The following is a 72089-nucleotide window of genomic DNA, read 5'->3' on the forward strand; positions in this document are numbered from 1 at the left end:
TAGTTGTTGCTGGTACTACTGGTACCACTAATAGCTGATGTTGTCACAGCTACGAAGCGTGTGTGTTTAAGGAAAGGACCCAATACGCACAAATGGTTGAAAAACAAAGTAAGGCTAACAAAAGGCGAGCCATTATTACGGCTGGTAAGAAGAATACAAAAACAAAGCAAACAGGGGCGAAAACTAAAACTAGAACCTAAACTGGGGAAACGAAACTGTGATAACCATGACAACAGACATGGACATGATTCTGAACAGGAACGTGTGACAAACTATGATGAGGAAGAAACATAAACGTAAATCACGAAATACATGGAACATGACGTGGCGTGGTGGGAGGAAACACAGACGGCCAGACAAAGACTGAAAGAACACACAGACTAAATACACACAGGAGAAGAGGAAACACATGGGGAAACAGCTTAGTGAGGAACATAATGATGCCACAGGAGAAAAGTGAGACTAAACACAATCAACATAGAACACGTGACAATATGGAACACACAGACAAGAAATGCATGACAACTAACACAGAGGACGTGGGTCAAACATAACCTAGACTACAACTTGAGGCAATCTAACAATAATCAAAGAACTTAACATTATCTCAAAATATAACACAAGAAATCAAAAACGTAAACTGAAAACGCTGCACCTGTTGTTTCAATTCATTTAAGTTTAATTCGGTCTTAGAATTAGAATAGAATTATTCTATTCTCCATAGGGCACTATGGGCACTACACTATAAAATGAGTATAGAAACAGAGATACTGATAGATAAATATTAAGATAAATAGATAACAGGTATAAATACAAATATCAATATAAATATACAAGTAGCTGTGAAAATATATGTCGTGGAGTACGAAAGTGACAGGGTGCATTGAGATGTGATTAGTTCTGTTCCGCATGTGTGGATCTGACCCAAGTGGATGAATTAAAGAGTCTGATAGCAGCAGAAGGAACAACTTCCTCTAACATTTTCTCAGACAGCGACAGTGAAGGAACCTGTTGCCAAAACTGCTCTTCAGATTGTCCAGTGTGCTATGGAGCGGGTGGCAATCATTGTCAATGATTGCCAGAAGTCTTGCCAGCATTCTGTCCCTGATCACCTCCTCCAGGGTGGCAATGAGTGTGTTCAGTCTGTTTGCTTCCTTGCCTGCCATGCCTGCACCTCAGCATGACACAGCAAAGAAGGTGGTGCTTGCAACAACACACTGATAAAATGTTGTAAATTCTGACCGTTAGTTCTTGCCATAGATCAGCGGTCCCCAACCCCCGGGCCTCGGACCGGTACCGGGCCGCGACAGTAGAGGCTCAGGTGTGAAATGTATAGTTTTCAGGGTTTTTACCGGTTTTCAGCGTTATTTTGTTATCGTTTTTATCGTTAACTCGGTTTTCCTGGGACTTTTCACTTTTTTTTTCGGTACCGGTACTAGTTTTATTTTGTTGTATTTATCTGCGACACCTTAAAGGCCGGTCCGTGAAAATATTGTCGGGCATAAACCGGTCCGTGGCACAAAAAAGGTTGAGACCGCTGCCATAGATCATCAGCTGGATTCAGGTCAGGTGTTTGGCTGAGCCATTCTAACAGCTTTATTTTCTTTCTTTGAAACCACCTGAGAGTTTCCTCAGCTGTGTGTTTGAAATCACTGTCTTGCTAAAACATCTACCCTTGTTGTATCTTTATCAACCTGGTAGAGGACGGCGAATTTCTATCAGAATGTCTTGGTATCTTTTTCCATTCATGTTTCCTTCAGTTATATAACGCATGTCAGTGCCCTGTGCTGAAAAACAGCCCCACATCATGATGTTCTCTAAACTTCACTGTTGGCATGGTGAGGTAATATGCAGTGCCCTTTGACCACCAAATATCATGTTTATGGCATCCAAAAACAGACTATACTCTCCCAGTATTTCACAGGCTGGTCTAAATGTTGCTCAACATTCTTCTTTCATGGAGTCTCGCTGGTGGTGAGAGTGCATGCAGTCCATTGTGGTTGAATGCATGACTCATTGCTTACTTTGACACAATTGTACCTGCTGATTTCAGGTCTCTCTGGCTCTCCACAATTAGCCAGTCTGTATCAAGCATGTACATGTCTCTATCAGTCTGATTTCGTACTACATTTAACCAGCTGTTTTGCCAACGCTTCACCTTCATTTTCCATTCATATTTCAAACCCCCTGTAGGTTATTATCCATGTCACATACAGCTCAATGCTTTTAATTCAGCTGTTTTTTTAAATTAATGTGTTTTAATATATTTATGATAGTTCTGCTTCTCAGCTCGTGAACAATTGTCTTTTTGGTTTGTTTGTTTTATCATAGCTACGTGGTCCTCACAAGACAGCCACCGCAAACATATGCTTGGATGCTGGACATTAAACAGAATATAAGTATTTAAAATGAGCTCAAGCAGTATTAATTCATTTTTATTTTTGGTATTTTAAGCAGAATTTTCGTTAATACAGTTTTATGTGTTAACTTTTGTGTGTACTGTTGTACTGTACTAAAGGAATGCTTTGAAAAAGTCTTTCACCACTTGTCATTGTCAGCTAATCTTTGGTAATCCAGTAGATATTTATTTAACAAATGAAGTAATAATATGTTACAGTTCTTCAGTCAGGAAGAAACGCAGGAAGGTAAATTTACCATGTAGAGTGCAGATGGGCAGTATAAATAGTATGTTTTAATCTGGTCCTATTTATTTTGAACTGATAAATCATGGAGGAAGCTGTTTTGTTGACGCTGTGTGTGTATGAGTTTATGGGGTGATGGCATCTCTGCTTGTCTTTCTGTAAAAGTCATTTGGACCTGTATTATTTTGGATTTTACAGTCTACTGGTGCTTTTTGATAGTCTCTTTTTAGAACTCTTTTTACAGTGCAACAAGGGGAAGTCTGTGGTGCAGGTAGGCTGTACATTACACCTTAGCACCGAGGGTATTTGATAGAGGTGTGCAGGCAGGTAGGAAAGACACTCCCCCAAGGGGTTTGTCGTCTGTCTTCAAACAAGTGTTGCTCGACATTTAACATGTTTGGATTTGCTTTTCCCCATACATGATTGAAATTACCTTTGGTCAGGCTTGGAGAATCAAACACGAAGCCACACCCTGCTGCCATTGGGAAAGGTCTGTATTAATTCTGTATCTTTCACAAGGCGGAAGTTCACGCTTTAACTATAAAGGCTATTTGACTGAGGTGCGCATGCAGGTGGCAACAGGACTCCCCTCAGGCTCTGTCTTAAAATAAGTATTAGTGGATATTTGACATATCTGGATTTTGTTTTTTGAAAGACAAACGCTGCTGCTTTTCAGGAAAGCTGTGTATTATAAGCCAACTTTTACTTTACTGGGAAGAAATTGGTGCTAAAGTTTATCTCCGCAATCACATTACCTCATCGTAGTGGCTGAACATGAGGTACTCTCGTAAGTCTTGTTGTGACAAGCACAAACACATTGTTTTCAATGTTTCTCAGGTTTCTGTTCCTCCATAACAGGCATTTTGTGAGTGAGAGAAGAGGCAGCTGCTAGTATGCATATTCTGATTTCGTGAAAAACATTCCTAATCTGTATATGATGAAACAAGAATAGTTTTATGTGTATTGACCTTGTAGTCAGAAATGGAAATAGTATTTGTTGACTGCTATTTTTTAGACAGTACCTCAACATGAGGCTTTGAGATTACGTTACATTGTCCGTCCCCAGTGGAGAGGAATATGTTTGTTTGTCAATGTCTCATCATTGTTTTTAAATGAATTGTGTTGAATTCAATATTATATGATTTTTATATATCAGATTTTACATCCACACAATTAGCAGAATTTGAAAATTCTTATGTTCACGTGTTCTTCACCCTTATTTTGGGTTTCTCTGAGGAGCCAGGCAGAGGAGCTTTCTCTGTCTTTCTCACTGATTGTCCTTCCTGTTTATAAAAGGAGGGGATGCCTTACACTATAGACAAAAGCAGTCACATCTTAAACCAGTTTTTCTGGCTTTAACTGGAACCCATTACAATCGCTTCTGTTCCTGATATTGTTGCAAGTTGACAGAATTTTTAGTGTAGTTTATTTACACTCATGGCTAAGTAATGTAATAAGTACTTATTCTAAGTCAGATGTACCCTTTACTTAGAAAAGACTCATTTGAATTAGAGGTAGAGGATTCTGCCAAGGAGCAATCAAATACTGCACTAAAAGAAAGCTACTGCACTGAAAGCATGTGCTTTGAGTCCAATATAATAATAATAATAATAATAATAATAATAATAATAATAATAATAATAATAATAATAATACATTTTATTTATTTTTTATAGGCACTTTTCAAAACATTCAAGGAAAACTTACAACTAAATAGTAAAATAGTAAAATATTACTAAAATAACAAGTATGCATAACTTGACAGTTGAAGGCATCATATTATTAAAATCAAGCAGAATAGGCAAGCTTCAGTTCACTTCAGTTTTATTCATACAGCGCCAAATCACAACAAAAATCGCCTCAAGGTGCTTTACCTTGTAAGGTAGACCCTACAATAATACATACAGAGAAAAACCCAACAATCATATGACCCCCTATGAGCAAGCACTTTGGCGACAGTGGGAAGGAAAAACTCCCTTTTAACAGGAAGAAATCTGCAACAGAACCAGGCTCAGGGCTCTGTTAACTTTCTATAACATTAGTGCTTTTGCGTATGTCTGTCTCCACAGATGTTTTTCAACAGATTTCAGCTGCTTTTTGCTGTTTGCCTGATGATCCTGATGGCGTTCTATTTCATAGATTTTAGTAAATATCGTGGAGAGCCACCCAACATCACTCCCACTACACCAGAACGAAGGTATAACAAACTCTCTGTCTTGATGCATGCTCAATCATCCAGGTAACTAAACTGCAGGTTTCCCCAACCTGCAGTCAGCTGAGACTGAAGAAGTCACTTGGATGAGTGACAAAATGTTTCTCCCACAAAACGCTACGTCCAGATGAACAGAATCAACTTTTGGAAACCAACTCTCTGTGTGTGGATATGAATTCTGCCTGCTTCTAATTTATTCTATGTAACATTTGATATTTTTTAGCAGTATTTCTAAAATAAATTGTTTAGAATGATCAAAGAAATACCATCCTTTTTCATATTCATATTAGTAGTTTCAACAATAATGAAAGCAATGACAGGCAGGCACAGGTAGTCAATATCAATACCATGAAACACACTTTTTATAACCTGCTTTGTCTTGCATGTCCATTCAAATATACCTGCAAACTATATCAAGTGCCTCAAAAAGTATTTGGATGGTTGATGATGGAGAATTATATAGGAGGTCAATCTGTCAAAAAGTTGCACTGTGTCTTTTATGATGTGAAAGAAAACATGATAGGATGCTGAGAGAGAAAGTTTTGTATTTAATGAGGACAGAGAAGCATGTGTATGAAGACAGTGGGACACCTGTGAGGTGTGCGGTTGGAGTGACTGAAGCGTTCAATGTGGGGATAGGAATATATCAGGGATGAGCTCTGAGCTCCTTCCACTGTTTGCAATGGTGATGGATAGTCTGATGGATGAGGCCTGCCAGGAGTTTACATGGATTTGGATGATTGCAGATGACATTATGATTTGGAGTTAGAGAAGAGATCAAGTTGAACTTCCCTAGGTTGGGTCTTTAGAAACTGAACAGCAAACTAATCAAACACTGAATGTATTAAAGAATGGAGTGCTAACCATACAGGACTTCTATATAACAGCCATTCTTCAGCATCTTTATCCTACAGCCATGTTTCCAGGTCATCTGTGACCAGACCTCTACCTGGTTCCTGCACCTGTCCTCAAGACTCATATATCCTAAAAGATCACCTCCCTAAGGAGCAAAGTGAGGAGCTAAAGCAGCGACGAGCTAGGGAGTTTCAGCTGAACAAAAACAGGTACCAGCTCCATGGATAGAATGCTGGAAAATTTTATTTTCCAAAGCATCAGCATGTCATGAATTGAACAGCAGTATAAAACTTGTGGGTTTTGACCATTTAATCGTCTACTGTGTGTGTGTGTGTGTGTGTGTGTGTGTGTGTGTGTGTGTGTGTGTGTGTGTGTGTGTGTGTGTGTGTGTGTGTGTGTCAAATATAAATGACAGAAATTGAACAATTGTATTTCATGTTATAAGTCAAGAAGGTAATCTGTCTTTTCCTCTGCTCACACCTCGTCTCTTCAACAGGACAACTTCAGTACTGTCCAGACTGTTGTTTGCCTTGCCTAACTCTCCTCTGCAGTATCCTATCCAGGGTTACACAGTGCAGCCTTTGACCTCCACTGTCATACCAGGTATACTGGGCTTAATATACAGAGCACTTTGTTACTGTTTACTGTTATTAAATTGAATGAAATGATCGTGGACAAAATAATCCCTGTGTGCACGATCAAACATGGGAAGCTCATGTTTATTGTGCTCCCCCACATATTTATTGCATTTGTGTGGCTGTACTCTGCACACCTCTTCTTCGCCCTGGCAGCTACTGAAATAGCTAGGGAAGGTGTGGTTAGCATGGCTACAACGTCACACCGCCAAATTAATCTCACTTTGATCTGTGGCTTAAGTGATTTCTATATAGAGGATCGTGGGGTTTTCCATGTTCTCCTAGAATGTTCACTGTACCCTGGGCCTGTGTAGGTTTTCTCATGATTTTTTTGGCTCCTTCCCACTGCCCAAAAAAATGCTTATTAGATTACCAGGTGGTTCTTAAGTGAACATGCATGCGAGGTAAAGTGTTTAAACTATAGAGTCTAAAGCACTGTATGAATGTGTGAAACACTTTTTAGAAAACATAAATCTGGATACCCCAAACCATTTGCCTTACCTAATCTACTTGCTTTGCAAAGTTTAGTCTTGTTGTAAACTCTAAATTTGAGTTAATTATGTGTCTTCTCATGAAAGAACTGATTTCATTTCCAGCTTTAGGGCTGCATGCAGAAAAAAGAAAGAGCTACAAGGTTGGTGTGACATCACAGATGAGTTGGGGATTTCTGACACTGATGCCACTATGGAAGCTTATTTCCACCACAAAAAAACAAAAAACGATCATCTATGAGTAAGAATGATGGTCTTAAAGTCAAATTGGTCATCTTAAAATTTTGTGTTATTATCTCAAAATTTCAAGTTAGGCATTTTCATCGTATTAACTTCTGAGAAAAAGTCACAATTCTGAGATAACTCAAAATTGTATCATTTTTGCCAATCAGTTGCCAAAAAGTATCAATTCATTAATACTTTTTTCAGTGGTGGAAACAAGCTTTCATATCTAACTGATGGTAAAGCATAGTAGATGTTGCCTGGTCTAATCAAGATGGCTGCTGAAAGTGTAAAGTTCACACTTCAAGGGGGATTCTGATGTATTTAACTTTCAAATCCCTAAATGTCATTAAATGCAACGATTGTGATCCTACAGCTAATGCTAGCTTGGATCCTTCTCTTTGTGAAACAAGGACAGAAAAAAATTACATTGATAATTTTGCAAAACTGATTATGGACAAGACACGTGTTTTTTTTTTATATCATTATTATTTTACAGCAGCCATCTTGGTGTTAATCTTGCTAATCTAATATATTAATCTCAGTTTGCCAAGATTGATTTTATGGCATGGACTACATAAAATATTGCATACTATTATTCAAATAACTTGGTAACTTTGTAGCAAATAGATTGGTATACATAATCAGCAAAATCAGAAACAGCTTTCTAAAAAGGCCTGCCCACACCAGGTCTTAAACATGTCATGTGATTTTAGTTCAATCTCAGTGATCATAAAGGATATTTAGCAGTAGTGTCATTTAAAAAAACTAGCATCAGTTTCCATGCTATTTTCCTCATTTTCCTCATATATCAAATTAGTAGATATTCCCATAGGCATTTGTAGTGTTTCTTATATAGCGCCTTCTACTCTTCTAGAGCACTCAAAGTTCTTTATAAAACATGCCTAATCTGCCCATTCACACAAGAACGCTATGCTTTAACGTTCACACTCTGAGAGAGTTGGAGAGCACCTTGGGGTCAGTCTTTTGCCCAAGGATATTTGGCATGCAAACAGGAACAGCCATGGATCAACCGACCAACCTTCCAATTAGCAGATGACCTTCTGTACCTCCATAGCCAAAGGCATTCCATTGTCATCAAATATTTCATAACAAACATGATTTTCATTGAAATGCTTTCTGATTGTGAAACCTGATTGTGAAACCTGTGTTCTGCACTATCTGCACACTGTACCAGTAAGGGTATATAGTTAAGACATAGTTCAATCTGCAATACCTAAGAAAATCAGAGTAACTTAAGCCTGTTTCATATACAGCTTAGTGTAGCTATTATTGTTTAGATGATTGTATAGGTATCAATATTCTGCTTCACATTATTGAGGTCTTTTTGTTGTAGGTGGTCTTAAGTGTGTCTAAAGGCATCCTCACAACTGAAATACAACATCAAGACGTGACAGTTAAAGGTGAGAATTGACTGTCAGGACTAAAGTTTATTTATAAACTGGTGAAAAAATTAAATAGTTTAAATTCTAAGGTGTATGGGGCATTTGATGATGTGTTCTTTTTAGCCCAACTCTCCTGTTTCATGGAAGGGTCAGTAAAAATGTTTCCTTTTCCTAGTGGTCGTCAAGCAAATATGGGTAAAGCTGATCTGGCTAAGCAAACTTTCACACTGCTTTAGACACGTAAAAATTGAGTATCATGTATGATAGTCATACTATGTTATACGATCATTACAACACAAAACGAAGTTGCTTGGCTCTTACACATTAACATATTAACCAAGTTATTGTAAGACTGTTGTGAAATTCTTGATTTTTTTATTAATTCACAGGTTCTGGTGAGAACAAACTGATAATTGAATCCAATAACCTGGTAATCCTCAACAACCTGCTGGCCAAAGTGTCGTATACCAGCACTATCTACCATATAAACACTGGAGACCTTGGTAAGAAATGATAAATGACCTACAATTTCAAATTTTGATATCTGTATGTTCTTTTGTTTATGAGCGTTAATGGCTTTCTCTTTGCTCTGAATGTAAACTTCTAACATCTTTAACATTAAATGCAGGCGGATTCAGGTAACAGTGAAAAGTGTTTTCTTAATTTACTTTTGTTTTCTCCATTTTTTCTATAGCCACATTCCAGTTTGAAAACCATGAAGCGGTGTTCCCCATTGCCATCAAACAGCCTCATATACCAGTCCTGTACGACATAGGGACAGGTAGGAGTGCGCTTTTTACCAAGATTCAGTCATGAAATGCTTATTATTTGTAAGTGCTGTTACGGATTCAAATATTGGGGATGGATACAAGAGGAAAAACCACAATAACAACACTGGTCCGGCCGGGTTGAGTCAAACGATGATTTTAATGATCACACGCGTGGGAGATGGACACCGTACGCAGACAGCATCAGATCTCAAAATAGTGGAGCATTGATCAAACTCTTATAGCCTCTAGTGGCCCCCATCTAATCATAAAAGCCTAAACATTCACATTCTTTTCTCTCACACGGCGCCTAAGCTACGACCTTGGCTCGCCGTTTATCTGCTCCTGCTGAGATGGGGCAGAAAACTCCAGCATGTTCTGTTCTCTTCTAATCAGACAAATAAGGCGATGACTTTCTGCGAACAGTATTTCTTATAACTCAGCAGTATAATGCATCATATAACAATATCATTCATTCACAATAAATCAGCAGTCTAATGTAATGCAAATCAGTTTAACAAATGCAATAGTTACCACCTTCTTCTAATTCAGGAGAATAATGCAAACTAAAACTACATAATAATTCACAATCTTTAATTAGGGGTCTAACATGGCATAAAATAATATTATAATCTCACACTCCCCCTGATGAGCTCTTTAGAATAAAGAGCTCACCTACACCCTGTAATCCAGTGTTGCCGGGTCATTTCTTCTTACCCCTTAGGTCCTTTGTCCCCCTGTTGGGCGAACCATATGTGAGATGACCTCTGTGTTTGCGCAGTTCAGATGAAAGAAAAACTATTATTCCAACAATAGCAGGTACAGATGACACTCCCCAGTTCTCCCACAGCTTTATTTGGTGCTACCTTATACCCTTCAGACGTACTCAGACTAGAACCTCTGTCCAAGGAGCTTTTAGCCTTTATTTTATTGCTGCAGCTACCAGTGTCGTCCAGTTGGGTGATCCTCTGCTCTTCTTTCTTCAACCTCAGGGGTTAGACAACCCTTCAGTCGTTGCACAGATCAGGGGATTATTCTGCCCCGATTTCAAACAACGATCTGTGTATCCTCGGGTCCTGTGTGTCCTGTGTATCCCCCAGAAAAAGGAACAGGAACGTGTCCCCCTTTTTACCAAGAGCCTCTCGAACCTCGTTGGTCTGGTGTTCCTGGATTTCCGCCAACCCCTTCATGGTTATTGCTGTGTTTATGGGATCCATCCTTTTGAGGTGACTAGCTGGAGCCCAAAACGCCATGACACTTGAACCCATTTGGTGTCTCGGCAGTCACTGTGTCTGTCTCTGCTGCGAAGGATCCTCGTATATCTGTGACCTCGTCTGGTGTCTGTTCCTTTCTCTGTAAGAGACAGAAAACCAAAACACCTCTCTGCCTAGCTCTAATAATCTAATGTTGTTATCTACTGATCTTCTGGCGATTCAGAATTGGTTTAGAATATTCAGAATGTCCCAGGGACTTATTCTAATCATATCCTATGTGTGTGTAAGCGTGTTTGCATTATGCCCTCTGCACTCAAGGCATTTCCTACACTTTATCAGTCCGGACAAAGCTTATGACCTTCAAAAGACCGAGTGCCAACTCATTATAAGCACATTTGCAAGGTGTGTCTGAAAATTATTAAAACCACTCATTTTAACAAAAGACATCAAAAACAAATTAGCCATTTTTAATTCTAACATTTGACCCCCGTTTTCACAAAAATCATGTGTTTGCTTCCGCCTCCTGTCCCACGGTTTCCTCTCCAGTGTGGTACTCAGCTTCTCGTGAACACAGGCATTTTATCTTCTAAACGCTATTCAGTTCATTTTAATGATTAATGCTTAAACATGGAAATAATGATTTATGCTTCTCCCTGATTCTCTAAAAAAGTCCGGAAACCTCTTGGGTCACTATTAGCTTAAGCTTTACCACACCTAAATTATTAAAACACAAATGAAGTCATAAAAATGTTCATATAACCCTTGTTTGATGTTAAAACTCGACTTCCCCCCCTTTTTTGACACATTCCCATGTGTCAAACCAACGGAGCTAGAAAATTAAAAGAAAAGGTTAGTGACTTTATATCTTAGAAAGTATCAGACTTTCTCCTACCCAGTGTCGTTGCTCCAGTCCCGTCATCCTGTGTTAGGGAATGAAATCAATTTAATTGTCATGTTAGATCTGTTCAACTCCTGGCTCCGCCCAGAGCCTGCGTCCGCAGAATTGCCAAGAAACATAACCTGTAATAATATGAACTTCACTTCAATATGAACCTGTTGACTACTTTAGACACAGCAAAGAAACATTCTCTCCTCCTCGAGGACAGGCACTGACTCCCACCTATCTCCTGGAGCCAACTGTCCCTTATTGAGACCCAATATTGCGGCTACAAGGTTTTGCAGATTGTTAAATTGATCTGTGTGTAATGCTCTGAATCAGGTATGTAATATTAAATAAATGTCGTTTAATTAACTGCCACTACTTAAAACTTAGCAAAAGATATAACTGAATAAAAGATCACAAAGAAAAGCATGATATCAGTGTTATGTAAGCGCGTGCGGCCTTCCACGCCCAAAGTCACTCCAGTCCATAGATCAGCCAAACATCGCGCTGACTGTAGTTTTTAACCCTTATTAACTTGAACACAACTCTATAATGAGCAACAAACTGCAATATGTATAAAAATGATCATGGTTACACCTGCAATGAAAGATCATATGATTATCCCGACACCTGTAAATAGAAGATTAACCTGAGGTTATAACAATCACTGGGACACAAATGTTAATGTAATGTCAATAGCTTCAAGAAATGTTTAATGCAATGCTTGTTATATGATTCTGATGTAACAATAATGCTGATGCTGAAATAACAGTAAAACACCCCCTTTTATCCCGTTTATAAACTTCACACATAAACGTTTATAATTGCCTCTTTTAAATTTTATTTCCCCCTGTTTTCTCCTCACTGACCACAGCAGGGGAGTCTTAGTTTTGAATCAGCCATGAATCCAGCTCACCTGATTCATCACTGAGCCCCACCGTCACTGGCGTCTGACGGGGTGACGCTGCATACTCTTCCTTTAATGTCACTATTTTCAATCTGTTAATTAGAGTGCTTAAACATGAAGTAGACTGCGTCCACAACAAGTCAATACAGCTGTAAATGTGGCCAATTATCAATCTATTACCAATCAATAATGAAAAATAGCTTTTATTTTATGCATGCTTTTAGTCAACCACTCACCCAGAGGATCTTCAATCCCAGAAAATTCCTTCTCCTCATTTAATGAGTCCACCCTCCTTCCATGCCCTGGTAACTGGTCCATCCAGAGCCACATGATCTCAAAATATACATACAACAAGCCAAACCACACCTCGGTCACACCAACCCTTTTCCGCCCTGAAGATGTCCAACGCCATCTCAGTCTGGACCAGGGTTTTAATAGTTTTGCAATTTTCATTAGTTTTTATTTTTATTTAGTTTCGACTTCAGACTTTCAATTTTATGTCCGTTGTAATTAGTTTTTACCAATTGTTTGCTAGTTTAGTTTAGTTTCTATTTTTTTTTTTTTTTTGAAAATCCTTAGTTTCAGTTTAGTTTTGGTTGTGTTTGCAGTAATTAAGTGTAACAAAATCCCAGTTTCATCATATCAGTCATGCTCTTGTGCTTATCCTTGGGTATTGAGACTATTAACTCTTGCAGCACCGGGTGTTCGTAATTTTGGTTCAAGTGAATTGATAAACTTTTTGAAGGCAACTGACTCACACAGTTATGTAGATATCCCCGTCCTGTTGTCTCGGGATGCATCACACTGCCTTGCATGGGGTTAGCTTCTGTTTTCTGGGGATGAGGGTTGAGTGTGCTCCCTTACCTTCTCAAGGTAAGCTAGGTTAGCCTTCTTGTGTGAGCTTTTCAAGTGCACTTTAAGGTTTGTGGGATTTTTCCCTTTAGAAATGTCCCTCATTTGCCCCTCAATTTGTCTCTTTCCACTACAAGACACTTGCTTTAACCAAAGCACAGTCATACTCAAAGTAATCCCAAATTGGACTCTGGCGCTTTCTCCCGACTTTTCCTGACATGATTCTGCGCGTGGACGGAGCAGCGACACAGACGACTCGACTAACGTGCTGCCACCTGCTGGCATAATGAGACAGCAAGAAAAAAATCTGGAAACTAAACTTTATCTTCACCCTTGACTATTGTATGACACGCACACATCAATGAAAACTAAACACATTTTTGCTATAAATTCAGTTAATTTTAGTTAGTTTTGTGAGCACTCATTACAGTTTTAGTTAGTTTTCCTTTTTTGTTTTTCTTTTTATTTCCGTTAATGTTTTTTCACTTCTAGTTTTCGTTATTTCGTTAGTTTTTGTTAACGATAATAACCTTGGTCTGGACTGTCAAAGGTGACTTTAACGCTGACTGTTCCGACAATCCATTTTATAACATTTCCTGGTCAGATTAGCCAATCTCTGCACACTGGAATAAACATAATCAACATGGTCAATATTTTTCCTGCGTGTTATTTCACCATCTTATCGATTCAAATGCTCCATCCTTATGTGGTTTGCGACATTATGTTTATCCACTCTGTCTCTAAATGTTTGAAGAATTTTTCAAGTTTGGGGTCAAATTTTGAGAATTTGACCATAAGTGAAATTTATGGTGTCATCACCCCCTTCGGGGCTTACCTTTCCCAGTTTTGATGATATTCCTCCCTATTCTTTGCAAGTACCCCCTGTTGGTGGCGAGAAACTGTTGGTGTGGTCAAGCGGGTGCTGTAAAAACAAAAGCTCAGGACAGAACAGCTATCAGTCATGTGCTCACACACAAAATTAGCATATATTGAATTTCATATTGATCCTCTGAGTGTAATGGTACATTTTAATTTGAATTTATCAAAGCTAAACACAATAATTTTTCTTCATTTTGCTCTTGTTCTTGTGCAGCACCACCTCCTATCACATGCCCCTGTCGATTATATCTCTACTTTTCTAAATTATTAACTATTTCAATGAAAGGACCTAAAAGACGGGGACCAGTGTTTATCATTACATATCTCCATTTTGAATGTGACAAGCCTAACATTTCCTTGTTATCAGTAGATATTAATAGAGTTTTTTGGCTTTTTTTTTTCCTCTATAAAAGTTAATTGACTCTTAACAGTGGCCCGCTATGGTTAATAATAACATGTTCAGTCATGAGTGAAATCAAACCTTTTCTTCACTTTAGCATTTAACCTTCCCAACAATATAATGTGATATATTAATCGAAACACAGCTACTAAAACACACTTTTCTTAATGCAAACATCAGAAACTCAAAATTAGCAACCAAAGGGTTAAGTCTGCAGTTCACACTCCTGTGAAGCTACAGCCTCCCCCTTTAGTCTCTGTCATCCTTCTGTTCTTGCAAAAACTAAACAAAGCAAGACAAAACCTCCACCCTTCTTTTACAGGCTGGGTGACTTGTTTGTGGACATTTACTAATCCTAAAGTCGGCACCGTTTTTGTCTCAGTATCAAGTCAGTTAAAACTTTTAGTCGTCAGTCCGTCACAGTCCAGTCACATGCATACACACACATTCATACCAGATATTGCTGATAGTGGAGTCTCATGCGCAACCTATTTGAGCCTCCCTCACCAGCAAGATGACGTCATCATTTTAAAAGGAAAACAGTTACTTGTTTTTTGGACTGGATCGACTCGCTGCAATCCTTTTAGGCTCAGGACTTCTCATGTGATCAATGTCACATATCAGTGAATTTCTCCCAAGCCCATTATAATCATGGAAAAAAATACTTTGCGACTGTTTTCAGTAAGAATATTTTATAGCGCTTTAAAGTTCAGTCTCTCAGGCCTGGATTAAAGAGCTGATTTGTTAAATCAGGAGCTCACAAAATACCAAAATATCACCACCGGTGGATCACACCTCTCAGATGTTCTTATTTCAGTGCACTGTAACAAAGGCAAAAACAGACGTAACCAATAAAATACTCATATAATAACAAATACTGGGGCCTATTGCAAACATGTCCAAGCATAAAACCATCTTTCAATTTCTTAGAGAAAGAAAACAATCCAAACCTCACTGATAGAATCAACCTAGTGTCAAGCAAAACCCAAAAATCAACCAAAACTTCACCAGAAAGTTTTTCTCCCTCCCGGGACAATGTTGTGTAGGAATACAGGTACCGTAACTCCTTTTTGCACTGACAAACACATGTTGAATTGACTTAATTCAATAGTGGACACTGGTTGCACACAAATGCTTTGCTTTGGCAGAAACTTAAACAACTGAGTTAAATCAACACAACCTTTTCATATTCAGTAAACCTGTGCATTTTGTGTTCATAAAACACGATTGAAACATGTTCAGATGGAGTAAGTTGAGCTCTTGTAATATTCTAATTCTTCACAATTCTGTCATTTTATTTCAACACTATTCAGTAACTTTTATGCAAATACTACTTGGTCACTTAAATACTACATGTTGTCTTCATATTGCCTACGGTTCAACAAAGTCTAGATCCTGGTTGCCATAAAAATTGAATGGGTCTTCAACAACTACACTCAAAAAAATGAAACGTTGACTTTAATTAAAATTATTTTGTCAACAGGTTCCACGAAATTGAATTATGTTAGTTTAAAGCAAAAATCTTTAGTTCATCTAATTTAAAAAAACTACTTAAGATTAACAAGACACATTTAAGACTAACTAAATCAAGTTATGTTGTATGAACATAGATGATATATTTTCAGGTTAGATAGTTTAGATTAGTTACTTCAACACATTTCTTATTTGTGGCAGTAAAATGTTAAATTTAAGTTAGATTAATTCAAATATTATATTTTCAGCCACCTTGTGCTTTATTAATTAGTTTTACATAAATCTATTTTGTCAACAGGTTCCACACAAATGAATTAAGTACATCCAACTTATTTTTTTAAATTTATTTTATTGCCAACACATTCAGTGAGCATTTGTGTAAACCCAGTCCAAAATAAAACACAACAGCTCATTAGGGTTAGTAATTAACAGTATGTAGACAGATGCAACATCAAGACTTTAAATTAAATGTCTGTATCTACCAGAAATAGAAGAAAAAAAACCGCATTGAAGATCACATAACACATTGATAAGATGACACTTGAGTTATGCACATGTGATGCTAGTAAGGTCTGTGAGTGTTTTTTTCTTTTAGTGTCTAAAATGGATAGCAAAGTTGCTATTTGCAATGATTGCTTAGGGTCAGTCCAGTAACACAATGCCAATGAAGTGCTTTCCTTTAACAATGCAAAGTGAAGTGTCCACCTCAACAGCCACAATTTAAAAAAAAAATAAATGTAACAACAACAACAATAATAATAATAATAATAATAATAATAATAAATAGTCCACTGATATTAGCAATCAAAGAAAATTACATCACCATCCCAAATAAAACTTTAACAAAACATGCCAACATTATGGTCTAACAATAAAACAGCTTGTCAGCGTTCAGTTTTTTTGCAACAGCACAGCAGTAACCATTTAACACTCGCCACTGTCAACATTTATTTTACCAGTGTTTGGGCAAAAAACTTCAGATGGAAACATTTTAACATGGAAACAATTGTTCGTCTTTAAAAGTCCACAAAATATACATTCATCCTGCATTCCCAACTTGGATGATCTGATATCCTCGTGTTGGTGTTGTTCCCAGACCATCATGAAAATGTTGTTCCAGGTTCAACATTGCAAGTGACCAATCACATTGTTGTGACGTTATTCTATTCCAAGCCATTCGTGCATTTATGAAATTCCAATGTTGCAAGGACAATATCAATTCTGCTTACTGTTTATTAAAGGGTTACGGTTAGGGTTAGGGTCAGTTGATCGGCGGACAGAGGCGGTTTCACGCAGCTTAAGTACAGTTTTTTGTTTTACGCCGGTTTTTCCCGAAGTCGCAAAAGTATGACGTCACAACATTCTGATTGGTCACTTGCAATGTTGATCCTGGAACAACATTTAGTATGATGATCTGGGAACAACACCAACACGAGGATATCAGATCAACCTCCTAACTTACCCTTAATTTTAGTATGTATTGCAATTACCTTTACAATGCACACAATGTAACACAAACTGAATATGAACATATTTCCACCTCATAACAATATGCCTTGAATGCTAATATACACACCACCCTTCAACATTTCTGGTGCAGTATCATCTCTCAATTAAATCCTTTAAATCTCAATACTTTTGATTGTCTCTTAGCTTTCAGTCTTGAGGTTAACTGAGATTCAGTGCATATATCCCACCCATTAAGAGTGCACATGCAGAGGCCAGGTCTTCCAGGTCATGCAGGACACACTAGATGGTTATACCCACTGTAGGGTAATTTCCAATAAACCAAGTTCAAAAAAGAAGAGTCTATGGCTGACGCGTGTTCCTGGTTTCCAAAAGAAATGCTTCCAGTTGCATTATGATTTGAAGACTGTTTATTTATTACAAACGGAAGATGTAACAATGAACTCCTTCCTAAAAAGCATGAAAGTTCCAAAAAATAGCAGTTATCCAGAACTAGCTGTGCACACGGTCAGAAAACCGTGAGACTCCTAACCTCTCTGTCCATGCTCCTCCCCTTCCCTCTCACACAGGGTTTCATGCTACTATTGCACTTACATAATTAAAGTGAGAGGTACCCCCTTTTAGGTTCCAATCCCAAAACAGTGACTTAAAATTACTTTATGTAAACACATATATTTTCACATTTATTAATCCTGAAAAGATGACTTATGTAATGAATCTATGAATTATAAAACAAACATGAACTCAATCGTAAATAAAAATATAAAGCAGACGTCTGGCGCTTACACCCACATCGGCTGGAGGAGTGCTGGCATCAGCTCTTTCGATGGTAAAGATAGCAAGGGTAATTTGTTCCAGCTCCCTCTGAACAGCTGTAGCTTAGACACAAAAACATAGAAAAATGGCATCCAGTTTTAAAAAAAGAAAGAAAAAGGGCCAAAGCTACCCTTTAATGACGTAAACACAATATTAGGAACATGCACCCCAGTGCGCCACTATTTTAGACTACAGATTCAACGATAAATATAAATAGTTTGGGTATACAAGAAGATTTCCCAAAACATTTAAACAGGTTCCATGCAAATTACAACAACAACAACATTACAACATGCAACAACATTAGTTATTCAAAATTTGGTTTAATACAGATAAAAAACTAAACTAAAATTACCAACCAATTATTCTTTGAAGAGGATGCTTGGGTCTTCATTCAGGTAAAAAGGTAGTGCCCTGAGGACACACTCCCTCCCCTTTTCAATGGTTTCCTTCTGTAGAGAGTGGCAGAGATACAGGAAGAGAAAACAGATATACTTTAGGATGACAGAAACTCACATTATACGCAAAATGAATGACATATCCACTGCACAGATAGACATGTACACAAGACCAACTAATCATCACATGGACATGAATAGTTAACCTGTTGGGCAGGGTTTCCACCACATTATATATGTCCATAATGGAGGTAAAGACAAACTAATACATCATCTTTTTTGCATTCAAAACATAACATAAAAACATTCACTTCTGGTTTAACCTAAATCAAGGGATCAGATTTTACATATGTTTAGGTAATTTAAATTTTCCAACGTTTTGAGTACCAAACTTTGTCTTGCTTAATATAAATGTAAGTGCACTGTGCAGCTACCATACACCAGCTGTTTAAATTTGAAAATGATCTTATTAGCCATAATATTTTGCTACCAACAGAATAACGCACCTGTGTGGCTGGGGCCAAAGTTTGTCTAATTTTCTTCCCTGCAACGCCTCCTTTTTTCTTGAAGACTTTTATGAGCTGGTCAGTGTATTGGTCAAGTTGTGTAAAAAGCCTTGGAACATGTGCAGCAGTAGTAATCCTCACATATTCTGCTTCCACCTGAAAATATGTCAACAAACACAACATACTGTACTGTAAATATACATACTATATGTACACATATACAAACTAAAACTAATGTAGTAAGACCTCATTAAAGCTATAATTTTAGCACAAACATTTACACAAAATGCTAATGGAGCCATTACAGCTTTTATTGTTATTTATCAAGTTCCAAAAAATATTGATCACAGCTGATCTGAAAAGAATTTCATGCCTCAGGCCCTTGAACTGCAACCTTTACCATGGTTCAGATGTGGAGAAGAAATAACAGGGGCATGGGATGGGTCACAAAAGAAAACTTAACTTATAAAACAGTTTTGTTTTTAAAAGTATAACAGTTCACATACCACATACAAGCTCAGCAATACCACATACACCACATCAGTATAGGAGGGAGCAGGTAAAGGCAGGATCTGAGATTTATAAAGAAAAAAAATAATTAATTCCTTAATTTCAAGAAGCAAATTATTGTTTGAATTACAACTAAATAAAATACTACTCAGAAGAAAAGCAAGAGATTGACACTGCCATGTGCTAACTTTCTATAGAAGCAATTATCACCAGGTCTGTCGACCTCCATTGTCTGTCCACTCATATGTCTTGAATAATTTTATTAAAAAAAATTAAGTGTGTACTTTCACAAACTGTAATTTATAACTACATTGATATGTATAACTCCGCTAGGAAACATGCTGTATTTACAGACCATTTTTACATAATACAGATTACTGATAGAGCAGAACAATGGTGTCACAGTGGCTTTCGCCCTTGACTTTTTGGATTTTAAATGTCACTTTATGCTATCCTTGCTATCCTATTCGATATTTCCGACTCTCGGATTACAGAAAAGGAATCCCAAGAAAGCAAATGGAAAAATAACCCCTTGAAAGAATAACCCCATGAACCCCTGTAGCTAATCCCTTAATAAAACAAAAAACAATAAAAATGTTTCTTACACAGTCCACAAAATAAGCATGTCCAGGAAAACTAATGTAAAACAAGCACACGCAAACGATATAACATGTCTTGTAAGACAAACGCAAAATATAACCATGCTGGACATATAGATACTACACAACATAGTCAAAGAAAAAAGTGGTCTTACCTCTCAAAGAAACAGCAGCTTGGCGCCAAAACAGCCTTTTTCAGTTAAATTTGAAGTCTTGCGCATGAGCAGGCACAAGCCGTGAAACCTTCTTGTTCTGCGCGGTTTCATTACAACTGTTTTTGCATTACTGCCACCTTGTGGATATACAAGGTATATCGATCCTAATTGACTTAACTTAAATGTTATGCGATCAAGTAACACATTAGTATTATGTACGTTGAATAATAGACACAATTACGTAGACTTGATTAGAAAAACATATGTTAACTTAACAAAAACATATATTTTAAGTAAAATGAAAATAAATAATTAATATACACTGAACAATCCACCTCATTCATTTTTTTGAGTGTACCATCCTCCTATCTTTATCCTGGTTGCACCAGGGCTGAGAAATAACCCTGAAGTGATAGGTTGCCAGGCAGGGTACACCCCGGACAGCTGACCAGTCTATCAGATAGAAACAAACAGCCGTTTACACATTCATGGATAATTTAGAATCATCAAGTAACCTAGCTCTAATAACTGCATGACTTTTCACTGTGGCAGAAAACCAGAATACCCAGAGAGAAACCACTGCAAACTAGCGAGACTGTGGACTTGCACCCAGGAGCTTCTTACTGTCAAGCAACAGCACTAACCAGCATGCCAACAATGTAGGAAATACAGGAAAGCTATGATTTCCTGTATTTGATGCAGAATTCTTTTGTTCTTGCCCTTGACAGGTTAATCCACAATAAATAGCAACAGCATGCATGTGGTGTGTGTGTCATTGTCTGCCTCTTATAACTCCAGTGATTTTCCTGTAGTTTGAAATCTTATGCGGTGTTGTGAATTCCATGAGTTCAGCAACTAACCACTCTTATTAGATTGTATCGTGTCATCTCAATGAGAACAAATTGAGTTGTTGGATTTGGTACAGATCTTTAAAGCCTGAGGCAATTGTGTTAACCCTCCTGCCATCCTTTAAAAAACTCACACCCATCACCCTAGGGACCATTCTCAGCCACGCCATAAAAAGACCATATATCCATATTTTATTCCACTTTAAATTAGCCAACCTTGTAAAACTACTTCTCCCTGAAATATTCATGTAAAGTTTTAATTATATTTTCGTTGTTTTAACCCTTCAAATCCCAGTGTTATTACATGAGCGCCCTGTGTTATAAGCCCCAAAAACCAAAAAACGAAACTAAATATTTCCACAAAAAACCAGTTGAAGTAATATGTGATTGTCATTATAAGTAGGCCTTTAGATGGACCAAAGATTGGCACCAACATACATTTTGACCTGCCATTATTTTTTTTGCATTTTTTTTGCAATTTAAAAATTAAAACTTCAAGGCCCTGAGTCTTCATTGACATCCAAGAAAAGAAGAAAAAATAAAATCATATGATGATAATTTGGGGTTGAAAAATAGCGTTTATAATGGAAGTCAATGGGCAGAAAATGGTCCCCAGGGTGATGGGTGTGGGGATTTCTGCTGCTCAGCCATTTTAGGCTGATTTAAGGAATTCACACTGGAATATTAACATTGACAGGTAAAAACTATCCTGTGGCAAGTTTGGTTATATTCCACTGAACACAGTGGAAATGGCAGCCATTTAACACATAGCAGTGGCACAAAAAGGTCCCAAGAAGGCAGGAAGGTTAAACACACGCGAGATGCTTACGTAAATCCAAGGGCTGGCCCCTTTTTTTTTCTTTTTTTTTTCAGTGTGTTCCTCCTTCAATTAAATCTCACTCACAACAATGTGGTGCTCCGAAATAAAACTCACACCGTTAATTCATCATTTTCACTCTGTACCACTGCTCCTTATCAGGCTGTGTGAAGCACAGTAAACAATTCAGTGGAGGCCTTAAGCCATAAACAGACGTCAGGCACAGACATTGTTTTCATAACCAAACTGCCTTGGACCTTGTCCCCTAAATCTACACAAATGCCTTCTGGGTGACATGAACTGCATTTAACCAATAAACAATCAATGGCTTCTTGTTGTTGTAACAGATTCTGTATTTGGGGATGTTTGTGTGCAGCATTTGTTAGTAAAGCATTCTTCATTGCATCAGCGTGTGTGTCACTCTTCATTGCACAAGCGTGTGCATGTGTGTGTGTGTGTGGATCACTTCTCAGTGAATTGAATCAGCATTTCGATTTGTGTGCGTGTGTGTGTCATTTCTCACTCAATCAACGAGTGCAGATGTGTTCATATGTGTGTTTCTCTTCATTCTGAGTCAGTGCATGTAGATGTGTGTGTTTGTGTGTTTGTGTTCATCACTTTCCTGTTCTGGTGTTCTGGGTAAACCACGGCCTGAGGTGTGCCCTGGGGTCCTGCCCTCCTCCTTTTCAGTCCGTTTGCATCCGTTGGTGCTGCTGCTCAAAGTTCTATCCATACTGGTTCTGGCCCCAATTGAGGCAGTCCTTTTCTCCAGTGTCCTGCATCTTCTCCTTGTTCCGCTCCTCCTTAACTTGACCCTTTTGCTTCTGTAGCTCCTTCAGGGTTTGCTCCTGCTGTTGGAGCTTCTCGTCAGGTTTGGCGACCTCCTGCTCCAGCAAGCTCCGGCCTGATTTCAAGTCCTGCGTCTGGGACTCCAAGCCTGACTGATGGGTTCGATTAGCAGCCAGCTCCTCCTGAGCCATGCTCAGTTTCTGCTCTGATGCCTTGAGCTCTTACTGAGGGCAGAAACCTCAGAGTCTTTTCCATACACGTCAGATTGAAGTTTATTGATGTTTTCCTTGCTTTGCTCCACGGCCTTCTACAGCTCTGCTGTTCGGCTCTTCTCAGAGGTCAGCTCCTGGCCGAGCCCCGACACCTGTGCCTTCAGCTTATTTTCTTCTGGTGCTTTTGCCCATTCTGAGGTGCCTCCTGACCTCAGTTACTCCTCCTGTCTCTGGCACGCCCTTTTTGCTGCCCGATCATCCGTGTTGGTTCGTCACTGTCCTGCACAGTTTTAATGCAGAGTTGTTAAGGTCAGCATTGTCTTGCTCGGCCTCACTTTTCCTCCGGGCTTAATGGGCGTCTCGTCACAGCTCTGTCAGCTGAAGCTGTCCGGAAATCTCCCCCGTGTAGTGAAACGGGCCTTGGATTTAACGCTCTCCGTCTCCGCTGCATGAGATCGTTTTCCTGCAGCACTGTTGACGTTTTCAGGTTGTTGTTGTGGGTCCAGCTGCTGTAGCATTTGGTCAGGGTCACATCAAAGATGGTAGAGGAGAGAGCAAAGATGGTAGAGGGGGAGAGCAGGAGTCCAGGTCAGCCTCGGCTTTCCGGGCCGACAAAGCAGCCTGTAATCAAGCATAAAGAGAAAAAACAAAACAAAAACAAAACATTTTGTTTCCCAAATTTTGATTTCCCACCTTAAATAACAGCACTCCATGTCTTCAGCCAGGAGTCAGAGCCTGCTTGTGAGATTCAGGGACACATGGTGCCAATAACAATTCAGCCAAAAACTTGCCTGAAAATTTCCAGTGATCGTAACCGATAACTGGAGGAGAAGATGTCCTTTAAGCTTCTTTTACGGGTGGGGACAAAGTGAGGTCAAGCTGTAATTTTGAGCCAAAGCTTGGTCTGTCTGTCGTCCCAATTCTGTTTATGCTTTTGCCGCTGTACTCAGTCAAAGTCAAAGTCAAAGTCAACTTTATTTGTCAATTCTACCACATGTACAGGACATACAGAGAATAGAAATTTTGTTACTCTCAAACCCTAGATGAAATAGCAAAAGAACATTTAAATATAAGAGAGTGATTAAAAAATGCAAGTAAAATAATTAAAAAGTAAAAATTTAAATAAATACAATGCGATTATACCAAGAAAGCTATACAATATACAATATTCAAGTAAGGGTAAATGACATTGAGTGTAAACCGAGTAGTGCAAATAGGCAAATAGTGCAAAAGGAGATTTAGTAATGTACGGTAAGAGATAGTGTAACAACAAAGTCTTATGAGGTAATGGCAGTCCAATGCTCCACAAGGTGACTGGTAACTGGTGCAGGCCAGTGAGTGAGTCAGAGAGTGTGTGTGTGTGTGTGTGTATGTGACAGAGTTCAGTGAGACCATGGAGGAGAAGAGGGGAGAGGGGGCAGAATCGGGAGGGAGTTAAGCTTCCTGACAGCCTGATGGATGAAGCTGTCCTTCAGCCTGCTGGTCCTGGCCTGGAGACTCCGCAGTCTCCTCCCCGACGGCAGCAGCTTGAAGAAGCTTTGCATTGGGTGCGTGGGATCAGCCGCTATGCAAAGGGCTTTTTTAGTGAGACGGGTGCTGTAAATGTCCTGGAGGGAGGGGAGAGAGACACCAATGATCCTCTCTGCAGCTCTCACTATGCATTGGAGGGTTCTATGACAGGACGCATTGCAGGTTCCAAACCACACAGTGATGCAGCTCGACAGGATGCTCTCAATGGTGCCTCTGTAGAAAGTGTGCATGATGGGGGCTGGTGCTTCTGCTCTTCTTAGTTTGCGGAGAAAGAAGAGACGCTGCTGTGATTTCTTAGCCAGTGCTGTGGTGTTGTACGACCAGGAGAGATCCTCTGTGATGTGCACACCCAAGAACTTGGTGCTGCTCACTCTCTCCACAGACGCTCCGTCAATGGTCAGAGGAGCATGTTGGGTGTGCATTCTCCTGAAGTCCACAACAATCTCCTTCGTCTTCTCCACATTCAGAGAGAGATTGTTGTCAGCACACCACGTGGCCAGGCGTCTCACCTCACTTCTGTAGTCGGTCTCATCCCTGTTGCTAATGAGACCCACCACCGTTGTGTCGTCCGCAAACTTGATGAAGAGGTTGGAGCTGTATGATGGAGTGCAGTCATGGGTCAGCAGAGTGAAGAGGAGGGGGCTCAGCACGCATCCCTGCGGGGGCCCCGTGTTTAAAATGATGGTGCTGGATGTATTACTGCCGACCCGTACTGCTTGAGGTCTTCCGGTGGGGAAATCCAACAGCCAGTTGCACAGTGAGGTGTTGAGCCCCAGCTGGACCAGTTTTTGAGTGAGCTGTTGGGGGATTATAGTGTTGAATGCTGAACTGAAATCTATGAACAGCATTCGAACATATGAGTCTTTTTTGTCCAGGTGTGTGAGTGCTGAGTGGAGTGCAGTGGAGATGGCATCATCGGTTGAGCGGTTGGGCCGATACGCAAACTGGAAGGGATCCAGGGAGGGGGGCAGGACAGTCTTGATGTGTTGCATGACTAGTCGTTCGAAGCACTTCATCAGGATGGGAGTAAGTGCAACAGGACGGTAGTCATTAAAGCAGGAGGGAGATGACTTTTTTGGAACCGGAATGATTGTGGTGGCTTTAAAACATGTGGGGACGACAGCCTGGATGAGTGATATGTTGAAGATGTCTGTGAAGACATCAGTGAGTTCCACTGCACAGTCTCTCAGTACACGACCAGGAATGTTGTCAGGACCCGGAGCTTTACGTGCATTGATCCTGCTGAGGGATCTCCTCACGCTGTCCGGTGACAGAGTCATCACCTGGTCACCAGGAGGGGGTGGGGTCTTCTGTGCAGTGGTGCTGTTTTGGACTTCAAAGCGAGCAAAGAAAGTGTTCAGCTCGTTCAGCAGGGGGATAGTGCTATCACAGGTCTGTGGTGGGGGCTTGTAGTCTGTGATGGTCTGAATGCCCCGCCACAGGCTCCGTGAGTCTCTGCTGTCTTTGAAGTGATGAGATATTTTCCTGGAGTACTGTCTCTTAGCCTCTCTGATGCCACGGGAAAGGTTGGCCCTAGCTGTCCTCAGGCTCGCCTCGTCTCCATCTCTGAAGGCAACATTCCGAGCTTTCAGCAGCCTGTAGACCTCTCCTGTCATCCATGGTTTTTGATTGGCCCGGACAGTTATGGTTTTCGTGACTGTTACATCCTCAATACACTTGTTGATGTAGGCAGTAACAGTCTCTGCGTACTCCTGGAGGTCAGTGGTGTTGTTATAGGTGGCAGCCTGCTTAAACATGTTCCAGTCTGTGGTGTTGAAGCAGTCCTGTAAAGCCTCTGAAGACCCCTCTGGCCACACTTGTATCCGCTTACGAACCGGTTTGGTGACTTTAACGAGCGGTCTGTAAGCAGGCATTAGCATGACAGTGATATGGTCTGAGGCGCCGAGGTGGGGGAGGGGAAAAGCTTTGTAAGCTCCTCTCTGGGTGGTGTAAACAAAGTCCAGTGTGTTATTTCCCCTTGTTGGAAAGTCTATGTGTTGTTGTATTTTTGGAAACACGCACTTTAAGTCTGCATGATTGAAATCCCCAGCCAGGATGAGAAAAGCATCAGGATGGGCTGTCTGCTGCTCACTGATGTGCTGGTACAGTTCATTCAGTGCCTCACTCCTGTTGTTGACATTGGAGGAGGGAGGGATATACACAGCGCACAGTAGTATGGCTGTATATTCCCTCGGTAGATAGAATGGCCGGCACTTAATAACCATGAACTCCAGCACTGGTGAGCAGTGTTTGCAGACCGCAACAGCATCGCGGCACCAGGCATCATTGATGCAAACACAAAGTCCTCCCCCGCGGGTCTTACCTCCCGCGACGATGACTCTGTCAGCACGGTAGCATGTTAGCTGGTCGAGCTGAATGGCGCGGTCCGGGACACTGTCGCTGAGCCATGTTTCCGTGAACACAAAAGCACAGCAGTCCTTTACATTCCTTTGAGATGAACGTAGCAGTCGGATGTCGTCCAGTTTATTTTCTAGCGAGCGTACGTTGGCCAGAACGATAGAGGGGATGGCGGGTTTGTGTGGGCTAGCCGCTAGCCTAGCTCGGATGCCACCGCGCTTACCCCTCTTCTGCTTCCTCTCACACCGCTTGAGGCGCATCCATTGTGGGCGAAGTGCAGGAGTGGAGGTCGGTGATTGAGTAGGCCTTCGGAGCAGACCCAGATCTTTCAGCTTCTCGATGTCCACAGAGTTTAACTTAAAAAGTTTGTTTCTGCCGATGTCGAGAAGAAGTGTTCGGGCATATCCTTGCTTGCACACAGATAGACGCGACAATGACTTACAAAAACACTGCAACTTACAGGACGAAAAACACGAAAAAGTAGTTTGTTTGGGAGAGAGAGAAGCCGCTGCGTGTGCACGCACCGCCATCGTTTCCAGGTTGAGAGAAATCCACCTGTATTAACACACTAAAACATTCACTTAGTATTTCTTTTCTGAAAACATCCATTCGCTTCATCTGCCTAGATTTTACTATCTCTCTCTCTTGGTGCATACTTCACACAGTCAGGCAGTTGCGTTTTATGGGCATGCAAAGTTCCTGTCACACACACTGCTTCATATGACACACACAGCTACTCCACCCAGCAGCTGCAAAGCCGTCTTCATGTCCTCTCTCCACACTCTCAGCCACAATCCTCCGTCCTCAATATGAATGTATAAAACCAGTCATAATTATCCCTAGAAACACACCCTCAAGAAAATTCGTTGTATTTACTCATCTATTCGTACTCACTGTGACCAATGCAATTCATGTAAAGAAGATCCTCTATAGGTGAAATTTCAATTCAGCACGACCCTGAAATAAGCATGCCTTTTATCTAAGTAAAATGAAATTACTACACCACCACCAGTGCTGAAATTCGTGCTTGATCACACCCTATATTATGATAAAACTAAAAGTAAATCAAATGTAACTGCTTATATTATTGAGCTGAACCAAGAGTCACTTAAAAATCTTATAAATCCTGCTTCACACCACAAAACTGAAACAAATCACAGCTGTATTTATCACTCAATCTTACTCTGCCGACTGAAGTGCCGGTCTAGATCATGCACGATTTGTCTCTTCTATATCAAAACCCAGCCAAACATCAAACATTCAGCGTAGTCATTCAAAACTTTATTTGTAATATTATAATCAGCAAAATCAGCGTTTTAATTACAGGCATGTATCATTGTTTGCAAATCATAATTATAAAACTCAAAAACACGCTAAACAGGAAGCAAAAGTCCTCTGTGCGCTTCACAGCAGCCACCTCATTCGCATGTTCACACACCGTCTAAAAATAGCTCGCAGCGCTGCAGCTGCACGTCACACACAGTCTCACACACAGTCTCACACACAGCTCTGTTATTTTATATTACAAAGACGTCTTATATTTACAATCACTCTCAGGCCTGACAGCTTTAGCGCCTACACAATTTCGACAAATTTAAGTTAACGGTCCAACCGAAAAAGTCCAACTTTTTTGTGATCAATTAACCAGTATCTGTCCAACAGTCTCTGGCCTTGTCTCTAAAGTCCCTTACTCAATTTAAAAGTGTCCAGCACCCAAGGTCCAACCTTTGCTGCCCAAAAAAGCGCACATACTCATACCAAACGGTAAAGAGACTCTAACTCCTAGCTTATTCCAGGATGCCCTGTACCCCACAGTCAAGCCAAACTGAACTAACCCTGTTCGCCGACAGGTCAAGGTCGCGCGTCCGCGGCCAGGAGGGAGCGTAACCTCCGGGCTATGCGCTTCTCAGCAGTCCAACTGCCGTTCTTGAAAAATGTATAATACTTTGAAACAACAGTCAACACCCCAAAACAAGACTATGACTGACGCAGGTCCAACCTTAAAACCAACGGGGACTCTAACCCACAAAATGACCAATTCCCTATCAAACTAAATTCACTCAGCAGTCCAACTGCTTTAACTTCAATCAGCAGTCCAACTGCTTTAAATACTCAGTACTGTCACTTTCCAGTAATTTCAGTGAGTAGACTTTAATTTTATCATGTCCAATTTGGCACACTTTGGAAATAGATTCAACAGGTAGTGCCTTACCTTTGTATAAGCCGGCTTATGCCCACTCACGTCAGACCACTGGCTTGTGCCTGTCCGTTCGACAACCTCGGACCGTCCAAACCTCCAACTTCCACCCCAATACCACCGGACGAGCCCCCAAACTGTTACGGATTCAAATATTGGGGATGGATACAAGAGGAAAAACCACAATAACAACACTGGTCCGGCCGGGTTGAGTCAAACGATGATTTTAATGATCACACGCGTGGGAGATGGACACTGATGCAGACAGCCTCAAAATCTCAAAATAGTGGAGCATTGATCAAACTCTTATGGCCTCTAGTGGCCCCCACCTAATCATAAAAGCCTAAACATTCACATGCCTTCTCTCACACAGCGCCTAAGCTACGACCTTGGCTCCCTGTTTATCTGCTCCTGCTGAGATGGGGCAGAAAACTCCAGCATGTTCTGTTCTCTTCTAATCAGACAAATAAGGCGATGACTTTCTGCGAACAGTATTTCTTATAACTCAGCAGTATAATGCATCATATAACAATATCATTCATTCACAATAAATCAGCAGTCTAATGTAATGCAAATCAGTTTAACAAACGCAATAGTTATCACCTTCTTCTAATTCAGGAGAATAATGCAAACTAAAACTACATAATAATTCACAATCTTTAATTAGGGGTCTAACATGGCATAAAATAATATTATAATCCCACAGTACCAGATACAGCCTGCTCTAGGTGTGTAGGCAGGTAAAACTTATGACTGAAATCTTACAGAGAGAAGAGGAAAGATCAGTGTGTATCCTTTTCTTCTGACCTTTTTCTGTTTTGCTGTTTAATTTTTCTATTGACTGAAGAAAAGTGAAAATAATTTGCTTTCTTTTGCCTTTTAGACATTAGTTCTCAAGTCACCATCACCACAAAGACTTTCCTGCGCTACAGAGAACTGAAGGTGTTGTTGGACAGCATCCGAAAATTCTACAACAACATAAAAGTGATTATTGCAGATGACAGCTTAGAACCAGAGCCAATTCACAGAGAAAACATCTTACATTACATCATGCCTCCAGCACAGGTATGTGTGGTAGATCCAAGAATTGGAACCACAGTTGTGTTTACTAAATATGCAATGTTGGTACAAACTGTCAGTTTGAATTTTCTACAAAACCAGATAAATCTCAGATATAATTCAGATTCTTGTATGTATGAATTTAAAATAAGTCTGACCTATGGTGGAACGGTTCACAGCCGAGAGTGAAGCGGTGGGAATGAGCACCTCCAAATCTGAGACCATGATCCTCAGCAGGAAAAGGGCGGAGTGCCACTCCGCTTACGCTGTACTGGTCTGTTGTGGTGAAGGGTGAGCTGAGTGTAGAAGCGAAGCTTTCAATTTACCAGTCGATCTAAATCCCTACCCTCACCTATGGTCGCGAGCAGTGGGTAGTGAGTAAAAGAATGAGAAATAGGCTTCCTCCGAAGGGCGGCTTGCCTCTCCCTGAGATAGAGTAAGGAGTTCAGCCATCCGGGAGGGGCTCAGAGTAGAGTAGGGCTCCTTCACATGGAGGAGGTGGCTGGGGAGAGGGAGGCTTGGGCTGCTTCTTTCGTGACACAGCCCCGGATAAGCAGAAGAAGGTGGATGGATGAAATTTGTTTTTTGCTAATAAAACAAAAAACAGTGTTGCTTTACAATGACTTTTATTGTATTGATCACTTGAGAGCACCATTACACCACAGTGTAAAAGATTAAAATGTTAAGATTAAGATGTGAAAGATGTTTCCTTCCTCAGGGCTGGTTTGCAGGCAGAAATCTGGCTGTTTCCCAGGTAACCACCAAGTACTTCCTGTGGGTGGATGATGATTTTGTGTTTACAGAGAAGACAAAGATAGAGAAGCTTGTGGAGGTCATGGAGGCGAACCCTGAACTGGATGTGGTGAGAATGAAATAGCTCACATAAAGCATTTGCAGTTTATTTAAAATAATTTGAATAGAACATTAAAATGTAAATATAATACACCCATAAAATACACATGTTAGACTGATGTAATCCTTTTTTCCTTTATTACATCTGATCTAGTTAGGCCTTTTGGACCATGTAGCATGCCAACGTTTGGGGTCTTAACTTCACAATAACTTGCATGGAGCAGATCCTTTATAATCAATGAAGACAAAGGTTATTCTAGATTTTTGGGTTTACTGTAACATCTATTATTAACAAAGATCAGATGAGCAGTTATGACCACGCACAATAAAGTAAAGTTGGTGGAACCAGCTTCTGGACAGATGCATAGGTTACCTGAAAGACTAGTCTAATTTCTAGATTTGATTTTCAAAAACAAGCATGACAAGTAGTGTCTACCTGAACATCGACTGAACAATATTGGAGCTTGCAGTGAAACACTAGCCATTTTGTAACAAGATGTTGTGTTTCTTTATTCGTATTAGGTTGGTGGGGCTGTAGAAGAGAACCAGTTTTATTTTACTCTTATATATGAGGAAGGAAAGGAAAATGAAGGTGGTTGCCTATACAGAAAGTCTCAGGGGAAATTCCACCCACTTCCTGGCTACCCACAATGCTTTTTGACTAATGGAGTAGTCAACTTCTTCCTGGCTCGTACAGATGCTGTACAGAAAGTTGGTTTTGACCCTAAGCTACAGCGAGTAGCACATTCAGGTAGGTCCAGATCTCAAAGAAGTTTATATTACAAATGACAGCAAGAGCATTTTGTGTTAAATATTAAATTCCAATTTCTAACTCTAGAGTTTTTTATGGATGGTCTGGGCTCTTTGCTGGTTGCATCATGTAGTCACGTATCCATTGGTCATCAACCCAAAACAGCCAACAGCCAAAGTTCTATATACAACGAATATAGACACCCGGGAGAAAATGATGAAGAATTCAAACTGCAGCTTCACTTTTACAAAAACAACCTTAAGTGCATTACATATGGATAGAAGATTCATTCAAAGAACATCAGTGTCACTTGTAATGTCATATTGTTTTGTCATGGTCCCAGGGTTATCTGAGTTTAGGATTCTCAGTGAATATAGCCGAGTTTGGCTCTCTGTTTGGATTTTATTCATCAAGATTTTTTTTCTTTATTATTCCTATAGAGATTAATATCTTGTGATGTTGGTGACACTGAATTCTGTTTTTACTTATTTTCTTTTGCTGTTTTGTCATCCTGTGTTTTCACTCATGTTTTCATTGTAAATCTAATACACTGAACTTTAAAACGTTATATATCTTCACAGAAGTACAAAACACGCTAAAATCTAATAGATGTTGTGAGTCATTTATCTATGCCACCTATGTTTATATTTAATAAAACCAAAGAAATAAATATACATACTGTACAAGAATGAACAGTGTCGTAACAGTAATAGTTCCTTAAAATTTATACTTATGATAGTTTACACAGATGTAATCAGATGCCATAATTTCCCTTCTAACCACATGTTTGAATCCTGGTGTAAATGGGCTAAAGAGTTCACTTTTATAGAAGCAATGTTTACTGAGAGGGGGGTGGTTGTCAGTGAGCTTTAGATGCTGGTTTGTTGAATGAGTTCAGTTGGTTTTTTGTTCAGTCTTTTACAGACAACCCACTAGTCTGAGATGCATAGGTCAAAGATTTATCCAAACAGGTGTGTATCTTGACCTCACACAGACATCTGAGTGCCCTATAAAAAGCTTTTGGACCCATCTATTATTTGTTAAGCAGAAAGAAAAACCCTAACTCACATGTCATGTATTGTTATGAGTTATGTAATATGTTTTTTTTAATAACAATTTAAAGATATGTGGTACAAAAGGCTCAAACAGGTTAAGTTCATTTCAGTGCACGTTTCAGAAACATATTTGAACTGCTTCCCTCTGTTGGCTCTTGTGCTTTGTGTTTATTTTTACTTCATTTAGCTTGTTTCCATTGATTTGTTGCACCTGTTTGGGGTTTTTTACGCATGTGTTCCCCACTACCCAAATAAACGTGTGTGTATTTACTGCCTCGGTTTTCTCTTTGCCTTTCTGTCTCAGCACCTGTTATTCTTACTCAACACCTGTTTCTATTCATGGACTTTGTCTTCTGCAGCCTTTGTGGACATCCTCAAAGCTGAAGTACAGGTTTTTCTTTGGGTCCACATTATCCCCACCCCGTGACAGTTATCACTTAACTCTGCAGCTTTGCTCTGATTACCAGAGTTTCATATTGTGATTGTCACCTGTTCCCAACTGTGGTTGACTCACCATGTTGATGATTTTGGCTACAACAGGAAGCTGCTTCCAGTTCTAAAGCATGGCCTGCTCACCAAACACGATGCCATGTATAAATCCAGATACTCCCCTCAGGAGTTGGGAGAGAACAAAATCACAGCTAAAAGAGCCAATACATTCAGATGGCCAGAAAAACAGCTCTGTTTAAAGATATGGTGATTTAAGTCTACTTTGCACTGGTTTCATAAAATGAAGTTGTAGTGCTCATTCTGAAGAAGGTACTAAGAAAACCATTATTTGAGCTCAAAATATTACCTCTTTCAATTATGAATCATGATTAGTTGACATTTATAAAAACTATATATAAGTAACTGCATTGGGGGGAAAACTGTGACATTACGGTGACACTGAATGGAGTTATCATTTAAATCTGTAATTCTGCTCAGTTTAACAGTCACATATCGAGTTTCAGTTCATTCGCTATTCTGTCCCCAACTGTGGTTCACCCGTCATGTTCACAACAGGATTTTGGCTACAGCACGAAGCTGTTTTGTGTTCTAAAACATGGCCTGTTCAGCACCAAACACACTAAATCTTGTAAGAGGTAAAGAACATAACTTCTTTCTGTATGGTTAAATATTTGCTTGTTGTAAATAGGGACAAATGTGTAACTACATGCAGTACTGTATGAATAAAGAACTAACTTTAAATGAGGAACTCTTAAGTTTAATCAGATTCTTCCTCTTTTTCTGTGTTAACCCCACACAGATTCAAGACCTGAACCAAGAGGAGCTGCAGTATGGAAGGGAAAGGTACAGTCTATGATTGTATATGACCTAAATTTCTACAAATACCTGTTATACGCTAAGTTAAAAGCAAAGATGCACTCTGGGTAGTGACGTCATACAGTTGCATCGTTGCAAATAGTCAACCAGCACTTAGTTTAGTTGAAGATGAAAACAATCTGTCACACGAGGACGAGAGAGTGACGGAAAACTACTGGTGTCTATGCGGCTAATGCTTGACAATGGCAACAGCGACTGAGAGCGTTTGTTGTAAAGCACCAAAACTTTGAAGCCGTATGGCTTAATCCAGATGTTCTTTGGGCAGCACTTGTTAGCCTCCATGACCGGTGTCCGGTCTTTAAGTGATAAGATTATGAATCCTGCTTCCGGGCCCAGTCTGCATTTAATAAGACTGTTGTGTTTTTAACATGTTTTAATGCTTGGTATCTTGTTCCATTTAATCTCAACAAGCCCCTAAAAACAGTCAGTGATCACTGTCGGCTTCTCTCGGCTTTTATTACTGCTAATCACTTTAAAGCTCAGTTTTTAAACCCTTACGATGTACCTACAGCCCAGCCCATGCCGCAGTGTGACTAACCTTGTATCGTGGATGGATTATCTCGGTGGTTCTCCTGACTAGGGTTGCCAACCGTCCCTTAAAATACGGAATCGTCCCGTATTTCGAAACAAAAGAACACGTCCCGTATTGAGCTAATAAGGGACGCACTTTGTCCCGTAATCCAGTGAGAATCAAAAGTAGTCTATAAATGTTAATGGAATTAACGCTTTGTTTGAAAGCATAATTCCCAGCCCCTCTCCTGCTTTGTGACCAATGCGCTGACAGCACACTTATGACAATTCGAGTATGACAATTCAGATTACCGCTCATCTCATTGGTCGAGGAAAGGTCGCTTGCGGAGAAAATACCGGAAGACAACAGATGACCACAACAAGAAGCATGGCCAACAGGGAAACAAACGCCGACACTGCGGTGCAAGTCTCGGACGACAGTACACCTAAAGCTGGGCAGACACTGTGCGATTTTTTCAGTCACGTTATTCAGCTCCTGCTCAAACTGCACGATTGACTCGCAGGGGTTAGAAGTTGGTAGGTCACGATGCAGGGTCTCACACTCTCACCGATGCTCTGATGCGACCTGAGAGCTCACACTGTGCCTCCATAAAATGAAGTTTATAACAGAAAATCTGTCGCTCGCGCTCTCTCTCTGTCTTTCACTCACACAGACACACCACCACCATCAACTTTGCTAAATTGCTAATGAAAAACATTGATCAGGCAGCTGTGATTGAGCAGCGATGTAGATCCAACTATTTTCACGGTTGTTGTGGTCGTGATAATTTTGTGAGGCCACATCGAAAAGGCTCGGATGAGCTTTCCAAAGTTCTACAAGTTGTGCCTCCATCGCTTGTGTCCAGATCACACGCTGCACAGCCGTGCTGCTCCGTCTTTTTCACCGACGTTTACGTGTTTGCGCGTGAGCAGTGTGAGCGCCTGTGGTGAGACCCTCACGAGCGATTGATGATCGGGAGCTGGTCGTGAGGTGTTAATCACTTCTCTTTACCCCACGTATACTACACGACGCACGATGAAGGCCAAAATCGGTCCGATCACTCAAAAATCGGCTCAAAATGGGCCAAAAACCGCACAGTGTAAGCCCAGCATTAGAGCAGCAATGTTTGTTCCCCTCAGAGAAAGGGAAGAATGGGAAAAGGAAAACACCTGGCTGGAAAAAGTTAATATGGGCATGTGCAGTGAATATCAGCGCTATGTGGCCAGAAGTGTGATAATATAATTTATTTTGTGTAATAAACAACTGCAAGGATAGATGATTACAACAAATAGATGACTAATACATAAAAGTAATACATAGATGAATAATGATGATGAGTTATGATGCGTAATCATGGGAACAAGCGGGTTTACAAACAGGAGCAGCTGATTAGCATTAGAAAAGCTGAAATAATACCTCAACTGAAGCCAATTGTACTAAATGCACTAAATGTGCACTGTTACAAGAATGTTTTTCTTTCTATTGTTTTCTATTATTTTAAGTTAAGCAGGACAGAGTTCTTTTAAAGAAAGATTTACTTATATTCTCAAAAGTTAAGCATGACAGGCTTCTGTTTAAGAAAGAGACCTGTTTTACTGTGTTAATGTTGTCATTTTGAGCTAAAAATAAATGGCTAAATGATCATTTGTTTCACATGTGTTCATATCACAAAGAATAGAATATGCATCTACTTAAATCAACTTCAAGTCAAATGGTTAAAAAAATAATTTCACACACAAAAAAAGAGCTAGAAAATTCACCACACTGGGAAGGGTGAAGACAACTGGGTCGCCCGGCCCTGGCCACGAGGTGTCCCTTATTTATTTTTCAGGGAGTTGGCAACCCTACTCCTGACTGATGTTTGGTCTGTTTACAGCATCCTGCCATGCGATTACATTTGCCCCTAACCATTGGGAACCCTCATATTAACTTTTATAGAATTGAAAAAAGTCCTCCGTTCATTAGCGTTCGTCCTCCAGCTTTACTGTTTATGTTATGCTAACATGGCTTTGTCGCGCTAGCGGTCACATAGCACATCATTATATACCAGCTAGTCCAACTTCAGTAACCCTACAAACGTCACTGCTGTTTACTTTCCTGTCTTCATTTATGTTGGAAGTGATAGCAGAGCTGTACGTTTGAATTTGTTTCATAAATCCCTTTAGCTGGAAGCTAGCGAGCTAACTCCCTGCTAACTTCTAACTCAGTTAACCCTGTCATGCATGAATTATGACAACCTTAATTTTCTTCTTAAGCATTTTTAGTCATCTTTAGGCATGAAAAGATGAATAAAAATGCTTAATAGACGTTGTCATGGGACATGGCGAGGGATCTACTGTATTCAGTCTTTCAACCACTTATGCAAGTTCACTGGCTTGACAGAAATGGTCAGGCCTTGTGTTTAAAAATAATAACACAACATAAAAATTAAAACGTTCTTCATTTAAAACAGTACTGAAGTTAACATGTGTAATCAGCATAAGGTAGCAAAATTTTAAAAAAAAAAACAATAACAAAAAAGTTGCTTTAAGTATGTTAAATATTTTGGGGGATTCATAGCACATCAGGGTCAAGAATTCACAATATTAAAAAATATGAATAAATATGCTATACTGTAGTAATGCTTTCTGATCTGTCAACAGGCATTTTGATGGCAACCGCAAGTTAATTAGTGGTTAATTAGCAAGTGTTTTCTTCATTTTTACACCTTCTACATTGAATCCAATATTTTGTAAATAATAATAATAATAATAAATAAATAATAATAATAAATTAGATAATTTAAGGAAACATATCTGATCAAAACTAACAACATATTCAAAGCATTTTCCTTAAAATGACAGTTCTGTTAGCAAGCAGAAACTGAGACAGGCAGAAGAATAAACAAACACAAAGACAACATATCAAATTCATTGACATAGAAAAGACATTTTGTTGGCAAGCCAGTTAAGATAAGTACCTCCTAAATATTGTACAGGTCTTAAAACAGCTCTGGCCCTTGTGGAGAATGCTTCCAAGTGTTAGAGCCTGTGGTAGAAGATATTTTTTGCCATCTTTTATGCTCCTGAGCTCTTCAGCAGTCACATGGATATGTTGTACTTAGTCAAGATTAAATTTAGTTGAGTGATGATATGAGTTGCTACCTTATAAGGTATTCATTCATCCAACATTCATTCAAGTTGGATGTCCAAAAAACTCACTGAAAAGCCTTCAGCTAATCCAAAATGCTGCAGCAAGAGTCCTGACAGGGACTAGAAAGAGAGAGCAGATTTCTCATGTTTTGGCTTCCTGTTAAATCCAGAATTCAAAATCCTGCTCCTCACATACAAGGTCTCAAATAATCAGGCCCCATCTTATCTTAATGACCTTGTAGTACCATATCACCCTATTAGAGCACTTCGCTCTCGCTCTGCAGGCCTACTTGTTGTTCCTAGAGTATTTAAAAGTAGAATGGGAGGCAGAGCCTTCAGTTTTCAGGCCCCTCTTCTGTGGAACCAGCTTCCAGTTTGGATTCAGGAGACAGACACTATCTCTACTTTTAAGATTAGGCTTCAAACTTTAGCTTAAAGCTTTTTTTCTAAAGCATATAGTTAGGGCTGGACCAGGTGACTCTGAATCCTCCCTTAGTTATGCTGCAATAGGTGTAGACTGCTGGGGGTTTCCCATGATGCACTGAGTTTTTCCTTTCCAGTCACCTTTCTCACTCACTCTGTGTTCATAGACCTCTCTGCATTGAATCATACTTGTTATTAATCTCTGGCTCTCTTACACAGCATGTCTTTATCCTGTCTTCCTTATCTCACCCCAAACAGTGTTATGAAACAACTCAGGTGGACCCAGATAGCAGACCACACGGGCACATTAGATGACAGTGCAGATGGTTTATTTACAGTGAAGGAGAAACATTAACATAGTTCAGGGATCGTGTGGGAACTGGAGGAGAACTCAAACGGTCTACGGGAAGGAAAAAGAGTGGCAAATGTGGATTACGTGAGGTAGGAGAGTTGGAGAGCTTACTGGTCACAAATCTTGGTAATAAGCTTGACTGAGCAATGTGAGGAACTGGTGACAGCGCAGGCATTCCAGGAAAAGACAAACTCTGAGGAACAAGCTGGTGACTGTCTGCCAGACCTCTTCCTGTCTGAGTTTCTGAGTGTTTTTGGTGAAAGAAACTGTATTCACTGACACCTTGACTTTCTTTGGAATTTCTTTGTGACTTACATTTTTAAGTCTTATGATGGTCTGTCTCTCTTCCATTGTTAATTGCTTTTTTCTCACCATTTTTGTAGCAACACACTACTTTCTGCAATACAATACTGTCCAACTGATGCTCACAACGGCATGGTACCACAGTGTATTCCAACACTGCTTTTATGCAGACAGAGGGGTTGTTTGTAAGTAATCCAGAGAAGTCAGAACATGCTGGCATTTATTTTTATCCTTAAGGCTAATATCTCATAATTAGCATGTTACACTTGGAGCATATTCGTCTTCTCTCTCTCAAATATTAACCCAACAACAACAACAAAAGTAACCCAACAAAGACCTGTACGAATCGTTGGGATTTATTTTTATCTGTAAGTATAATATCTCATAAATAGCATTGCATATTTGTGTTTTGTCTTTTACTGCACACAGTGTAGAATAGTCTTCACTCACTCTGATATCAACACACTGAGATCCCTACACAAGAATGTGGATGGGAGTTTTAGTACCTACAAGACAACGAGGCCATAAATCAGGTGCTGCTGGTGTGCACTCTCCCTTATTCTGACCAGAGGGCAAAAGATGGTTGCCATAGTAATGGGGCGTTGCTGGCAGAAGGCTTATCTCCAAATAAGGAGATGCTCAGAAAGCTGCAGAGAAAGAAATGTGAGCTGAAGCGCTGGATCTTAGCCAAATAAGGAGATCTGTGGCTTTCCTCCAACTCTTGACCAACTCTTGACCTTAGTATCCTGTTTATCACACGTAACTAAAAGCATTTACTGTCTGCGTGTGGTGCTCTTTTAGATCATCCTGGGATCAAAGAGACTGCCGTTTTTAACTCCAACCTTTGACTGCTTGAATAAAACAAAGATAAAGTGATATGTTAAGTTTGCATTGCCTTCTCTCATAAAAGAACTCAGCAGAATTAGTAGCACCAGCTTTCAATGCTTTCAACCTCCATTGCTGCAGTTTTAAATTTTTAACCCATTTTGTGTTTCCTGAAAAAGGCAATTTTTACATAGGCATCAGTCAACAGATCTTAGCATAATCTGATAAAATTCATATCGATCTCTGCTGCACTTGATGTAACCGACCACCACAGCCACTGTGTACCAGTCAATCACTGTTCTTTACTTTGAATCTATCACAGTACAGCAAACTTGTTTATCCTGCACTAAACTGCAGAATATTTTCATGCAGTGTTTAAATAGCAGTTAATCCACTTGAGTTTGATTTGCAGCACATTTCATAATATAATAAAAAAGATAATGTCACATTTTCCGGCACAATATGTCACGGACCCGGTTCCGGGGACTCGGGGTTCGTGAACAGTGTGGACCTTTATTGTTATTAGTGTATTGGATGTATGTTTGCTGCACTGTGTTCTTGTGTTCAATGCTGGTGTGTGTATGTGTGTGAGGCTGGAGGATGAAGGACAGCCACCTGCAGGCCTGATGGGTGTGGCCCTGCCAGCTGCTGGTCACGCCTAGCTTACCACACACCTGCTTCTGATCAGGATCGTCGGGGGAGCTACTTAACAGAGCGATGGAGCTTCCTCCGGCGCAGGATCGTTGAGTTAGACTCCATGTCAGTGTTTCTAGTGTTGTTAAAGTGTATGCCTGCCGGAGTTGGTGCCATAACGGCTGTGTCTGTGTTTTTCCCCAGGAGGACAGTGGAACACAGGACTGCAGGACGTCACGGGAGTCGAGGGAGCACTTTTGGAGATTCAATGTGTGGTGTACAATTACCTCACTGTAAATAAACCCACTGTTCATTCCATTAAGTCCAGCGTTTGGGTCCTATTTCCCCATCTCCCCACGATCTGCCAGCCAGACCGTGACACAATATCTGGTTTAAAAACACTCCTTATCTTCAAATCTAACATCTCTTCTTTCTCTCCTGTCCTCTTTCTTATCTTTCTCCATCTCTGACAGAAGTTAGTTCTTTTTCTTGTCTCTCCCTGTGAAATACAGAAGCTCCAAAAGTTGATTCTGTTCATCTGGACGTAGTGTTTTGTGGGAGAAACGTTTCATCACTCATCCAAGTGACTTCTTCAGTCTCAGCTGACCCAGGGGAATCTACACCGAGCCTGTATGGTTTACCAAAAATACATAAACAGGGTGCACCTCTAAGTCCGATTGTCTGCATGATCAACTCGGTCACCTATAACATCTCCAAGTTTCTGGCTTCGATCCTCAACCCGCTGGTGGGCAGCTCTGAACACCACATCCAGGACACCCTGGATTTTGTTGTAATGTCCTGATGACACCTATTTTGTGATCCAGTGGATTATGGCTATGTTCACACTGCAGACGAAAGCGCATCAAATCTGACACCTTCGCACAAGAGACAGCACAAGAGGCTAACACTGATGAGGTTGGGTAGTTTTCTGTACCCTGTTCATATTTTTGAGAACTCATACTAGTTTATAAGTTTTTATATGTATCTGTCTGATAGGTGTGGACAGTCCTACATTACCTGGCGGGTGAGTGGCTGTGGGTGGGTGGAGAAGAGATGCAATATGTGGATATCCCACGCTGCCTAATTGAAAGCTTCTGTGGTGTCCTTGAGAAGAACGGTGCTGCATCCTTTGGTATAAGAAATTGCCAGCTCAAAAGGAAGTTCTTATGTTACAAGAAGCCTTAAACACATTACATTCAATGAAGTACTGTAGTGTAACAAATACATGTACTTGATACTTTGTCCACTTTCATACACTGTGCTCAAAACATGAATTACAGTCATGATATTTTAATTATCAAGTCATGATATTTACTCGAAGTAATCATTTTATCATCTTTTAGAATTCACATTCAGTAAATTCTGTGTACATAATAATTCTACCAGTCTCCTTAACGTATGGTCAGCCAGCTTTTTAATAAGAAGCAAAGATGAAATCCTGAGGCCACCCAAGTGGAAGCCCCACACCATCTAGCTACACCTTAAAAAAAAACAACAACAACAAAAAGAAAAAACTATGACTATGCCCAAACAACAAACAAAGGCAGCTCTGACCGTGGACATCCAACAGAAACAAGTCCGAATACTGCTGGCAATACAGACCAAGCTCTTGCCACAGTTGTACAAGGACTGAATGGACAAACAACAATGAAAATAATAATAATGACAATGTGCAGTAAAAAACACACACTCATTCTTTTTCTTTATTAAGCAAAGTTACAGTGCTGTGTTATGTTGTGTTGTGTGTAGTGCCGACATGGGTCAGTTTCCATATTCGTTGTGCTATTGTACTAGTTATGACTGTGCAATGACAATAGGGTTATCTCTATCTCTCTACTACGGTGTATGAATAATAAACAAGAAAGAAGATGCTGAGCATGTGGTCCATTATCAAACTGTAAAGAAACATCCACCAAACGTCTTTGTTGAAAGGTAATACCTAAAATATGACTGATTCAAACAGCCGTCATAAATGAATCAGGGATCTGTAGAGTGTGTTAAGTTGTAGTATAACAGCAGACATTGAAATCTACCACATAAAAGCAAGGGTGGGAGGGTGTTTAGATGATCTCTGCAAGTGTGAGGCTGTTCCTCCAGCACAGAGAGCTTCAAAAACCCTCAACAAAAATCAGATTCTCCAGTTACAGACAAACAAAAAACTCCAGCATGGAGAAGGAAACGTGGTCCGGACCTTGCTAGATGCTGCTGGTCTGAATCACACATTAGCAGAGCATTTGTTGTTCCCACTGACCCATGTGGACAGTGACTGTGAAGAGCTGCTCTGGCAAACTGTAAAAGGGACAGAAAATGTAAAAAACCAAACAGGATTTCTAAAAAAGACCATCTTAGAATCAGTAATGACAGAATGTACCCTGCCTCTGTCCCAGTGTTAGGTGGGACACACATAACACTGGGAAGATGGCTTATAGTAGGGATTCTGTAGAAAGATTGCTGGCTCTAATATTAATGCCACAAAATCCAAGAACACAATAACAGTTAATACCTCAGATTTCTAGAGCCATTTAAAAAAAGTCAGTCTATGCATCTACTGTCTTCTGCCTATTTAATCCAGGGTCACAGCGGGAGGGTGGGGGGGGCTACAGCCTGTCCCAGTCGTCATAGGTACAGTCAGCCTGGACAGGTCACGTCTTTCGCAGGGCTAACAGAGAGACAGACATTAGTTAGAGTTGCAAATCTGTTTAAAATTACAGCAAGTTTTCAACAACTGTATGACTAACCACGTGTTTCTGTGTGTATAGTCCACTTCTCAGGCAGCTGCACTTAATTTTTGTATTCCCTTTCAGACTGACCTCACAAAAGGCTGATGTGGCTGGTCCAGTGGTCCAAATTAAGTATAGTACCTTTGATCAGCCATTATTCCAGTACAACCCCTGCACCGCCTTCATTTTAGCAGTCCTGGAGTGCGTACTCTTACGTATTTTTCCTACACCTGAATAAAAAATATGTTTACAAATAACAGATTCAGCTAATTGTAAAAATAGTGCTGTTGACACAGGGACACAACAAAGAGAGGAGGGCAAAGTCTAATTTAAGCATACACAGGTTTTGTTGTTCTGCTCTAAGGACAGAAAATGTTTAGTGTTAACCTAATTCACTGATCATTTACATTATTCCCAAGAGTCTGTCAGCCTTTGCATGATGTACGAGCTGTAAGCAGACTCTCAGGTGTGGGAGGTGTGCCAGTAGGAAAGCAGGTCTAATAAACCTGCATCCTGAGGTTTCTCATGCAGGATTAAAGGAGCCAGACTTTGTTTAGACATCTAGAATTTTATTTTACACTGACCCTGGGTCAGTGTGTGTATGATACAGTTTAAATGAAGCACTGGAGCTAGAAGAACTATAGCCAATCAGCAAATTTATTGGGAATATGTGGTTGGCAATAATTATTTTAGTTAACTAGTAACTTAATTACCAATTAGCAGTGACACAAGCTAAAAATTTACTTCCCTAACATAATTTAAATAATAACTGTCCATCCATCCATCCAGCCTAAGCAGAGAAGCCCAGACCTCCCTCTCCCCAGCCACCTCCTCCAGCTTGTCTGGGGGAACACAAAGGCGTTCCCAGCCCAGCTGAGAGATATAATGTCTCCAGCATGTCTTGGGTTGACCCCAGGGGTGGGCCATGCCCGGAACACCTCACCCAGGAGGCGCCAAGGAGGCAACCTGATTACCGCTAATAAAGTATATTTAATGGACTGGTAATGTACAATATCTCTTTCTTATTGTTAAACCATTGACCACAACGCAAGCATGTGAGGTCTGTAGTTCTTTAGGTGCTGTTCTGGGTTCTTTTATGACCTCATGGATGAGTCATCAAAGCACTCTAGGATTCATTTAAATACTAATTTGAATAACAATTTAAATAGCAAAAACATAATTAAAAAAATGGTCAGGTTCATCGACGTTACAAGTTTCCTCCCTCCCACCATGGTTAGCTGGAGTTCCATAGCTTTAAAAATGGGTTTTAATCATTTCCAGCATGATGATGCCAAATACTTTGTTTCCCAGATGTTTTGTTTTTGCGTGACATGAGGTGTTACTTTAAAACTGAAGTGGCCTTTTCCATAAAACTCGGGTAATCATAGTTAATCCATGATTTGGGGTTGAGGTTGCATTTTCACAGCTTTTTTTCCACATTCAAAACTACCTGGAATACATGGAAATCACATGATGCTTGTAAAGAAAGCAGCAAAGCGAGTTATTAATTAATGAGACAACTAAAGGTTGTAAGCTTTGAGTTAAATAGCAAAACAAACAAACAAAAATAATAAAAACATCCCACATGATGATTTCTTCTTTGATTGAGAGCCAAAACAGAAGCAGAAAGATCGCTAAACTACATTTGAATGCTGCTGCTTTGCATCTTTCTGGGGAATGACACAAAGATGCAAATGCTTCTAACATAGGTGGAGTCACCTATGCTAAAGAAAAGCTTTGACAGGTCTTTCACAGTACATGAGTGTCTCACATCATCAGTAGACGTTGAGGTTCCCCCTTATCTGTTGCCAAGGTGAGTTCTGCTGTAGAAACTGATATACAGTGTAATGAATGGTTTAACCTGCTGATAGTATTTCACTTATGTGTGGCTCACTTCACTAGGAATGATTATTCAGGTGTTAGTTATTTTAAAAAAAAAAAGTTAATTTAGCTTTTTAGTTATTTGTTCCATACATGATTTAGGCGTGTGAAATTCTTGTAGGATGACATTGAGCAAATGCATTAGGTAAAATATTAATTTGATAAAGTAACATTACTTTGACTAAAGATCAGTAACATTTACACAGTACTTGTTCTAACCAAACCTCACCCAAATATCATTTTATTATTTTATATATTAGTATGTGTGCACAGATCTTCATGCAATGTCATTTTTCTTGTTTAAATTTATAGTTGATGTATATTTAAAAATACAGATGTTAGAGGAATTGATTTGCTTTAAAAAAATTATGATATTTATTTATTATATTTATATTGAAAGGTCATTTTTATTCATTATATAAACTTCTCCTTACATTTCCTAACACTATATTGTGTCCTACATTGTCATTGCTCAGAAAGATATATAGACTCATTATCAGTGAAATGTTGTGGCAGCGCAACGGACTCCAGTCTTCCCCTCTGTGATTCTTTTCCTTTCTCTGGCTGTGCATACCTTCTCATTACAGTGTCAAGGCATCCTAAGGAAGATGTTCATTCTCATCCCTCTGCTGCTTTTTCTTTCTCCTGTGTGTGGGGATCTGTTAAACTTTAAACCTTACTCTGGGTCTTACATGACAACTTGGACAAATGCCCAGACCTTCTGCAGGAAGTACCACACTGACCTGATCACAATCAGAAATGAACAAGAGAACACATTCTTTAATGGCCAAGGGTGGATCGGGTTATATCGAGCTAATACAAATACATGGAAATGGTCCAGAGGAGACGAGATAACTAGCTTCACCAAGTGGGATAGTTCTCGTAAGTAACATGTTTTAAAGCTCAAATATTTATCTTATACTTTTTTAGGTGTAAGTGCAAATTATTGAGCTAGTTATTGAGTTATTATAGAGATTGCAAGATCAAATTCTTTGGTATTAACACAAGAGTACTTTGTATTGTAAAGTACTATATTTATTTATTTATTTGTCTGTTTGTTTGTTATTTAATTGAAGCACTTTTCATAGGCCACTTTTTGCCAACGTCGGTGGCCAGATTTGACGCTTCTCAGCATGTTTTGCAATTTTGTTAGATGTGCCGAGGTTGAAACTGCACTGAAAAAAGTATTCAGTGTTAAGGACAGAAAACTTTCACACATATACATGATCAACACAAAAAGACACAAAAAGGCTTTTCTAGTAATTAATATTTCTTCTCTGCTTCTTCTTCTTTCAGAGCCAGGTCAAAATGGAGACTGTGTATATAAGAAAAATGGTGTATGGTTGACTGACGGTTGCGATGTCAATCGTTCTTTCATGTGTTATGATGAGAAACTGGTTTTGGTGAAGGAGAATAAGATGTGGGAGGAGGCATTAAACCACTGCAGGTCTCTGGGTGCAGTGGACACAAATGATCCCAACTCTCCCTACAGGAACCATCGCTACAACCTGGCCACACTGATCACTACTGATGACCACACCTATGCACGGGAGAGAGCACAACAAGCTAGCACTGATGAGGTTGGACAGTTTCCTACAGCTTATTCGTGTTGCTGAGAAGCTCATACACCATGTTTACAATTGTCTCTCTGTTCAATGTTGTCAGGTGTGGACGGGCCTGTGTAACCTGGCTGGTGAGTGGCTGTGGGTGGGTGGAGGACAGATGCAATATGAAAATATTCCAAGCTGCCCGACTAATGGCTTCTGTGGCGTCCTCGAGAAGAGTGGTACTGCATCCTATGGCATAAGAAACTGTCAGCAGAGAAGGAACTTCTTCTGTTATATAAAGCCTTGAATCTGACCACATTTACTCAAGAACTACTTTAGTTTAATTTTGATTTCCTTATTAATGACTCTTAGTTTTGACTGCTCAAAAGTTTGTACCCCAACCGCATTAACATTTTCCCTGAAAACTCATACTTTCATTGTTCATATGTGATAATAGAAAACAATCATGGCACTGCCAAAGTTAGAAACAAGTATCTTTACATACAATTACAATTTTGTGTGTTAAACATTACTTTGTCAGAGAATCATTGGCATTGGCATGCAATTCCTTCTTGCTTCCTGGAGTGCCCGCTACAAATTCTACATTTCAGCAGCAGTGGAGGAGTTATCAGGTGGTGTAGGTTTAATTCCTTTTCTTAATTTGTCAAATAATTTGCACAGAAAATGACCAAAAACACTTGATGTAAATTCTTTCATTGTTTTTTCTTCTGCTTGTGGCAGTTTTTATCATGAATATCCACTGCTCTGCTGTCACACAACATGCTGCATGACAGGTGTAGCCAGTGATTGACAATGGCCAATTAATAAAGTACGTAGTTCAAATCACTGGGCAAAACAGCATCTGTATCTGTATGCAGTATCTCTGTGTTCCATGCGAGTCGATGTCCATGTCCATGGTCGGGTTTCATGTTTCATGTCTTAGGTTCCCAAGTCATCACATGTGTTCAGGTTTTAGTTGTTTTTCCCAGTTTAGGATTTGTTCGGTTTGGGTGTTTCCAAATTCAGGGGTAGCATGCTTCAAAGTCCACATCTGTAAGCAATGACATCACAGTGATGTGACGAAGGCTGTCCAAATTTGAAGAGTCCTCCAAATGCGATGACAAATGCGTCTTCCTTTTCCCCAGATTTGAAGGATGGGTTGGGTACATCCTTCGTAGTCCACCATATCCTCGGATTCATTGCGGGTCATACGGGAGAATCTTTTGCACAAATTTAGAAGAAGAAGATGAATTTTGCGCATAACAATGGCGGACGAAGCGGGAGTGAAAGCAGGAGAGGAATACAATTAGCAGTTGTAGGAGACCCTATTGGCCCATTTCTATGGTGCTGATTAAGGCTAATAAGGTATATTTAATGGACTGGTAACGTACAATATCTCTTTCTTATTGTTAAATCATTGACCACTGGGGCTCGGTCACTCTGGCACAGCTGGCTGCCGGCGGAGCTCCCGGGCACGTCACTGCAACTCCCCCTGGCTTCTGCTCCACGGCCGCTGAGTGACCTCTCATCTGGGACTCTCCTCAGCTCTTTCTGGGACAGTGGCGCGGCTGCCCCTCTGTTGGTCTTCCTTGGTCTCTTGTGTTCTGGGGCCCTCTGGATGTCTGGAGTTTTGATCTCCTCCATACCTGCTTCATGCCCTGGAGGACGGGGCTGTGACCCCCCCCCCACACCCTCTAGCAGATCATTACATGAAGGAACCTTTTAAAAACAAGTCAAAGGAGCTTGCAAAGAAAAGCGTCTGGACTTCTTTAAGTTGCTTGAAGACGTTTCACCTCTCATCCGAGAAGCTTCTTCAGTTCTAAGGTCAAATGGTGGAGAGTCCCAGATATAAACCTAGTGGGAGTAACCCCCCACAGAGGGACAAAAGGACCCCCTGATGATCCTCTAATCGCCTGAGCCAAGGTGTGAAACTGGGTGTGGGTCCCAATCAGCCAGAGTTTCGGGTGTGTTCATTGTGAAACCTGGCCCCACCTTATCATGCGAATTCCTGAGGTCAGATGGCCCAGGATGTGAGTGGGCGTTAAGGCGTCTGGGAAGGGATCTCAAAACTGGATTATAGATGGCAGAGAGTTGGTGTCGTAAACCCCCGCCTCTGTTCAAAGATGGTTGCTCACAGTGGACATAGATGGCTTCTTTCACTCCTCTTTCAAACCATCTGTCCTCTCTGTCCAAAATGTGAACATTGGCATCCTCAAAGAGTGTCCTTTATCCTTAAGATGCAGATGGACAGCTGAGTCTTGTCCTGTGGAGGTGGCTCTTCTATGTTGTGCCATGTGCTTGTGAAGTGGCTGTTTGGTCTCTCCAATGTAGAGGTCTGAGCATTCCTCGCTGCACTGTACAGCATACACCACATTGTTAAGTCTGTGTTTTGGCGTTTTGTCTTTCGGGTGAACCAGTTTTTGTCTGAGCGTGTTGCTGGGTCAGCTTTGCAAGCTCCTTTGACTACGATGACCTGGATGACTGAGAGCCTTCACAGACCTTTTAAAAACAAGCGCGTCCATGCTCACAGGTGTACACACGGGTGATCACACCCACAAGCTACACCCTTTTTGGCTCCTACCTTAAAGCACACTGTGCGCTGTCGATCTTACGTGCTGCACAATAATGTTTAACATTTAGTATTTACTCTTATATTCCCATATGTCATCATGATGTTGTTTATTCTATTGCTCTCAACAGGTGATCCAGGTGATTGATATATGTATTTTTTGTCTGCTTATTTTGTTGGTTTTTGTTTATTGCCCTTTCTCCCTCTTTCTTTCTCCTTTTTCTTTTCCTCATTCAAGTCTGTCCCGTATCTAACAAGGGAAAATAAAATAAACAATAAAAGGTGAATCAAATAGATCATTACGGCAAGGCTGGGATGGTCAATTTGGTAAAGTAAATCCGTTGGGCATCTTTCTTTACCTTTAGACAATAATTCTGATGGCAAAAGAGCCAAACGGGACAGGCAAAAAAAAAAAAATCATTGACCACAACGCAAGCATGTGAGGCCTGTACTTCTTTAGGTGCTGTTCTGGGTTCTGTTATGACCTCATGGATGGGTTATCAAAGCACTCTAGGATTCATTTAAATACTAATTTGAATAACAATTTAAATAGCAAAAATATAATTAAAATAAAAAATGGTCAGGTTCATCGACGTTACAAGTTTCCTCCCTCCCACCATGGTTAGCTGGAGTTCCATAGCTTTAAAAATGGGTTTTAATCATTTCCAGCATGATGATGCCAAATACTCCCAGATGTTTTGTTTTTGCGTGACATGAGGTGTTACTTTAAAACTGAAGTGGCCTTTTCCATAAAACTTGGGTAATCATAGTTAATTCATGATTTGGGGTTGAGGTTGCATTTTCACTGCTTTTTTTCCACATTCAAAACTACCTCATATACATGGGAATCACATGATGCTTGTAAAGAAAGCAGCGAAGCGAGTTATTAATTAATGGGACAACTAAAGGTTGTAAGCTTTGAGTTAAATAGCAAAACAAACAAACAAACAAAAAAATAAAAAAGATCCAAAATGATGATTTCTTCTTTGATTGAGAGCCAAAACAGAAGCAGAAAGATTGCTAAACTACATCTGAATGTTGCTGCTTTGCATCTGAAATGACAGAGATTTAAATTAATTTGTGGATGGAAAGCCAGAGCAATTCAAATGCTTCTAACATAGGTGGAGTCACCTTTTGCATAAATTTAGTAGAAGAAGAAGAATTTTGCGTATAACAATGGCGGACGTAGTGGGAGTGAAAGCGGGAGAGGAATACACTTTCAAATGTACATATATGAAAATCTGGTGGTACAAAATCTCCAAAAGTTGATTCTGTTCATCTGGACGCAGCGTTTTGTGGGAGAAACGTTTTGTCACTCGTCCAAGTGACTTCTTCAGTCTCAGCTGACTGCAGGTTTCCAATCTTATAAACAGGACATTTGCATAATGACTGAAACCAGCCCACTGAAGGAACAATGGGCTGGGAGGTCAGTTCCTTAATCTTAATTATGCAAATTCTCCTGACCATTGATCAGCAACTACAGATCAATGGCCATGAGTACCATTCACAGAAAGTTGGGGAATGGCTGCAATCACAGCATTTTGTACTGGTGGTAAAAAAAAGTTAAATTTTTGTAGTGGTTGTGGTTTTAGACTTTGTGCTTTTGCTTATGGTTATTTTTAATAAAAAATAATCTTTGTAAAAATTGCCAGTAAAATAGCTTGTATGGTGGGTCCTGCAGTTTTTCATGTAGTGGAGATTTCATCTGAATTTCAGGCGTGTGACCACGCCTCCTTCACGCCCCTCCGGCCTCAGGCTATAAAAGCCCCCCTTCTCAAATACCTGCTGTTCTCATTTTCATCCCCCCATTTTTCCCTCTCTTCTCCTCTTTTCCTTTCCTTCATTCATTTCTCATTAGTGTGGAGATCAGGGGAATTATTTTGCTGCTATTGTTAATAATCATCATCATTATTGTTGCATTAATAATATAATCTACAGCATTGATATTGCATTCAGATGTTTAAACAGTGTGTGTCTTTCAGAAAGACTAAGTTGCAGGCTGACAGGAAATTGCAGGTTTGCAGAGTATGCCTTTTGCAGAAGTGAAATCGAAAGCAGAGTCTAAGTGCAGGTTATTCTGAGGATTACATGTAAGGATGAGCCTCTGTTCTGGTGAAAGGTCAGAAGTGCAACGGGTGAGATGAGAGAGCATTTAAGGACGAGACACACATACAGTTAGTGGGTTCATTTATAGGTGAGAGGTTAATCATGTTTGCTTGTAACTGTGGGTTTTGGAGAAGCGGCAGTCAAAAGGTTGACAGGAAACATCTGCCATGAAGATAGAGACAATGTTCCTTTTTAAACTGTGTTAAAAGTCATTGTGGTTTTGATGTGACCTATGTATGAAGTGTATCTGATGACGCATGAGGGGGCGTCATTAAATTCAAACCCTGATGGTATAAAATATCTGCCTATGCTTTGATTAGTCGGAGATCAGCGCTGTCTGCGAACGGAGCTGGTCCCCCCACGCGTGTATTTCATTAAAATCAATTGTTTGACCAAGCTCTTGTTGGACCATGGTTGTTTGTACTCTCCTTCCTCAATATTTGAACCTTAACATTAGTACATGGGGATCTGCAGTTTGGGACTGATGCTGCAGTCCCAAACTGCAGCATCAGTTCACACTTCCTCATCCCTCATCGCCCAACGTTACTGAGGATGTGGTCCCAGCTAGTGAATTGCCGCTTAACACAACTAATTTTGATTTTTTCAAGTTAACCTTTGTGATATGTTTTAGGGAACAAAGACAAAATGGCTCAATTTATTAAAATGAAAGGAGAAATTGATCACCTCCTCTCTGGGGTGAAGAATTCGGCCACTGTGGCATGGACGTACAAGAATAAATCAATAAATCAATGCACACATCATATTCATCATATAAGCAGGGGTGCACATAAGTGGTCCGCAGGTGTACATTCGCTGTCAAAATAAAAGATGCGCACCAGATAAGAAGTTGCAACGCGCGTTTGTGTACATATAAAAGGCACTGTTTTTGTCCGCTAGAGTGGGATTTTCACGGCATATTCTGCACCACATCTCTGTGCGTTCATCATTTGTTTGAAGCCAGCTCACCTGCTGCAACCACTTTTCTGAGACTACGTGCTTCTTTTGCGGTTCGGACTCCTTCTGACATTTCTTTGGAGGTGGAGGAACACCAAAGTAATTGCTTAAAGGAGCTTACTTCTTTGACGTCTTTAAGAGGTCTAAACAAATGTCTGTCCTCCTCCGGAAAGTCTTATGTACGCAAACGTGCGTTGCAACTTCTTATCTGGTGCGGGTCTTTTATTTTGACAGCGAATGCGCACCTGCGGACCACTTATGTGCATCCCTGCTTATAAGTACGGTTTTATTAACCCTTATGCTGTACAGAACCTGTGATGTCCAGACGGTATTCCTCTTGTGTCCTGCTGTGAAAACCTTTGGATTTAGGGATTAACGTAGTTGCCATGGTTTTCTCTCTTCTCCTTTTTTTTGTGTGATCAGGACAATTCTGGAGAAGGTGACCCTGCAGGGGAAATTCACCTCCTTGCAGGTCGGGAAAAAAATGGGGTAATTTAAAGAAAAAATACAAAGTATGTTGCTATCAAGAAGATAATTTGTAAGAACACACGTTAATAAATGTGCATTTACTAAGAGTTGTTGTGTTGTTATCATTTGTCAACTGTCATTTCTGATTTCCTCTGCCTTTAGGATTGCAAGTATCCAGGGTCAGGAGAGGGAGTCAGCCACAGAGGCCTCCCATTAGGCCCCCTGTCCAAATTTCCTCTATCCCTGAGGACACTCCAGGACCAAGCACAGCAGTGTGTGAACAAAATAAGAGGGAAGAGGACACTGATGAGGAAGGGCGGGAGCCACCCACAACATGGAGAAGAGGAGAAAGTGTCACAGCTGCCAAGGCGAGCCGTGTGGAGTTGGAAGAAGGACCCAAGATGCAGGCAGTGGATGAAATGCTGGTGAGGTTTATTAACAAAGGTGTAGTGGCAAACAAGCAGTGGGGCATGACAAATAACTGAAGACACCTAAACTGGGAGAACTAAAAATAACAGACCTGGGAGCATACGACAAAGGGGATGAGAAGCAGAGAGACGCAGACGAGGAACAGGACACCGTGGAACGCAGGGGAACGCAGACTGACACGAAGTAACACAGACAAACCAGCAACAGGCAGGAGAACACACAGGGCTTAAATACACACACCAGTAATCAGGGGAATGGGCCACAGGAGGGAGACACAGCTGGGAGCAATTAGGCTAACGAGACAGGGGAGAGGTAAAACTGAACACACTGACATAAGACATGAACTTTCAGAATAAAACAGGAAACTAACAGACACAGAAAACCAGACAGGACACTGAACTTGACAGGCAGACTCATGAGCAGGCACAATAACACCATGGACAGACAGAGGGAACACAGAGAGTGGGAGCAGGCAGGCAAAGAACAGAAACCTAACAAATGGCAAAGTCACAACAGAATACACACTCGGAATGAACAAAAGCATAAGGAAACACAAAACACTGAGTCCTCAGACTCAGGACCATGACAGAAAGGATGAGGACGATAAGCTGCTTGACCTCATCAGAGAGATTATGATGCATCAAACAGAGGCTGAGGAGAGGAGAGAGGAGGGAAAAGATGGACAGACTTTTTCCATTCTTGAATGATTAGTCCCAAAATGAGACCGTATTGGAATGTTTTTATTACACTGTTATATTTGTTTTGTAAGTTTAAAAGTTTTATGTTATCAATAAATTGATTAAAACAAACATTAAACTCATTTTATTATAGGTATTTTCAACATGCATAAACATAAACATAAACACTAACTTTAATTTTAAATGGATATTTATTCAATGACAAAGTAAATAACAATAAAACAAGAATATTTGCAATACACCAACAATATTTGAAGACAGGGGGGAAAATATTTACTGCTATTTACAATTGTTCACACAGTTTAACCTGAGCTACCTGCTCCTTTACCGTTTCTTTAGCTACTTTAATAGATTCAAGGAAGTCTCTGGCAGTGTTGCTGGATCTGCCAAAGCAAGATCAGACATGGATGGGGTGCTGCAACTGAGACCTGCGGTTTGTCTTTTCTGGTCAGTAGAGAATCACACAGCTTGGATGTTTCTTCCCACTGTCCACTGCATCATCCATCCACAGGGTTTGCAGGGCTGGCTCAAGAGATGGCTGCCATACCACTAAGATATTTTCAGAAATATGAAAGCAGGACATGGGAGATGCTATATTGCTACTAGTATAATACTAGTAACTCTTTAGCAGACAACAGTTTGACAAAGTGCTACATTAAAAAAAACACATGACTCCTAGATAAATTTTCACTTGCCTGTTAACAGTAGTCATGGTCTGGTGGTGGTACCTCCTCCTGGGCAGACACCTCTGCCCTGGAGTGGCGCCAAATAGTGGCGCCAAAGAGCACCACTAACTGCCTCTGAACCAGCCTCCCCCTCCTCAGCCTCTGCTCCATCTTCCTCAGGCTCATCCTCTCGGGCCGCAATGTCACCAGCACCGAGGCAGATGTTGTGGAGGACGGCACATGCTGTTACAACCTGTAGCGGTTAGAACAAAAAACTCAACTATAACTCAAATGTATAGCTTCATCTTGCACCAGTTTATTCAGTCAGTTTCAATCAACTGATACATTAAGGGTTTGTTCTGTTCAGCTGTCTGCATTTGGGTCCAAACTCTCTGCAGTCCACACATCTGCCAACACAGACATAACAATAATGTACATTAAGACTTTTTCTTCCACTGCTAACAAAACTGCTTGAGGTTGCATATCAAGCAGTTGAAGATGCACATCTTTACCAAATATAGTCTTTTTTCTGTCAGTGAGGGATGTTTGCATTTAAATAGAAGAGCATAGTGAAACTTATCATTCAAAACTTATTTGGATGCAGAAAGAAAGTGGTACTAAGTAGACCACAGGGTGGAGTTTTAAGTCATCAGCTAATACTTCTAAACTTTGTTGTACAGTAGCCTCAATAAATTGAATGGTTCCAATGCAGAGAGACAAATAAAGTCCTAATTGTGCTAAATAATAGACCAGTACGATACCAGATTTTCATGCATTATTACTGGTTGAGGGTTTTCCATAAAATATCTTTCAAAAGATATTAATATTACAAACATGTTCATGTTCAGCAATTCTAATAAGAGGTAGTTAGGTTAACAGCTACTGGTGCCAGGTGTATGTGATGACATACCTGTCAAAGCAGACATGTCCCTAAATTTAAGTCCAGTTTGGTGGACTATCAAAAAATGTGTTTCTGTGCACAAGGAGGAAATCATATCAGACTACGTACATAGTTTTTAATGTTAATAAGCTGTCTTAAAGAGTGTTTGGGGATTAATTTGCATTTTGAGCTGGTTTCAAGTGGCCACTGTAGGTACTGCAGTTTCTGGCACTCTCACATTAGTGTATTTTAGTGGTGATTGAGCAAATCGCACTGCATTCCAAGGTTAGAAAATCTGTCATTCAGGCAGCACATTATCATCTTGCAGGACCCATATGTGTGAGAAAAACTTTCCTTCATGTGCTCCATCTCTTTTCCTGGACATGTTTAAAATGTGATGTCTCTAAATCAGTAAAGACTGCCCATGTTTGTTACATTCAATGCAAACCTAAATGTTTGATTATCACAGTGCAACAGTGTTAGGAAGCGAAGTTCAGCTTCAAGTTAAGATCCAAAACCATTCTGAACGTCACCTGCTTTAGTAACGACTAACGTAACAACAGGAGAGGCAACAACAAGAAAAATCCCAAATACAATATTGACTAAGTAATTAGTAATTAGTAATTAATTACTTTTTAAAAGTAACTTACCCAACACTGAAGATGACATGCTCAATCCGTTTGTTCAGATATTCACCAATGAAAGAAACGTCAGCTCCATCTGGACTCTGCGTTGACAGTGGGGTAAGACCCATTGGGATCAGAGGTTAAAACTTATAGCTGAGCCAGATTTCAGATGAGAGAGAGAGATGTGGCATATAGGCAGACTGATATGCATATCTGATTTGATTTCTCCTTTCTGAAGTGCCAGCTTGTGGACTCTGAGATTGATTTTGTCTCTGCACACTTATACTTTTATATGTTGATCTGGTATGATGAAAAGTTACTCGAATGTGTGTGTGTGCATGTTTATGTGTGTTTGTGCATGTACTTGTTGTTACTTGTTATTGTATAGTAAATAAAGAGGAATTTTGATCAACCAGTGTTTGATCTGTAAACCAGAGGGACCTCATGTAAACAGTTAAATTACATATAGTAAGTGTAATTATTTTACTATTTTTTTGTGTGAGCCTAACACATGTAGTGTAATGTGCATAAAATCCAATAATATACATATATATAATCTAATCAGTAGTTTAAAGACAATTACAAAAAGTAAAATGAAGGTTGATATGATTTTTTTATGCATCTGTGCTGCAACTGTAATCTTCCAACATGATCACCAGGGGGTGGTATGAGGTTGCAAAAAATGGTGGATCAATAAGAAACCATTTTTGAGATTTTTTTTTTTTTTACACATTTTTTAATGTTTATTCTTTACTTGCTTATAGACTCAGAATGCATGTCAAAAACCCACCAAAATAATTTAAACTGCCCCACTGACATTTTAAAACATGTACAAAAGCAGACATCTTACAGCTTTAACTCCTGGTACAAACCATGAACCAGGAGTTCATGCCTTCTTGTGAAAAATGGAGGAGCCCAGTATCTCATTTGTGTACATAGACAGCATGCTAACGCAAAGCTAACCAGGAACCCTGAATAATCTCATATTGACTTTTTAAAAAACTATGTGTAGTGTGCCATTTTCGCGTAGATTTCATGTCTAAATACATAGGAAAATTGTATCTTCAAATATATTTTTTCCTCCCTCAGCTAATGAAAGGAAAAACTTGTGCTGTGATGTGCGATTTTGATTTTGGTATTGATCTGATATCAAGTAAATACAGGTCCAGTATTGCGAATAGCAATATCGATAACCTTTTAACCCAAAAAGGAAGATTATGTAGGCAGTGTGTCATGACTTATCAGAGGACTTATCATTAATTTGCACATTCCAAACACATTTTAATGATCACTAAATCAGTGTGATTTTTACTTTCTACAATAATTAGTTAACACAACATACTTTTCATGCTTTTCATGTTTTCATTCGTTTTTTGGAGACTGGGAGTGTAAATGTGCCTCTCTCTACAGCACTTTGGCAGAATTTATGCTGTTTAAATCACACCAGACATGCTAGCAGGCAGGGCATACATGGAACGCCATAACCAAGTGGCCGGCATTGTATAGAGAAACATCTGTGCCAAGTGTGGCCTGGAAGTCCCGAAATCAAAATGGGGCACACCCTCTGGCATGGTCGAGAATGACCAGAAGAGCACAGTCCTAGGAACAGCAAAGATACTGCGCAATAAATATGTGTGTGTGTGTGTTTTAATCGAATACATTCATAAATGCCAAGAAGACACAAGCAAAGGGAGACCACACCAGACCCCAGCTTGAAGGATAGACTGCCCGCAGGGGCGAGAGGGGATTTTTATTTATATATATACTCCACCTAGGCTGCACTGTCGAGTGCAGATCCACTGAGCGCAGCGCAAGCTAGCAAGACAGAAGCTAAGCTCGTTGCAACATGGCAATTGCCTCAACGCTGCCCAAAATTGAACCTCCCCCACCCTCATTCAGATCTGGCGTTTGGAACTATCTTGGTTTTCATGTGAAGCAAGACCCTGATGGTAAGCGCATCATGGACAAAAGTAAAACAGTATGTCGGATGTGCCACGCAATGCTCAATTGGTGGGAACTAGTGTGTTAGCGCAGTTAGCTTGTTAACGTGTTGACGCCGTCCAGCCCCACACACGGGGCGATCCACGGTTACTCGCTACGTTATGGCGTCAGTGTCATTTTAACAAGGTTTACGCTGACAGCACTAGTGGGAACACAACGAATATGACTGCACATTTACGCCGACATCATCCTAGTGCAAAGACAAGTGGAAGCAGACAAAAACAACAAGCACGCATGCTACAAACTTTACCCGAGTCATTTAGACAGCCGTTAGCACATGATTCTCCTTATGGGGACCTGATATGTTTAATATGCTGCTGAGAATATAGCCCAGAAGAAGCGTATAGTATAGCTTTTATTTTGGAAAGAGCCATTTCTCTGTAATAAACTCTCTTTTCCAAAGATGAGTGATTCCTCGATCAGATACATTTATTTATTTTTATTATTTTATATATATATATATATATATATATATATATATATATATATATATATATATATATATTTATATATATATATATATATATATATAATTAAGTTACTCGTATCCCTTCATTTTCTTTCTTTTTGTAGCTGTTCTCTATATCTTTGTTAACACTCTGTATCCCTTTGTTGTCATTTTTGTAGTTTCATCACTTTCTTTTTTTGCTTGGTTTTCAGTCTGTTGATTTCCAATAAGAAATGTAAACAGGTCTGTATACTGTTGCCCCTTGATTGTTACTGGGGGAGCCAGAAAGAGGCAATGATTGGTGCTGTTCCTGGTTGGATCGTAAAATCTGGCAGTTGTGAGTATTATGTTTGTTTCTTTTTTGATTTGGATGCTGACTAAAGCCAGAGTTAAGAGTTAAAACTCCGCCATGTCTTAAAAACCATGTAGCTTAAAAACCATGTAGCTTAAAGTAGAATTCATTGTGTGTCTCATTACTGCAATGTAGAATTATATGAGGCGGGCTTGAAGTTTGATTGGCTTAGATGACTGAGGTCAACAAATCATTTGATTAAAACTGTGTCAAAGTTCTGCCAAGTGAGTGGATTGGTCAGAGTCTGGCCCACGCCATGTTGGGAGCCCAGAGAATCCACAGCCCTCCTTTTCTGTGGTGGTGACGCTGCAACTTAGCCAACTCCACTGCTTTCTGCTTCACAACTGAAAAAAAAGGTACACGTGTTTGACTGTGGGTGTACATAGTTGTCCACCAGATGGCACTTTGTACTGAAATCCTTTTAAGTTGGAAGACCCAGCCTCAACGCTACACCCTTCACAGTCTCAACAACTGCACAACAATAAAACACACCCACAACACAAGATATATACTTAAGCAGTCCAAGTAGTTTATTAAAGTTTATTGATAGAAAGTAATTCACAATGTGAAGGAATGATAAAAGAAATGCCAGCATTATAAAGCAGGCAAAAGGTTCTGAAGCAGCACACTTGATCCTCTAATATTAAGGGAAGTCAATATATTAAACATCACACAGAAATAAAGCAGATAACCTTTCAACTAAAAATACTTTAAAATTAATTTTGTTACTATTGATTATTAAAATAAAATTATGCAGTTAGTATACAGCTTTTTTTTAACACAATCTTGTCATTTCAGTAAGTAATTGGACAAATTAAATAACTGAAATTAAAATGTTCATTTCTAATTTTTGATTGAAAACTCTTTGCTGGGACTGACAGCAAGAAGTCTTGAACTCATGGACGCCACCATATGCTGGTGTCCGAAGTTTAGTCTTCAACAAGTGAAATGCAAGCTCTATTGTTTAAGATCAGTTGAGTGACTTGTTCATTCAAGAACATCCCACTTCTTTGCTTTAATAAACTCCTGGGTTGCTTTGGCTTTATGTTTTGAATCATCGTCCATCTGTTTTATGAAAACAGATGGACTGCATTTAGCTACATTTGAGCGGACAGTGTGTGTTTGAACACCTCAGAATTCCTTCAGCTGCTTCTCTCCTGTGTCACATCATCAGTGTCCCAGTGCCACTGGCAGCCATCACACTGCCTCCACCGTGTCTTATAGATGATGTGGTATGCTTTGGATCATGATCTGTTCCACGCCTTCCCCATACTTTTTTCTTGCCATCATTCTGATAGAGGTTGATTTTGGTTTCATCTGTCCAAAGAATGTTTTTCCAGAACTGCTGACATTTTTAGATGTAATAATGAAAACTAAAAATTTACTGGACTAATGAAGATTAGAGTGAAAACTGGCAAATACACTACGAAAACGATTTGTAACTTAACAGAACTGCAAATGCAAAGAATTTAAAACTAAACACAAATTAATCCTAATCTGAAAATAAATAAACAGAAAATATGTTATTTCTGGCCTTCACATTGATATCACATAACACTAACCCTAAGCAACACTAATCTGATGTCAAAACGTTTTAAAAATAGAAAATCCAGAAAAAGTTGTAAACCATATCTACATATATCCACAGTAGCTTACATGTTCAAGCTTGCCTTTATTGTAAGGGCAGAGGTTGAAGCTGTGCAACTTAATGAGTGTGTGTGTGTGTGTGTGTGTGTGTGTGTGTGTGTGTGTGTGTGTGTGTGTGCACGCGCGCAAGCAACAATGTGTAATACTTGGGTTGCCACAAACTAATTTGCCAAATAAGCATGCTTGAAATCAGTTCAAGTGTTTCAAGGAGTCGAGGTGTTTCTTGGTTAATTTTAACTTACTGTTTAAAAGAATTTAATTAATTCAAATTAAATCAGAATGTGTGTTGGAAAGAGAAGAGAGGGTAAACCAAAAAAAAGTGTTGCAGGAAGAAGCTTTGAGAAACAGAGAAGGGAGAGCGAGAGTGGAAAACTATTAAAAGAAGTAGAGGACAGGAACCTTTGGTATGCCAGAGACAGGCACAGACAGGCTGAATGAGAGACACAGAGAGACAAGAAGGAAACATGAAAGAGAATGAAGTGATGAGGATTTGAAAGAAAACTGTGGCAGCAGCCTGAATAGAGGCTTGAGATATATTTAAATGAGAGCTAATATGTTAATATGAAGCTTGATGTGCTGTGCTGATTGTTTTTCCCTTTAGCCATTTTTTTTTGTTTCCTGATTGCTTTAAAATGTGTTTTAATGCTTAGTTAGCTTTATTGGCTAAAAAAATCTCATGCTTAAATGTGTTATGTTAATTAGCTTAACTTAACAACTCTTCTCTAATGTTACGTCCCAGTCTAGGGGAACAGGAGTGCAACATAAGGGTTACAAAAAAAGGTGTCCCCGCCCTGGTCCCCAAAGCCCTACCCAACAGCCAAAACCTGAAAGCATTAAATCTGGGGTAAACAAAGGCCAAAAATAATAAACAAAACAAGCTATTCCAAAGGAAAGGTGGTACCTAAACCCTATGTTCAACAAAAAACAAACAAAAGACAAGCATTACCCCAAACTTTAATAAACAAGTGAAAAAGTACAGAAACATCAAAATAGGCAGTTCACCTCTTCTGCTTCAGTGCTTATGTTACACTGCTGAAATGATGGGCCAATTCATCTTGGGTGCAACATTTATTTTTCACAACTGTAAAAACAGAAAAATGTCAAATTAATCAGTTCTCTTCGACGCGCGGGCCATACGCTGCCTCTTCACTACTGACACTACTTCTTCTAGTGTAGCTAACATTACTTTTTCCAAACGTATACAGTTTCATACTCACATGCACCAATTTTATAAACTGCTTAACCCTTTAAGACCTACCATAGAACCAAGTCTGCCAGAGCTTATATTATATTTTTACATGTTGTAGTGCCATTTTTGGAAGCATTTCGAGTTGATATACATCAATACAACCATTATAGCCCAAATATTAATGATATGTATGGATTAAGTACATAGTAATTACATAAATTGCATAAAAGTGCAATAAACTACAAAAAATTTTTTAAATCGTTTTTGTTTTTTAAACATATATTTCTAGTTAGAGAAATTTAAGAGGCTTATCCCTCAAAACTATAAATACAAAAAAGTTGCACAAAATAGTTTCCCACCAGAGGAAATTTATTTTAAGTGTTTTCATAGTTTTATTTTTGAAATACACCAATTTTTATATACTGCAGGAAAAACGAAAATAAATATTATACTGCAAATTTGGAAAAAAACAGCATGTGCTTCAAAATAAACTATTTCCAGCAGTGCAATATGAGTCCTAAGCATCCCAGAAACGACACAGAAAGTCATAAAGTCAAACATACCTTTTAAAAACATCAGTATAGGCTCATAAGGTCCTGATGGTAAAAAACTACATTTCCGCAAAACGACATCACGGACATGCGATAGTTCGCGCTGTTCCTGCAAGCGCTTTTTATGCAGTGTTTGCAAAGCTATATGTGGAAGGAAACCATGACCTAGGACAAGCTGAGGGCATAAGATGTAAGTGCAACTCCTTCGGTTTCATATGCAAAAAAAAATTATTGCGCTAGCTTACGTGGTTGCAGTGCTACCGGGATTTAAAAATAGTTACGCCAAACGGAACGCAGCCACCCTGACCGGCTTTAAAGGGTTAAATCACAAAAATACATTTTACTGTATGCACAAACACCATAATGAACTGTGATTACCGTTTTCTCTTGTTTTTACTACTGTTTTAATCTATTTATGAATCTGTCTTATTAACTTTATTTATTCAACTCGATCCCTTTCAAATAAATGTTTTTCTTAACATATTTCTACAGCATTCGCTCTCAAGGAACTAAACATACAGCAATTCACATTTTTTCTCATTGTGCAAAACATATTAAGTGTGGCTTTAACCCAAAAAATATACCTGTGTGGAGCTCACAGACTTTCGGTACCGTCTGACAACTGCATCGGCACAGGCTAACAACTGGACCAACTTGGAAATGAGCTCTCTAGCTTAACATTCGCTACAAACAAGACATTTGTCATCAATCGCCACTGCTGTCTGTCACTTTTATAATATCTGGTTTATATTATCAACCCACCAGCTTACCTGTAAACATAGAAAAATGTCAGATTAATCAGGTCTTTTGGCACACGGGCTGTCTCTTTACTACCGTCACTACTTCTTCTAGTGTAGCGTCAGCTGCCGATGCGCACGAGACTGAGCGCCCTCTGCTTGCAGAACTTACATAACAGTAAAACTGACATTACAGTGGCCTTACCAAAAGAAAGTGTCTTTGAGCATAAAATAAAATGGGGGGCTACTATTTTCATCTCTCTATCTTTAACATAGTGACAGATGCTCTTCTGCATACCTTGGTTTTCACAAGTGGTTTATTTGAGTTGCTGTTGCCTTTGTATCAGCAATTGTTCTCTGACCTCTCGCACCACCAAGGTGCTCACTGGATTTATTTAAAAAACCATTCACAACTCTTGAAATAGGTGTCCAGGAAATTATGAGTAGATCGACAGTTTCTAAAATACCCAACAACCATGATTTGTAAAAATGCATTTAAATGTACCTTTCTTCATTATTCTGATGCTCCATTTGAACTTCAGCAGGTCATCTTGACAACATCTTCATGCCTGAAGATGGCAGGCATGAAGGCATGCTGCCATTTAGCAGCTAAACAGTTGTACCTAAGAAAGTGGCTGCTCAGTGTGTGTGCGGTTTTTTTTTTTAAGAAAGAAGAGCGCTCAGAACGCTCAGTTGTTTTTTCTTTTAACTGTTGTGTATTCAAGGCTACAAGATTGTGTATTAGCGAATTAATGCATTAGTGTGCATTCATGCTAATAAAGAGATATGTGTGACAGTGCCTATTTGTCAGTTTAATTGGGTTCATTTACCATCCATTTTTCTGCTCTTGCAATATTTGCGTGTACGTTGACAGCTAGAACTGTGTAGTACATGAAAGTAAAAGACATGATCAGAGAGTGTTTCATTCTGCCTTCTCCTGTTTTTCCATCTGGAAGCAGAACACCGCCTTCTTTTTCTTTAACCCTGCCCTCTGCCTGATCAGCAACACCCCCTTGGTTGCTCTATCCTCGGCCACCCGTCTCTCACTCGCTTCTTCTTCCCCCAGCACCTTAAAACTGTAGCATGTGTCCACATTTGACACCTGATTTTAACTGGGTAAACTAGTGAGCTGGATCTTACTATTTCCACAACAATAAAACGAGTCCATCAGTCAGACTAGTCCCAAATAAGTAGTACCAAGTAAGCAGAATATAGAAGTTGTGGGGATCCAGGGTCTGGGTGTGTGAACGGGAGTTCTGGTTTTGAGAATGCAGTTATATAGTGCAACCACCAGGGGACACTAGGACAGTTCAATCTGTCCAGAGATGGTGACATCCTAAATAAATCAACAACAAATAGATTCAGCCATTACCATAGCTTTGTAACCATAGTGTTACAGTATGAACATGCAGATAACTGTATTACATCTGTGTTATTCTACTTTATTGTAGAAAGAATGGGTGGTCTGCATCAACGAGGAAGCCATTTAAAAAAGAAATGTATTATTTCTGTGAATTTCATTCTACGTTAAATATTTCCATTACAACCAAAAAGGCAGGATTTGTCTAATCTTGTCTAACCTTGCTTTTGTGCATTACTAGTGGTTTGCACTTGTTTGTAAACCATCTGTGTCTCTAGATTGTAGACACTGACAATGATATGCCTACCCTTCTTAAAGTGTTCTTGTATTGAGTTAGATTTTTTTCAACCAAAGAAAGAATTATTTTATCATCCACTGTCATTTTCTGCTTTCATATTCCAGGCATGTTGGTGTTGCTAAGCTGTCCAATCGCATTTGGCTATTTGGCTATGTTCTCTGAAGGTTTTATTTTGTTTTTTGTTTTCTTTATTTAGTATCCAGTGAAGAGTTGTTAAACGCAAGATCAATACCTGGAAAAAAGAACTCCTGATTTTTTATCTAATTATTTGTCATGAAATGTAAAAGTTTTAACTTTTGTTAAAAACTGTCATTGCTTAAAATCTTATGGACCTAACTGTCACATACATTGGAAAACAATTCTATGTAGGAATTCTTTCTGGAGTTCAGTATCTAATGCTTGGATTAGTTATCTTTCGGACAGTGCCACGAGGATAGAGGGTTCCCCATTTTTGTTTTTATGCTAAGCTAACTAGACGTGGCTTCACATTTGCTGCAAAAAGACTTAAGAGTGGGCACGTTCTTAAAACACACATCTTTAAAAACATAAAGGCTATCGTCTAATCTTTTCTTATCTCCTATTATCTCCATTGTAACAAAGCAATGCATTTAACAGCATAAATTTCTACTAAGAAGGGATAACCAGAAAAATAATTTCCTTCCTGGCCTTGCAGGTGAAACTGAAAAGCTATGAAGAAGCATTCAGATCTTATAGTAAAACCACTGATTTACAACTAAGAATCTTTTTAATCATCTATGCTATTTTCAAACCACCATGCTGCCACAATAGTACATAGACTGGTTCTCATATAGCATTTTTGTACTCTATGCTTGTTCTCTGTAAGTGCTTTGTATCTAACATTCACACACAGATGGATGCATCGGAGTGCAACTTGGGGTAAATATCTTGCAGCTCAACAAGCATGCAGACTGGAGCAGCCAGGGATTGAACCAGCAAACTTCTGATTAGTACAGGGAGTGCAGAATTATTAGGAAAGTTGTATTTTTGAGGAATAATTTTATTATTGAACAACAACCATGTTCTCAATGAACCCAAAAAACTCATTAATATCAAAGCTGAATGTTTTTGGAAGTAGTTTTTAGTTTGTTTTTAGTTTTAGCTATTTTAGGGGGATATCTGTGTGTGCAGGTGACTATTACTGTGCAGAATTATTAGGCAACTTAACAAAAAACAAATATATACCCATTTCAATTATTTATTTTTACCAGTGAAACCAATATAACATCTCCACATTCACAAATATACATTTCTGACATTCAAAAACCAAACAAAAACAAATCAGCGACCAATATAGCCACCTTTCTTTGCAAGGACACTCAAAAGCCTGCCATCCATGGATTCTGTCAGTGTTTTGATCTGTTCACCATCAACATTGCGTGCAGCAGCAACCACAGCCTCCCAGACACTGTTCAGAGAGGTGTACTGTTTTCCCTCCTTGTAAATCTCACATTTGATGATGGACCACAGGTTCTCAATGGGGTTCAGATCAGGTGAACAAGGAGGCCATGTCATTAGTTTTTCTTCTTTTATACCCTTTCTTGCCAGCCACGCTGTGGAGTACTTGGACGCGTGTGATGGAGCATTGTCCTGCATGAAAATCATGTTTTTCTTGAAGGATGCAGACTTCTTCCTGTACCACTGCTTGAAGAAGGTGTCTTCCAGAAACTGGCAGTAGGACTGGGAGTTGAGCTTGACTCCATCCTCAACCCGAAAAGGCCCCACAAGCTCATCTTTGATGATACCAGCCCAAACCAGTACTCCACCTCCACCTTGCTGGCGTCTGAGTCGGACTGGAGCTCTCTGCCCTTTACCAATCCAGCCACGGGCCCATCCATCTGGCCCATCAAGACTCACTCTCATTTCATCAGTCCATAAAACCTTAGAAAAACCAGTCTTGAGATATTTCTTGGCCCAGTCTTGACGTTTCAGCTTGTGTGTCTTGTTCAGTGGTGGTCGTCTTTCAGCCTTTCTTACCTTGGCCATGTCTCTGAGTATTGCACACCTTGTGCTTTTGGGCCCTCCAGTGATGTTGCAGCTCTGAAATATGGCCAAATTGGTGGCAAGTGGCATCTTGGCAGCTGCACGCTTGACTTTTCTCAGTTCATGGGCAGTTATTTTGCACCTTGGTTTTTCCACACGCTTCTTGCGACCCTGTTGACTATTTTGAATGAAACGCTTGATTGTTCGATGATCACGCTTCAGAAGCTTTGCAATTTTGAGACTGCTGCATCCCTCTGCAAGATATCTCACTATTTTTGACTTTTCTGAGCCTGTCAAGTCCTTCTTTTGACCCATTTTGCCAAAGGAAAGGAAGTTGCCTAATAATTATGCACACCTGATATAGGGTGTTGATGTCATTAGACCACACCCCTTCTCATTACAGAGATGCACATCACCTAATATGCTTAATTGGTAGTAGGCTTTCGAGCCTATACAGCTTGGAGTAAGACAACATGCATGAAGATGATGATGTGGACAAAATACTCATTTGCCTAATAATTCTGCACTCCCTGTACCTGCACTACCTGAACTACAGCAACCCCTACAACTAGCTAAGTAATGGCTGGCATGCATGGGGATGGTTGTACTGTACACCTTCTGAAAAACAAAACTATCCCCATGATGATGAGTAAACACATTTTACCTGGCCTACTCAGTTTTTTCAATATAATTCAGTGGGTGAAAAAAGCATGCAATCTTTTTGCAGCTTAGTATATATTTTCTAGCAACAGGCGACTGTGTGTTAAGGCTGAGGTGAGTGTTTTGTGACCTAGATGAAACCCTGGAAGATCATGAAGTGCTGGTCAATGCAGAATAATAGGATTAAGAACCATATTTTGTGATGGGGTCTCAGTTTTTATTTGTTGAATCTTACTAATACAACCTACCTTACGCTGTGTTATGACTCACCCCAGTAGTTGGGTAGGCTATAACAATGGAAGTCCTTGGTTCGACATTAGTAAGTTTACTGAGTGATATGATTGAACAGTCATTACTGCTATGCTAATTCTTAGCTTAGCAGGAAGTTTTGATTTAATATTTACTATAAAGACATGAACTGGTGTTTACATAACACTTTTCTGCTCTAATCAAGCACTTAAAGTATTTTAACTCCAAGCTTCATTCACCCAATCGCACACATTCATCCATCCATCCATCCATTCGCTTCTGCTTATCCTTTTCAGGGTTGCGGGGGGCACTGGAGCCTATCCCAGCTGTCATAGGGCCAGAGGCGGGGTACACTCCAGACAGGTCGCCAGTCTGTCGCAGGGCTAGTGCTTTTTTTCTCTACATAAGAATCTTCTCTAACATTCACACACACAGATGAGATCAGGAGCAACGCAGTGTTCACTATCTTGCCCAAGGTTACTTCAACATGTTGCCTGGAGAAGCCAGGAAACAAGTTTAATGAAGACCAGGACACTGAAACGTTGACTATCATTCATATAACATTACGAACACCCACCCAGACCTCCAAAGTCTGCTGCATCATAATACCTGACTGACTTTGTCATCACAGGACAGTTATGAACTGCTGAATTGGTGATCATCAATTATTCAATAAACAATATGTAAAAAAGAAATAGATTTAAAAAACAGAAAACCAACCCTTCAGGAAACTATTGTAGAGGATTTGATCACTGTACATTAAATCTGTCTGTATGAGAACGTCATTAGTATTATTAGTAGTAAAACAATGAGTTTTACTTTAGAACAAAAGGTGACTGTGGATTTTTGGTTTTAGATTTTGTTGCCACACGCTTAATGTCAGCTAGAAGGAAATTCTTAGATAAGGAAGTACGGTGAAGATTACAGGGGCAGACTAAGACTACCAGAGGGGAAGGAAAAGAAAAAGAACCCAGCCACACGTTAGTCAGTGATGAGTAACAAACGCATTCAGTGTGTGTGTTAGCATTTGTGTGTGCATGCGCTGGTCTTCTGCAGACCTCATCAGCCAGCTCAGAACACAGCTGCTATAATGTCTCTGCACCACGACCAATAAAATACATTAGTATCAACCAATCAGTAGCACTCAGTTTGGGTGAACCCGCCCACCTCTTTGCTCCACCCTCTCAGGGATTTTCTGTCAAAGTCAAATTTAAGATGACTACATTGCAAATAAATGCATAATCCAACACAAATAAGCTTAACAGTGATGTGATGGGGCTGTTGCTGGAGTCAAGAGGCAGTCTTTGAGGCAAGTAGCCAGATAAAAAAAAAGCATCTGTGTCTGATGAAAACAAATATTACTCTGCTTGGCTTAAGCTCTGGTCCACCTGCAACCCTGAAGTAGGAAAGTGGAAGAAGATAGATGGCTAAATACAGAGTTTCTAAATTTATTTAACCAGAAAATAGGAATCTGTGTCTATCAATATAGTGAGTTTTGTCATTTTAGCTTGTTTAAATTTGAAAATATTAAATAATATAACCTATAAATGGTATCAAACAGTAAACAATAAGATAATAAGTTGAAATTGACATTTTTAAATAAATATTTTTTTTTTTTTAAAAGCAGGTGTGCCATGTATATACACTGTTCAAAAACCTAACGGAACACTTTAAGAAACACTAGATCTCAATGAAAAAAGATCATGCTGGGTATCTATACTGATATGGATGGTAAAATGCGTTATGAATGAAAAAAAGATGCTATTTCATTTGATGGAAAATATAGTGATTACAACAAAGAGTTGAATTCAAAGACAACCCTGAAATCAAAGAGAAAAATGCCTGGCCCATTTTATTGAAATTCCATTTCAGCAACCAAAAATGTTGCTCAATAGTTTGTATGGCCCCAACGTACTGTAATGCATTCCTGACAATGTCAGGGCACATTCCTAATGTGACGACAGATGGTGTCCTTGAGGATCTGCTCTTGGACGGTACCCACATATGGCCTTCAATTGGTTCAATGATTTCATCCCAATATCCATTAGCAGTCAGGGTGTCGTTGCCTAGCCTCCATAAATATGCCGCATCATTGACCAATGACAAACATGACAATTCTGATATTCTATGGCAAATGCCATTCAGGCTCCACAGTCAGCACAAGACCCACTAGAGGACATTGGACCACCCTTGTGAAGTCTGTTCTGATCATTGAGTCAGAAAATTTTCACACCGTTCTGACATTGCTCATCCTGTTCCACCATGAGTAACTGCCCGTCTCCTGGAATCTCCTCCATGCTCTGGAGGCTGTGCTGGGAGACACAGCAAACCAACTGACAATAGCAAATATTAATGTGCCATCCCAGAGAATTTGCAACCTTAGTAGGGTCCAGGTATCACCTGATGCTACAAGTAGTGACACTGACCCTAGCCACATGAAAAACGAGTGAAAGAAAAAAACAGTCAGAAAAGATGAGGATGGAAAAATGTCAGGCCATTCCTGTTTTGGGGGATGTATCATTGCACCTCTTGCTAATTTGTATATGCATTTTCTCTTCTATTTCTGCTTCTTTGTTTTCTTCTTCTTTCACCTTTTCCCTTTAGGTTACACCTTTAGGTATCATTTATCCCTACCATTCTCTTCTGTCACACCAGCACACTGCGTGTCCTCCTTCACTACATCGGCTTTTCCTGCTGTCTGGCAGGTTTATCTAATAACTTTCCTTCTCTCTCACTGCCTCCAAACAGGTCTTTTCTCTTCTTTTGTCTTTACACTGCAGTAGCATAGTTTGCACTGTGCTGGTCAACAGCACCAGATTTTAGGCTCTTCCTGATGCAACCCCCGTCATTTATCTACACTAATCTAATCTATACTGCCTGACACAGAACAGGAGTGGTTTGTACAACCAATTTAATCAGTATTAATAATGTTGAGAAGGCTAACTGAACGCATGCAGTCATATACCCAGTTCAAAACTACATCTGACCTCTCTTTCTAACTTATTATTTAATGTTGAGGCCAGTCAAACTTTGTAACACATCGTCTGTGAAGGTTCTCAGTCATCCAGGTCATCGTAGTCTGAGGAGCTTGGAAAGAAAAGCGTCTGGACTTGTATAAGTTGCTTGAAGATGTTTCACCTCTCATCTAAGAAGCTTCTTCAGTTCTAAGGTCAAATGGTGGAGAGTCCCAGATTTAAACCTAATGGGAGTTTCCCCCAAAGAGGGACAAAGGACCCCCTGATTAGATTAGATTAGATAGAACTTTATTAATCCCTCGGGTGGGTTCCTCTGGGAAATTCGATTTCCAAAAAGCACAGCACCGACAGAAGTTTCAGAGTTATGATCCTCTACCTAATCACATGAGCTGAGGTGTGAAAATGGGTGTGGGTCACAATCAGCCAGAGTTTCGGGTGAGCTCATTGTGAAATGTAATCCACATCAGATTTGTGAGTTCTGCTCAGTAGCGCTTTTTGATACGGGCGACACAGGCGGTTGCCCGGGGCGGCATCGTGCTGGGAGGCGGCATCACGGGCATCGGTAAAAACAAAATTTAAAAAATTGCTCGTAGCTACTCATGCTGCCCTGACATCATGTTAGGCACAGATCGGTTTTCTATCACCCTACGTTTGCGAGGTGCGTCTGCTGCTTGCGGCACAGGGAGGAGAGGGCGGGGCAGCAGGGGAGTCTCTGGCTGGCTGGAGCAGCATCTAATAACCAACTCGCAACATAAAACAAGATAAAAACAAACCAACAAACACAAAAACACCAGACATTATGATACAGACTTATAATTTGCACCAATGTTTTTTCGAAATTCTATAAAGTGAGCGCGAGAGCCCTCAGTGCGCCTGCTCGCTGCTGAAGTCAAAGTAAACTTTATTGTCATCTCCGCTATATACAGTACAGTATATCAAGAGACGAGACAACGAGGCTCCAGTTACAGCAGTGCAAGTAAACAAACAATAAATATAAGAAGAGTAAGAAAAGAAATATAGACTTTAGGGGTAAAGGGATCAATAACAATTTAAAATTTATAATTTACAGTTTGATGATTTAAAGTGTCACACACAACCCGTCGAAAGGGGAGGGGGTGGCTGCTTCCAAATAGAGCACATTTCATTCATAATATTGTCAATCCAAGCCCATTATGTATTCATGATTTGAATCCTGGGTTGTGCGAAATCCCAGAAATAAACCCTAGACAAAGCAAATCTGTGAACTAAGGTGTAGGTCTATTAGGTTATGTTGTGGTGATCCTCGGATTGGGGGATGGGTGTTTGTACTGGAGTGCAAAATTAAAACCAATGGAAGATGGACAAGAAAAGTTCAAAGCAATCAGGTCCTCAGTTTAGAAAAAAGAGAAAAGAAGAGGAGGAGAAACGAGCCAAAGATACATTGTGTTACAGATTTTAAAATTAATTAGTCAGTGTCAATTGTTGATTCGTCCCGTTCTCATTGTATGGTGAATTATGATGGCTGTTTGGTAACTGTTTGTATACTATGCATACTCTCTCTCTCTCTTCATATGTGTGTGTGTGTTTATGTTTCTCTGGTGAAATTCTGTATGGTCCCGACAACAGTTTTATGTTAATGTACAATCCTTTATATGTTTTATGTGTGTGGGGCGCCAGAAGTGTTCGCCCAGGGCACCAAACAGTATCGGACCGTCACTGGTTCTGCTGATGAATAAAGTTGGATGTGTAATTTCCTTCCCCGCCACTAGGAGGCGAGTACGCCTTGAGATGACTTTCTGTTAGTCAACATTTCCTGTTGTGAAAGCCGTTACTCACGA

General features: G+C 39.9%; 2 protein-coding genes and 1 long non-coding RNA gene across 3 annotated transcripts; 2 read left to right on the forward strand and 1 right to left on the reverse strand.

Annotated features, from left to right (window-relative positions):
• The first annotated feature begins 4711 nt into the window (after positions 1-4711).
• Positions 4712-31983, forward strand: LOC146633079 (beta-1,4 N-acetylgalactosaminyltransferase 2-like). The gene is made up of 11 exons (XM_085351987.1): positions 4712-4839; positions 5769-5918; positions 6206-6312; positions 6941-6978; positions 8415-8481; positions 8853-8966; positions 9158-9244; positions 29924-30105; positions 30818-30961; positions 31474-31702; positions 31790-31983. The coding sequence occupies exons 1-11, from the start codon at positions 4712-4714 to the stop codon at positions 31981-31983; spliced, it is 1440 nt and encodes a 479-aa protein (XP_085208113.1).
• LOC146633080 (uncharacterized) lies at positions 18487-20482 on the reverse strand. The gene is made up of 4 exons (XR_014906154.1): positions 20290-20482; positions 19532-19597; positions 19026-19181; positions 18487-18573 (listed from the first exon to the last, which is right to left on the reverse strand). It is a non-coding gene; the product is annotated as an uncharacterized LOC146633080 (long non-coding RNA).
• Positions 31984-45470: 13487 nt separating the features above from the next.
• On the forward strand, positions 45471-46716 carry LOC146633081 (macrophage mannose receptor 1-like). The gene is made up of 3 exons (XM_085351988.1): positions 45471-45744; positions 46159-46442; positions 46528-46716. The coding sequence occupies exons 1-3, from the start codon at positions 45471-45473 to the stop codon at positions 46714-46716; spliced, it is 747 nt and encodes a 248-aa protein (XP_085208114.1).
• Positions 46717-72089: the final 25373 nt, after the last annotated feature.

Source organism: Diplotaxodon limnothrissa, linkage group LG4 (assembly GCF_057381915.1).
Source record: "Diplotaxodon limnothrissa isolate DT_005_m linkage group LG4, D_limnothrissa_male_GT1.1, whole genome shotgun sequence".
Taxonomy (NCBI): Eukaryota; Metazoa; Chordata; class Actinopteri; order Cichliformes; family Cichlidae; genus Diplotaxodon; species Diplotaxodon limnothrissa.

Coding starts and splice junctions, on each gene's coding strand:
- LOC146633079 (XM_085351987.1), top strand. CDS start 4,712: ATGTTTTTCAACAGATTTCAGCTGCTTTTTGCTGTTTGCCTGATGATC. Junction 9,245..29,923: donor CCTGTACGACATAGGGACAG/GTAGGAGTGCGC, acceptor TTTGCCTTTTAG/ACATTAGTTCTCAAGTCACC. Junction 30,106..30,817: donor ACATCATGCCTCCAGCACAG/GTATGTGTGGTA, acceptor TTCCTTCCTCAG/GGCTGGTTTGCAGGCAGAAA.
- LOC146633081 (XM_085351988.1), top strand. CDS start 45,471: ATGTTCATTCTCATCCCTCTGCTGCTTTTTCTTTCTCCTGTGTGTGGG. Junction 45,745..46,158: donor CACCAAGTGGGATAGTTCTC/GTAAGTAACATG, acceptor TTCTTCTTTCAG/AGCCAGGTCAAAATGGAGAC. Junction 46,443..46,527: donor AACAAGCTAGCACTGATGAG/GTTGGACAGTTT, acceptor CAATGTTGTCAG/GTGTGGACGGGCCTGTGTAA.